Source organism: Urocitellus parryii, chromosome 7 (assembly GCF_045843805.1).
Source record: "Urocitellus parryii isolate mUroPar1 chromosome 7, mUroPar1.hap1, whole genome shotgun sequence".
Taxonomy (NCBI): domain Eukaryota; kingdom Metazoa; phylum Chordata; class Mammalia; order Rodentia; family Sciuridae; genus Urocitellus; species Urocitellus parryii.
In genome coordinates this window covers 164248084-164310667 of record NC_135537.1, presented here as the reverse complement: position 1 = coordinate 164310667, position 62584 = coordinate 164248084, and the positions used below count along the sequence as shown (strand labels likewise).

Here is a 62584-nt window from a genome sequence, read left to right as displayed (position 1 = left end):
TCCCCAGTTCCACAAAAAAATTCAGGAGCAATAGAACCATCCTGTTCCTTACCCCCACCCAGTATTCTGGGACTTTCTGCAGACTCCAGCTCAGCCCATGGTCAGTCCATCTTTAGCTGGCTGTGCTGCAAACAGTCCAAGGCCACTATATTCTAAGAACTCATACCAAGGACCAATGGGGTATGCTTTCCTAAGTTCTTATCAGCCAGACAAGAGAGGAATTTCTTTCCAGGGAAATGCTGGGCCTCTCTATCTTCCACTTTGTTAAGATTACATGCAAAAAACTTTACCAATTTAAAATATACAGTGAAGTGGTTTTAGAATTGTGCAACCATCATCTTAAGGCTAACTATATTTTCCTCATCCTCCAGAAGAGACTCCTCCCTGAATTGCAGTCTCCCCATCGCTTTTTTTTTTTTTTTTGGAGGGTGGCACTAGGGATTGAACCATGAGTGTTCTACCATTGAGCTATATCCATGGTCTTTTATTTTTTTATTATTAATTTTTTAGTTGTAAATTGACACAATACCTTTATTTATTCATTTTTATGAGGTGCTGAGGATCCAACTCAGTGCCTCACACATGCTAGGCAGTGCTTTACCACTGAGCTACAACCCAGCTCTCGTTCCTTTATTTTCTAAGACAGGATCTTGCTAAATTGCCCAAGCAATTCTCTTGCCTCATCCTCCGGAGTTGCTGGGATTACAGGTGTATGCTACAGGTCTGTTTAGCATTTAACTGCCAGACTGCTTTCCAAAGTAGCTGTTCCATTCAGCAGTGAGCTAGGGTTTCAACTTCTCACAAACACTTGGAATTGTCTCTCTTCAGTGGATGTGCTATGGTATCTCATTTTGATTTGCAATAAACCTGTGAAAAGATGTTGAGCATCTTTTGACCATTGAAACAGCTTATTTGGGGGGCTGGGGATGTGGCTCAAGTGTTAGCATGCTCACTTAGCATGCGTGAGGCACTTAGTTCGATTCTCAGCACCACATAAATGTAAAATAAAGATATTGTGTCCACCTTAAAAAAAACTAAACAAAAAATATTAAAAAAAAGAAACAGCTTATTTGAAGAAATGTCTAATGCTTTGCCTGTTTTAAAAAATTGTCTTTAAACTGAGCACAGTGGCACATGATTGTAATCCCATCTAATTGGGTGGGTGAGACAGGAAGATCACCAAGTTTGAAATTTGAGGCCAGCCTGGGCATGACCCTGTCTCAAAAATAAATAAGGGCTGGGGTTGTAGCTCAGAAGCAGAGCACTTGCGTGAGGCATGTGTGAGGCATTGGGTTCGATCCTCAGCACCACATAAAAGTAAATAAATAAAATAAAGGTATTGTGCCCATCTACAACTAAATTTTTTTTTTAAATAAGTAGAGAAAAATTTAAAAAGTAATAAAAAGGGCTGAGGATATAGCTCAGTTGATAGACTGTTGGCTCACATGTACAAGGGCCTGGGTTCAACCCCCAGCACCACAAAAAATAAAAAGTAAAAAGGGGTAGAGATGTAACTCAGTGGTAAAGCTCCCTTGGATTCAATCCCCCTACAGCCAGGGAGTGAAAAGTGTTTCTTCTTGGTTTGGAGAGTTGTTTATCTTTATTTATTTTTATGTGGTGCTGAGGATTGAGGAAGAGTTATTTATATATTCTAAGTTCCTTACCATATGTATGATTTGCTGCAAATACTTTCTTTTCTCATACAAGTGGTTGAACCCAGGCCCTTGCACAATGCCCCCTCTCTACCCCCTTTTAAAAAAGTGTGTCTTTATTTTTGAGAAAGTTTTTTTTTTTTTAATCTTTATTTTTTAGTTTTCGGTGGGCACAACATCTTTGTCTGTATGTGGTGCTGAGAATCGAACCTGGGCCGCACGCATGCCAGGCGAGCGCGCTACCACTTGAGCCACATCCCCAGCCCTTGAGAAAGGTTTTGCTAAACTGCCGAGGCTGGCCTCAAACTTGGAATCCTGCCTCAGCCTCCTGGAATTATTAGAGGTGTTTACCACCATACCCAGTGTTCTTTCCATTTTCTTGATTTCTGACCTTTAAAGCACATCTTATCTACATTTTTATCTTGTTACTTGTGCTTTGGGTGTCATATCTAAAAATCAGTGCCTAACTCAGGGTCACCAAGATGTGCTCCTATGATTTCCTCTCAGGGCATTTTGGTTTTAACTCTTACATTTACTGTATTTTGAGTTCATTTTTGTACAGTATGAGGTAGCAGTGCAATTTGTTCCTTTGTATGTGGATACCCAGTATTAGCACCATTTGTTAAAAAAAAAAAAAAAAAAGTTCGTTCTTCACCAAAATACCTCGGTCCCTCTGTCAAGTCACCTGACCATAAACATTGAGATTTATTCCTGGACTCTCAATTCTATTTCATTGATTTTAAATGTCTATTCTGATTAGGCCTTTTTGAGGCAGTAACAGAGCACAGGTGAAAAGAGCTCATTGACCAGAATTTTCATCCTAACCCTTTTATCTGAGGAGCCTGGGGTGGGTGTACTTCAGAGGCAGATGCACTGCTATTGGGGAGTAAAGGTTGAGGCTAGAGTGAGATAAGGACCAAAAAGTGAACAGGGTGTCCTGGTTCCTCCCACCAATCCCTGAGCAGCAGATGTCAGACTGCACTTTTTGTGCAGCTCCAGCCCTGGAGGAATGAGAGAGAATGTGTAAACCTCACAGGACAAGTTAGGAGGGGAGAAGGGCCCTTCTTGCGCAGCGGGCTCCCTGCAAGGTCCTGCTGGCTCTTTGGCCTGCTGCCTGCCTACCTCAGCATTTCACATTCCCCAGCTTCCCTGAGGAACCCACACAGAACCTCCACTTACACCAAGACCAGTTACTCCAGAGCTCAAAACAGCCAAGCCCCTGAGCCCAGAGAGCACACTTGGAGAAGGGAGAGGTCAGATGCCCAAACCCCCTCCTCCCCTTCCTGTTAGAATATACAGTGAGGGAAGAAAAATTGAAGCCGGGCTTCCCTGTCCCCTTCATGCCACTTGCAGTGTTTGCAAAGCTGCCTTGGCTCATTTGAGCAAGCAGGCACCTGGGAAACTTGAGATAAGGTCAAAATTTCACAAACTGCCCAGTCAGGGCCATGGCAGCTGTGGCCTCTGATCGGAAATAAAAGCAGAAAAGCTGACAGGATGCAGAGTGTGTGGGGCACCAAATGGACTCAAGGGCTGAACCCAGAGCGACACAGGGGCTGTGAGCACAGACACAGGCAGCCTCAATGGAGAGTCAAACACATTTTATTCAGCACAGGAATATCTAAAGAGAGGGGCCTTGGGTAGGGTTCCTGACCAAGAACTCTGCTTCAAATCCCACTGTACACAGAATAAAGATCACCACGTGAACCAGGGCACAAGAGATGTGGGGCTCTGTACAAGATCTGTGTCAGGTCAGAATAGGCCAGCACACAGTGAAGCAGGGGCAGGGTGGTCCATGTCCAGGGCCAGCCCAGCCTAGAAGAGTGTGTGAACAGCTCTCTGTAGCTCACTCAGAAACACCAGGGTGGGAGGAGGGCATGGGTATGGCTGCTTCAGGGTATTACCTCCACCTCGAAGGTTGTGGGGATGAATTTAGCTAGAGCAGCTAGGGATGCTGCGCCAGCACATGATTTGAAGGCCCCAGCCCAAGGGCATGCAGAGGTGATGGGTATGGTTCCTTGGCAGGGCTATGCAACTCTTACTGGAAGCTCTGCCAGTCACCTCCAATCAGCAAACCTTAAATGATGCTGACCTTCCCTGCCTAGGCCTCCCCTCCTGAGACCAGAGGTCAGTGTGGAAGTGGGAGAGCACTACTGGACAGAGCAAAGTGGCCTGAAGGCAGAACCAGCCTTGATGACTGTAGTCCTGTACTCAAGACATCATGATCAAGGGGTTGGGAAGGTCTCAGGTTCTCCACCAGGAAAGAGCTTGAATCTGAGCTCTCTGCCCTGAGGGTGTGCTACGGGCAGGGCCTGAGCAAGGCCTGGGCAGTAGCCAATCCAAGGGAGGGAAGCCTGTTGGTGCGCCAACCAGGACCTCTGTTCTGTGCACTCCCAGCTGTCCTATGTTGTACTGGGTGCAAATGGGGGTGGGGTGGGAGTGTAGCATGGAGGTTAGGAAGATGCGGCTGGGTATCTTGAGACCCTTGAGGATAACAAAGAGAAGTCACTCAAAATGGCCAGTTAGGTCTAGCTGAATTCCTGATTAAAAAGCATTGGAGGGGGGGAGGCAAAGAACAAAACATTTTCCTGGATCCATCCCTGCTAATCTGAGTAGGTCTTCTTAGAGCATTCCCCCTGGAAGAGAGCTATCTGCTCCCCTCCAGTACCCAGCCAGTAACTCCAGTAGAAGGAGTGGAGGACTCAAAAGTATAGATGCCAGTGGCATGGCTGCTCCTTCCTTCCATCAGGAAGCCCAGGGCTCAGAGCATGGCATTCCTGCACAAATCAATTCACCACCAGGGGGTGAGGAGAGCCATCTCTGGCTGGATGGAGGCTGGGAGGTAAATGCTGGTGCCCAGTTGGTATAAGTGCCAGCCAGAGTCCAACTTCTCTAAAAAATTCATTCCCAACACACAAAGCTGGATGGTGACAGAGCCGGGGAAGCCAGCTCCTAATGATTTGGCTGGAGAAGGGGGTGTGGGTGACACAAATGCCCTGGTGTCCAGGAATCACAACCAACAGTCAAAAGGAACACAGCTAATCAGTGTGGAAGGAGGCGGGGAGAGGACCTGGGTGCATGGCCCCACCAGGGGCTTACTCATCAAACTTCCCTTCCCGAATGTGTTCAAAGGAGAAGGGTAGGAACTTGAAACCGGTCCCACTGTAGAATTTATTCTGGAACTCGATCCTGGAAAGAGGGAAAAGAACAGATGTCATTCCACAGAAACTTCTGTTTGTTTTTGAGAAAATATCTTGCTATAGTGCCCAGGTTGGCCTCCAGCTCCTGGGCTCAAGCAGTCCTTTTACCTCAGCCTCCCCAGTAACTGGGATAACAGGGATACGTCATAATGCCTGGCCCATAGAAACCTCTTGAAGCTTTTTGGGACTTCCCAGTAGACCCAAAAAGATGTGCTGTGCCTACCTTCCTCCAGGCCTCACATTCGTGGGTGCACTTGTGAAAACTCTGTTCTCAGTCCACTTCCCATAGTGCGGAAACCACTTTTAAAGCCCAGATCTGCCCTCAACAAGAACTCAATATAGGATGAGTGGACAGGGAGTTCCTCAGTTCCTGTTCTTGCGTTTTCCAGAGGGTGTTTATGCAGAACTCTTTGTAGAGAGCCACATGCAAAAAGCATCAAGTTGGCTTGAGTCTCTAACAGCAATGAAGTTCATGAAGAAGGGTCCCCCATGGGCCTTCCTGGAAAGGGCTTACATAAACCACCTCTAAGGGAAGCCCCTTCAAGGGTCCCTGGGCCAACACCACTGTTCTTGTTTGTTCCTTTTCTTCAGAGGAGGAAAGAGAAGGGGGGCTTGCGAGTGAATGCTGAAGGCTTTCAGTTTGAGGGCGGAAATTCCCAGGAAAGAGGGGAAGTTAGGAGGGGAAGTCTTCTCAAAGCAATGGCAAAAATATTCTCCAACCACAAAAACATCTGAGAAAAAATTCTTCTCTGGGGACCAAAAGGAAAGACAGGGTCTTAACTCCCTTCCCAGGCAGTGAGGCAACCATTCCTGCAGCTCTCCTTGGGGCCCTTTCTAACTCAGAGGGGCAGGAAGAAGTGGGAGCAGGGCTGCCTGGATCGCTTCCTCCCCCACTCGCCCTGGAGGGCTGCCCAGCAGCCAAAGCACCACCAAATATGGGCAGAAAAATGCATGATTCAGATGATAAAAAAGCCAAGGAGAGCTGCCCTGAGGCACAGTTTCCACTTGGTACTTTGTGACTCTTGGGGCACCACAACCCTGCAAGAACAGGCAGGCGTGGGGACTGTGAGGAGACAGGTGACGGGAGGGTACAGGGCAAAGGCTTCAGGAAACTTTAAGACTTCAAAAGTTCCCTAGCTTATCCTCTGGCCTCAGCTAAAAGGCGGCAAGAATTAAACAGGGAGTGGGAAATGGCCAGTGACACTGGGGGTTCCCAGAGGTCCTTTGGCTTGGGTTACTGGCTGAGGACACCAAGTGGCAGCTGTCAACTCCACCCCCTGGGAGAAGAGTAAAGCAGGATTTTCTGTGTGGGAGTGACAGTACTGCTTTGTCCCTCCACTCCCACATTCCGCAGGAGCTGGGCCAAGGTCCCAAAGCCTCCCTGGCCCTGGACACTTCCCATTTGAGATAGCCCACTCCTCCTGGGAAATAGGATCCAGGAGGGAATGGAATGGTCCTTCAAAGTGAAGTCAGTCACAGGGTTGCTCCAAGAGCAGTTCCAAACCAGGACCTGGGGTTCAATGCCCTAAAAATTCCTCCTTCAGGTTCCAGCTACTGAGGCTGCCTCTGCAGCCACATGGTGGGGAACAGGGGTAGCTTCTGCTTCTCTTCTGTTGGGTCTAAATGCTTTGTGTGTGTGTGTGTGTGTGTGTGTGTATGTGTGTGTGTGTGTGTGTGTTGCTGGGAATGGAACCCAGGGGTTCCTCACCTCTGAACTACATCCCCTGCACTTTTTAATTTATTTTGAGCCGGGCGCAGTGGTGCACATCTATAATTTCAGCAGCTAGGGAGGCTGAGGCAGGAGGAATACGAGTTCAAAGCCAGCCTCAGCAAAAGCTAGGTGCTAAGCAACTCAGTGAGACTCTGTCTCTAAATAAAATACAAAATAGGGCTGGGGATGTGGCTCAGTGGTAGAGCCCCAGAGTTCAATCCCCGGTATCCCCCAAAAAAGAAAAAAATTTATTTTGAGACAGTCTGGTCTCAAACTTGCCATCCTCCTGCCTCAGTCTCCAGAGTCACTGACTTAGCAACAGATTTATATATACTCTCTTCATTCTACAATTGATAGCCAGACAGTGAACAAGCCACACTACAGGGTCCAGCTCAAGACCACATTGGTGGAGTATACTGCCCCTGAATTCTAGTGAGGCAGTCAGAATTTTGACCCCCTGGCTGGCTAATCACACAATCCTAATTTCTAAACAAGGCAAATGGAGGAGGTGCTATGCGTTCAGATGGCCATGGGGGTACCACCCTTCTCTTGGTTCCCTTCTGCTTACCATGTGGGCCCACTGGGGTCTAAAAGGGGACACATATCTGGGATGAGACAATAAATTCTGCTGTGTGGGCAGACAGAAGATCCCTTTCACACCACCTGATACTGTCCCTCCCACCAGCTAGTACTTGAGGCTGGAGACTTAGGGTGGCCACAACCACAGACATCTTTTGTTTTTTCCACATTGCTGTGGATCAAACACAAGGCCCCACACATGCTAGCCAAGCAGTCAACCACTGAACTACATTCTCAGCTCAACATCTTATGCCTACCTAGGTTCATCTGACTTAACCTGTCTCCCCAGTCAGTGCTCCTTACCCCAAGCTCCCAGCACAAAACTGGAAAGCAATTTCCCTGTCAGTCTCCCCACCCTCCTCCCCTGAACCAAGGAAACATGCACTTCCTGAAAAAGTATAGACATAAAAGTCCTCTGTGCTGGGACAAGGACGGCCTCCTGGACACTCTGAAAGCTCTTTTTCTTTATGGGTCACTGCACTGCTCTCCTCAGGGAGTCTCCCTGGCTCTGCCATGCCCAAGCCACTAAAATGCACCTCTAGAATCCAAACCGCTATGAGGAGAACCTTGTGAAGGATGACAGGTTTCTCTATCATGGCTTCCAGGTCCCACAGGTGGCAAAGGACACCCAGTGACCCATAGAGACTAAATGGGAGACCAAAAGAGATCACTCCTACCATGGACAGAAAACCATTTTTCTTGACTGGGTGAAGAAGGAAGGGGTTCTGGGACCCCTTCCTTTTCTGGAGAGGTGTGACTGAGGCAGTTTTGGAAACTCAGTCTGGATTGAACTGCTTTTCTGGCTCTTTCTTCTCTCTCTGAGCAGTTCTGATGTCCTATCTGATGGTCCAAATGTCAGTCAATGATGTGAGTCAATGATGTCAGCGTAGAGCCACATTCCAGGGGTTTTTATTTCTCCTGGGGCTGCCTTATCTCAAACACTCCATGTTGTCAGACTGTGGCAACACTGCATTCCTTATGACAAAGTGCTTCCTATTTATGCCCAATTAACCATCAACAAATTTGTGATTGCACAAGTGTGAACATTCAGATACATGTAGAATCTGCTAGATAAGAAGGAATCAGGGCCTGGGGATGTGGCTCAAGCAGTAGCGCGCTCGCCTGGCATGCGTGCAGCCCGGGTTTGATCCTCAGCACCACATACCAACAAAGATGTTGTGTCCACCAAAGATTTAAAATAAATAAATAAATATTAAAAAAAAAAAAAAAGAAGGAATCAGGTTCCTTGGAAGGGAGGCCACGGGCAATAGTCTTTCTACAAAAACATCAGCTGTAACTACAATCAGATCCCTGCCTTATTCCTTCTCTGAGGAAGAAATATCTAACTATGGTGGGCAAGAAAACCAAGCATACAATGCATGGTAGGCAGGAGGAAAAGAGAGATACAACTCAGAAGACAGACAGACTTGGCAGATTAGTACTTAACCTGTTATGTTTTAAAATATGTCACCCACCTTCTTATAACAAGTCATGATTTTAGACTATTGCTGTATATGTTATCAAGTCAAATATTTTTTCCTCTCGTTCTCACTCAAGAGACTTGAGAACTTTGTGCAATGGAGTGGCCTTGGAATCGGGAAACACCACGGATGAAATAAGAAGCATGAGGATGCCTATGTTGGATCCTGGACAACCAGCAGGGATATCCCTGTGGCCATCTTCCACGGGACCAGCTGTTCCTACTTCTGAGCAGTGACCACAACTCTGAGCTCCTCCTGCTGCTCTGGACAACTGTTAAGACCCAAGAACCCTTGGCGCACATGCACATTCAGCCAGGAGAGGGCGCACAAGCACCAATTCTATTCACTTTTTGGGAGTGGCCCCAAAAGTGCCATTGGTGACACCCCTCCAAAGAAGGGATTCTGAAAGTTCAGAAAGGAGTTTTTCACTGTTTTTTTCTCTTCTGCCAATATTAACTAGTAAACAGAAATAAAACTATGACATGCAGCAGGCGTATTCCTTGCAAACTGTATCTGAAGAGCATTCAGATGGTATCACATGCTTCCTTTGGGGATCTCTCCTTTCCAAAGAGGCCAAAAGCCCTAGCCAGATGCCCTCTCTCCCAGGCATCCCACTATTCAGCAGGATAGCCACAATCTGTACCTGAACACCTGTTTAAAGGATATGCCAGAGCACTGCGAGGGACACTTGGTGTGTGCGTTATTTCCTGTTTGCTCCCAGTAACCTTATCACATGGATATTGTCCTCTCTCTCCATGTGAGAGAAAGGCAGGTTCAGAGAGGTGGTGCTCTGCTCAGTGCAGATCCAAACTCAAGTCAGCCTGACTCGGAAGCCTGTTCTCCTGTCACTCACCCACCTCCTCCTCAGACTCCTTCTGGAGAACATGGGAAGACACTTTCACTCAAAGGCCTTGTGAGCCTGAGGAAGAAGTAATTCTTTTTTGGATACTGGTGACTGAACCCAGGGGTTCTCTACTACTGAGCTAAAACCCAAGTCCTTTTTAATTTTTATTTTGAGACAGGGTCTTACTAACTTGCCCAAGCTGACCTCAAACTTGTAATCCCCCTGCCTCTACCTCCAGAGTCACTTGGATTATAGGCATGTGCCATCACACCTTGCAAGAAGTAATTCTCCTAGCAATGAAGCATGGCATCACTCCGGAGATGAGGCCCAAGTGTAGGCAGCCTTCCTCATGACCCAGCCTGCCTGCCTTGGCCATCTTTTCAACGGCTCTGTTCCAGCGCCTTGATGGCTCCTCACCCTGCCTAGGGAGGAGGTAATGAGCCTTCATGTGGGCTGGAATCAAGGTGGGGTAGTCACTGTTCCCTCAGCTCAGGGCTCAGGAGATAGAGACATGAACAAGAAAGAAAGGAGGCCAAGAGGGCAGACAAGAAAAAATGAGTCATCACAGGCTGGTTACGCAGACGCTCCCTCACCGGGAGTGGCTGAGGAAGTGTGGTGGGGAGGTTCACTGATAAGCTGAGAACAGGGAGCCAAGCCAGCGGTCTGAAACAGGCAGACTCCTAACCTCCAGGCTCCAAGTAAACAAGGCACTGGGTAGGGAGGAGGCAGCCAGGAGGGGAAGGGCCAAGCCAGAGAAAGCATCTACTGACATGGCGGCAGTCTCTCAGAGCAGCTTTTGAGGGAAGAGTAGTCCCAGCCAAAGCTTTGCTGCTTCCCCCATAACTGAGCATAACCAACTGTGAGGAGGTTGGGCTGTAATCCAGTCAGGAGAAAAGGCAAAGAAAAAGGAGAGCGAGAAGAGCTTGCCTCTCAGCAAGTGCTGCTAGATTTCCTCAGGTCTGGAGAACATGACAGACATTCAAAATCCTCTTCTGGCCTTAAGACCACCAAGACATCACTGAGGCAGGTTCAGTGAGTTTATGACCCCTCCATGAGGGGTGAGTGTTCCTCTGTTCCTCTGGGGACAGGATCCAGGGCTTCCAGAAACTCTGGATTTTGAGACTCCAAAAAGGAGGGAGAATCATAACATAAAGAAGGAAATGGAGCCCAGTGTGGTGGCGCCTGTAATCCCAGCAACTCAGGAGGCTGAGGCAGAGGATCATGAGTTCAAAGTCAGCCTCAGCAACTAAGCAACTCAGTGAGACCCTGTCTCTAAATAAAATACAAAATAGGGCTGGGGATGTGGCTCAGGGGTGAGTACCCCTGAGTTCAATACTAGTACCCCCTGTCAACCCCCGCCCCAAAAGAAGGAAATAGAGACCTAAAGGGTTGCCCAGTGTTTAGTATTAGTATGTCCCATGCACATTGAGAAATACTCATACTAAAAATTATTCACTGTTTAAAATTCAAATTTAACTCAGTGTCCTATTTTTTTATTTGCTAAATCTGACAACTCTCATTGAGGTCACCCGTCACAACCAAGTTTTCCCACTCCTGAGCTCACTCTCTCCAGGCAGAGCCATTAAGAGTCACACAGTACCTTAAAGAGAACAAGCAAGCAAACAAGAAAACCCAAAGTTGTCTTTCCGAAGCAGCTGCTTTAGTATACCCGGCTGTATGATGTAGCCAGGAACCCCCGGGCACAATGAAGCTGTTAAGCTACTGTCCTGCCCAAACAGCACTGGCACGGGGATAAAAGGATAAACCTGGGATGCAGTATGCTCTAGCCCTTTCCTGGACCAAGACTCTATAGTGCTTTTACTGCTCTAAAGATATGAGAGAAAAAAACAAGAACAAAATAATCTCAAAAAGAACACCAACTCCAGCAATGTGTTTTTTGTTTTTTTTTTTTTTTGGGGGGGGGGGATGAGCAGGTGGTAGTACTGGGGTTTTAACCCACGGGCACTTTACCACTGAGCTATATCCCCAGCCCTTTTTATTCAGATAGATAGGGTTTTGCTAAATTGCTGAGGCTGGGGGTGTAGCTCAGGCCTAGCTGCAAGAGGCCTTGGGTTCAATCCCCAGTATTGCCACAAACTAACAGAACAATAAATTGCTGAGGCTGCTCTCAAACTTGTGATCCTTCTACCTCAGCCTCCCAAGTCACTGGGATTATAGTTAAGTGCCACCACCTAGCTTCAAGAGAATTAGAGAACGCTAAGAGCAGGGGATGGGAACCTGATGACACTTACCAGGGAACCCTCCCTGAAACCCATGAAAAGATAAGCTAGGCTTTTTTGTGGTCTGTTTCCAAAGCTCAGTGCCAACACAGGCACTAGGGTAATGCCATGACAGCCAGCAAAGGGATAGCTCCCACCTCCTAGAAGACAGACCCTTGATTTTATGCAGACGGAGAGCCGTGCACTCCCTGCAGGCAAAGAGGATCCCACCCCTATCTCCTGCTCCTCACCAGTGTAACCGCAGTGCGTGAAGGAAGGCTGAGAGGCCCTCCATGATCAGCAGGATGGCCACGGTCAGTGTGGCAAAAGCGGCAAAGATGAAAAACAGCGCCAGCCCTCCAGCTAAGCTCTTCACACTCAGGCCAATGTGGATCACCATGGTCCAAAGCACCTCGGAGAGTTCTAGGAAATGGGGAGACACAAAGTCTGATTTAGTCTAACAAGAGGTGGCTGTGGACCTTGTATTTATCTCTGGCATCCTTCCCTGGGGGGTTCCTAGCCCTGTGGATTCCCACAGTTAGGTGGGTTCACCATGCACAGCTAAACTAGCATAAGTGGTAATCAAAGAAAAAGGATAGCGAGAAGAGGCCCCTCAGCAACTGCTGCTGGATTTCCTAAGGTCTGGAGAACATGTACTCATTCTGCTTGGATTCAGGTGCCAGAATAATTCTAGAACCTTCACATGCTGGATAAACCTTCAAGCAATTGAGGGTGTGCCCAGAGAAAGGAAAACCCACGGCTCTGGGTGGGAGGGAAACATACTCACGTGCATGAGCAAGGCTGAGCGCCCAGAGCCGCAGGTAGGAGGCGGTGTTGGAGATGCAGCCCAGGCAGTACTCAATGGTGTGGATGGCCTGGTGGACCATGGTGTCCGCAAAGTCAAACTGTTGTGGGAGGTAATCAGAGAGATGGTATCAGGCCAGTAGGGAGTGCAGGAGTACTGAGTTGTTTCTTAGTACTTTTGAGCCCAGGCCAGTTCAGGGGACTACACTTCTTAAGTCTGGCACCTCACCTTTGGAGGGGCTGGGAACACCCAGTGCTGTACTCAGGTACTTAGTACAGAGATGCCTTCTCCAGAAATCCTGCCTGGCTTGACTCCCAACTGGGAAACCCTACCCCTTCAATATACTACACTGCATTGATTTCCCCGCAAGTATTGGAGAGTGAACCAGGGGTGCTTTACGACTTCAGTCCTGTTTATTATGACACAGGGTCTAAGTTGTTCAGGTTGACACTGAACTTGTGATCTTCCTGCCTCAGCCTCCCCTCCTAAGTGGCTGGTTAACGAGATTCTTCTCAACATGTTTGTTTTCTCTCCCTGCTGGGCTTTGAACTCAAATCAGGTATGTGCTGTGTCTGGCACTCAGTTGGGAGGAAGACTGGGCTTGGGATCATAAGGACTTGTCAGTGGACTGAGCCCAGCTGATTCCCACCATCTGCTGATGCCCACCAGGGAGCCCTGCTGGGAATCTGGCAGCACTCTCAAGCCTGCAGAAGACTAAGCCTCTATGACATCTTTACTTATTCTTTTATAGGCTTTTGGGATCAAAATCACCTTTTTCTTCTGTGACTTCTGAAAACATTACCAGGAAAAGTTTGACAGTCTTACCAATTCCCACATGGATAGCTGCTTAAGGCCAAACAGCTTGCCTTGGGTTTTTGTTTTCCTCATGCTCCCTTTCTTCCAGCTTTCCTTTCAACATCAAGAATTATTTCTAAAAGAAAGAGGTGGGCTAGAACAGGCTCTGAGGAGTCCACTTTAAGGACTGCTCCAAGAACAACTGGGGGAAATACAGGTTTTTGAGTAGTATATTCTAGAAGCCCCAGGTGGAATAATCAATAGCCCATAAAAGACCACAGGACATTCTCCTTCTTGGGTCTCCTCCCTAGAGCCCAGCCTAGGAGCCTCATGGACCTCAGGACTCCTGTGGCTCAGCCACTGCCTGGCCCTCAGGTCAGTGTCTGTATTTCACCCCAGTTTCTAAACTGTATTTAGGGACTAGGCTGGTAAAGCCAAAGTGCAGTGGGACCAGTTCCAGCACGCCACCTCTCACGAATACCTCACTCTGTTTCACCTCTGACTATGCCCTGCCTTATTTCTGGACTTTTCTCAAGAAAGAGGCTCTTTGAATCTCTTACCTACCCTGAAAACACAGTAACCCTAGTTTCCCTGAGGTACCTTAACCCTAGCAATGCTGTGAGCAGCTTTTCCCCACTACTGCTGTCTGTGCTGAGGGGAAGTCAAGTCCACAGCTCTAAGACGCCCAGGGGCTCCTTGAGAAGCTGCCCTTTTTAGCATTTTTATTCCCCTTAGGATTCTCCCATTGAAAAAGGAAAGGGAGAGGGGGAAGCTACCCTTCCAGGCATTATCCTCACTTTCTCCTCTCCTTCACTCCCATCTTCCTGCTTGGTCATAGTTTCTGAGGTGATGTGAGAAGTAAGTGAAAAATCTAGCCCAGCATTTGGAAGCAATGTCACTCAGCACTGGCCCCACAGAAGTCAACTTGGACGGAACCATGAGTCAAGGAGCACTCCCCATCTGCAGGCTTATCTCAGCTTTCCCTGGCTCCATTCATTCCATATCTTGGCTTCTGCCTTCTTCTGAGGAAGGTGGCCACCTCACCTCCCTATGGTTAAATACTATGTCCTTGACTATGTTTCTGTCACTTCCTCCTTCTTGAGACACTTGCTTTCCCTTGAACTTTATTATTCTAACTTTCTGAACATTCTTTATTCAATCTCCACCACAGTTCTTCCTTAAACACTGAGGTTCCCTGGAGTTCCAACCTCAGCCCTTTAGGTCTTTCCTGTGGGACTGCCACTCAGGGCCTCAACAGTCCCAAATGAACATCTCCATCTCCCTGTTGCCTATTCTCAATTAGCTGTGCTATGTGTTGCTGTGCTGCACTTTCTGGTACACCACAGGCCTTGATTCAAACAACCTGAACAAAATTAATTAGCTGCTCCCCTCTGCCTCCCAAAAGACCTATTTCCGTTCCATGTCCAATCCTGGCAGTCTATCTTACTCGCACCCTCTATATTCACTAAGGCACTGGGGCCTTAGCTTTTGAAGCCAGGGGTGCTTCACCACAGCACTATATCCCCAAACCTTTTTAGTTTTATTTATTTATTGGGTCCCAGGGATTGAACTCAGGGGCACTCAACCACTGAGCCACATCCCCAGCCCTATTTTGTATTTTATTTAGAGACAAGGTCTCACTGAGTTTCTTAGTACCTCGCCATTGCTGAGGCTGGCTTTGAATTCATGATCCTCCTGTCTCAGCCTCCTGAGCTGCTAGGATTACAGGTGCCTTTTTATTTTTTGAGACAGGATCTAAGTTGCTGAGGCTGGCCTTCAACTTCTGATCCTCCTGCGTTAGCTTTCCAAGTTGCTGGGATTATAGGTGTGCACCACCGCACCTAGATTCAGCAGCTTTTACTTTGGGTATTTTTGTTGTTATTGTTTATTTATTTTTAGTTATAGTTGGACACAATACCCTTATTTTATTTATTTATTTTTATGTGGTGCTGAGGATCGAACCCAGGGCCTCGTACATGCTAGGTGAGCAGTCTACTGCTGAGCCACAACCCCAGCCCAGCTTTTACTTTCTTAATGTCTCATATTGGCCCCTTCATTTCCAACTCCTCCTATAAATGCCTTACTTCACTTCAGGCTGCCCAATTCTTTCCTGAATCACATCAGACTAGATGGTGTCCCTGTCTTCAGACTGTGCCCCCCCCCCAACAACCCCTACAACTCTAACCCTGGAGCTAGTTCAGCAATGCACATGTGCCTGTGTTGCTCCAGCTTTTCCACTCTCTGATGGCTCCTGTTGCCCCAAGGAGGCAATAACTACTATGGCATGTTTCTGCCAAACCTCTAGTCTCATCTCCCACCAGTCCTCCAACTCCTGACTCTGCTCCAGCCAAGCTGAACACCTGCTCATCTCCACCCCCAGAAACCCCTGCTTGGCCAGGCTATGCTCAGGAATAAGTCCCTGAGGGAATCTTTTTCTGAATTCTTCCCAACCTCATCCCAGTGTTTCTCAATGCCTTATCTGTGCTCCCACAGCATCCTGAGCAGTGCCCATCATGGCATCCGCCACCCAGACTGTCTCCCCACTTTGGGAGATGCTTAAAGGCAAGAACTATGGGCTTTTTTCCCTTGGTCTCTACAGCACTAAACATATGGCTTGACACACAGAAGGTGAATGAATGACTAGATGGGTTGGTGAGTGTTTGGACAGGTGGGTGAGTGTGGGGATGAGTTGGTGAATCACCTCATGAGAAGCCAGTGGGGAGGGGGCTGCTGACCCTTGCTGAGTGGTTACAACTTTTTAAAAAATATATATTTATTTATTTATTTTTAGTTGTAATTGGACACAATACCTCTATTTCACTTATTTACTTTTATGTGGTGCTGAGGATCAAACCCAGGGTCTCAAATGTGTGGGGTGTGCTCTCTACCGCTAAGCCACAACCCCAGCCCCTAGTTACAACTTTTGAGACTATCAAGTGTCCTGGTCCTTATTTGCAACTAAAATGAGTGCCTCCCAGGGAGAGAACAATGTCCTACATGGAACACACAAGGGTTTGCATCCAAGCAAAATGGGGACATTCTAGAAGCAGGCTGGACTTTTTAAGGGAATTTTCTTTGTTTAGTATCATTATGTAACTGATATAGTTACCTAAATTTGGCTGAAGAGTATCAGTGCCTGATAAAGATACAATGTTATGACTATTAAGGAAGCACAGTGAACTAAATCTCTGAGTTGGGTGGCCAAAGACTGGGAAGGCTGAATTAGAGTCTATCTTCTTTGACTGTCCAACCCAAAGGACATGGCTACAAACAAGGACATTGATAAAAGATGGCTGGCTGACCCATTCTGACTAAGACCATGCATTGTGTACTCGATGAGGACAACATTTAGAATGCAATACTGTGGGAGGTGGTGATACCGGGAGAAGGTTGGGTTCCTTGCTAACGTGGAACACAGTCTCCCCAATCATGCCAGGCAGCTCAGCCAATGACTGCACAGAACAAAGAAAATCCTTGATGCCAGCAAAGGAGCCTCTCCAAATGTCAGGAAGACAAGCACTGCCTGTTTTACACAGGACAGTGAGGTTTTCCATTCCCATTCCACTGCCCTTAGAGAGGACCAGGAGAGCCAGGAAAGGAAGGGTCTAGGCATTTTAAAGAAGTTTTGTTTTGTTTTTCGGGGGTGGGAGGGTAGGGGAAAGATGTAAACAGTGCAGCAAGGCCTTTTAAACACCCAATTCAGAACATGTGTTGCCAAATGAAGTATTGCTGAGCTAGAAGGCCTTCCACTCTAGATGTGGCCTGCATATTTAGCCAAACTTCTTTTCATTCTGTTGCTCTTAACATTTGTCTGATATATAAATTCTTCACCAGACAGATTACTCTTCCTGGGATGCATCCGAGAGGCAAAGCCTCCTAAAAGTTGTCTCCCTCTCCACTGGGTCACATGGAGGTAGAGCTGACCCCAAGCAAGTGTCTAGTGATTCTAAGGGGAAGCATCAAGCTGATGAGGGCAGCAGGATGTGGCTGGCTGCATCTCAGACAGGGAGGAAGGGTAAGCTATGCTCATAGGCACTCAGAGGAGCAGGGCGCACAGCTACCCCCAGTGGGAGAGCAACGACATCACAGGAGAGGAACATGAAGACCCAATGGGACTTAGCCCCCAAGGGAAGTCACTTCAAGAATGCCAGTGCAGACATTGCTTGCAGCTCCTTCAAAGCCACTCTTAGAGGTATTAGATCTGCAAAGTCAATGACACAAAGACAGAGGTGATCAACATGAGATGCAGTTAATGGAGATGAGCTTTTTCAGAACACAGGCTCACAAACTGGTTAGAAATGGCCAGTGAGATGCAGGATGCACAGTGTCATGTGTGTGGCCCCAGGGTGTTGCAGGGTCAGAGTGATCACAAGGATGGGAAAAGAGAAGCCCCCAAATAAACATGAAGGCTTTTGTCTTACCACTTCGTCCTCGGTAGGCTTGAAAACACAAATTTACACTTAGTGGGAATGCACGCCACACGCAGGGTCATAGGTTATGAGCACATACTACTGCCTGCTTCTTGGGGAGGACTGGCAATGAACGTTACATGGACTAATAAATTAGTCTACACACGCAAAATGAGAATAGCAGGAACTGAGAGCAGTAAGATAAATATTTTTAAAGGCACCCCAATGCTTGCAATTAAAAAAAAAAATCATATACACGGTTGAAAGCAGTCAGACAGACTGAAAAGTTCAATCTAGGTCCTCTACTCATTTATACTTTAAAAATGAACATTTTGCCAAGGGAAGAGGAGCCCAAGTTCGGGACCAGACTTGGAAATATAGCAAAACTCTGTCTCAAAAAAACAAAAGCACACAAAACAATGGGGGAAAAAAAACCCAAAACAAACAAACAAAAAAGAACATTCTGTTTTAATAAATAAAATGAATAGTTAATATTTAATAGTTCAATTCAGAGACTTTATGCTATGAATGGTCAGGTAATGACCTATAAAAAAAAAAAGAGGCAAATAAAAAGTAATAATAAAGGGGCTGGGGCTCAGAGCTAGAGTGCTTGCCTAGCATGTGCAAGGCCCTGGGTTCGATCCTCAGCACCTAATAAAAATAAATAAATAAAATAAAGATATTGTGTCCAACTACAACTAAAAAAATATTTAAATAATAATAATAACAAAAACAAAATATCTACAACAAGAACACATCAGTAGCATAGGACTTAAAAAGTACCACTGATTGATTATACTCTTGTTAACAATGTAAACAGAACAACCGTCAGAAGGATCAAGGGACAAAGAAGCCATCCTGAGTAGTCTGTTTCGGGTAACAAGAACTGGGATGCTGGGTGCTGCTTGGGCTGAGGAGAGCAGTTAGCAGCTGAGACTGTGTGCAGAGTACTGCATGCGCCATGGAATTCAAGAAGAGCAGAGCAAAGCTGCTGTGGGCTCTATAGGCAACACTGGAGTTAGAGCAAGGGCCCACAGAAAAAGCTGTGGTACCCTAAGCAGCCCAGAGGGCAAGTTGACTGTTAGTATTTTTACTTTTCAAGAAGACTGGAGTGAGCTTCTTAGGAAAACAAGACTAGGACTGACCCAAGGTGGAAGGAGAGGAAGCCCACACCACTGGATCTTACCTCTTCTGCGTCCTCTGAATGGGTGGAGAGCTGGTCATGCTGAATAATCTCAGCATCCTCCTCTGTCGGTCCGTTGCCCACCCTGATCCCACCAAAGTTGAGAGTTCCCTACACAGATGAACAGAAAGAGTAGAATTTGCCTGGGCTTTAATGTGACATTCTGTGAGGTGAGGAAGGGCGATGGTTAGTACATACAAACCTCAGAAGAGCATATATCCTAACAACAAGGGCAAAACTCACTAATTGAACAGCTAAGTAAAAATGAACAACTGTTCCCACCCCAACCACCACTGCCCCAGACCCTACAGGTGGTAACCTGAATTTACCACCTCAGCCAGCTGCACCAAGAGGCATCAACCTAGCCTTGATCGATGCCGAGAACCGTGCTTGAATGAAAACTGAATACAAACACACTCTCTTAACAAGTGCACCTCTATCAGTAAAGGCTGCAAGGGCTTAAATTTTGTTGGAAATAAAGATTAGGCTTTCTAAGAGGGAGAGAAGCCAAGAGACATAGTGAGTGCATGCTAGTCTGATAAGCTTTCAACAGGAGCCCAGGAGTTCCAGCAATCTCTCCCAGAAATGTGCAGGATCTCTGCCCAGGACCAAAGGACTGCCTAGATTAGGGAAGTAAAAAAATTTAATGTACATTCACTTAATGTACATTTATTTGTGGCTAGAGAATACTGAGTTAAAAAATAACAACAGATCAAAGAGGTGCTTCGGAGAGTTTTGGAGTGTTAAAATGACTGTTACAGGGCAGAAACTGACTTGGCGTTTGTTCCTTCTGTCTTCATAAGTACAGTCTTCAGCAGAAGGGTGTACAAGTTTGATAGAATTTTAAAGTCAACTTGAGAAGCAGCCCTAGAACCACTTCATAAGTCTCTTTCCAGGAAAGAGGTGGAGGGCTATCCTCCTGCAAAATGGCCTATGGGGCAGCAGCACAATGTGCAAGAAGGTTTGGCCAACTACCCTGTGGTTCTTCTCCTTAGCTTCACCTTTTGGGGTACCCCTTTTACCACAATTCACTGGCTAGCTCAGACCCCAATGTTTTCACAGATTCTCCCTTTTTTTTTCTTCTGAGTGGGGGTACTTGGGATTAAACTCAAGTATTTAAACCGTGTTCAAATACTTAGGCCTTACCCCTAAGCCATATCCCTAGCTCTCTTTTTTTTTTGAAATGGGTCCTTGCTAAGTTACTGAGACTGGCCTCAAACTCACAATCCTCCTGCCTCAGCCTCCCAAGTTGTTGAGATTATAGGCATGTGGTTCCATACTCAATTAGAGTCTCCCTCTTTTTCTAACAGTGGTCCTCATATGCTGGTCAAAAAAACAGCAGCATTATAATCATCTTAGAAGCTATACTTTTAAAAAAACTTTCAAATACTATCTCCAGAAATTATAAATATGGTAGGTCTAAGGTGGGGCACAGTAAATCCATATTTAAAAAATATTCCCCCACGTAGAAATTACCTAATCATTGTGAAGAGTCTATAAAAATGTATAACACATGTACCATTTGGGATAGCGCAATCCCATTGTGTGACATGCTTGCAAAAAGCTATACAAAGATATTCCCCAAATTGTTTATAATGGCAAAAAATTGGGAATAACCAACACATCCATCAATGAGAAAGTGATTATGTAATTTTGGCATATCCAACAATATTCTCTGGAATGCCAAGCTACTTAGAGAGTAGGCATCACTGTGAAATAACTAATAATACACATTCAATCTTAAATAAATAAATAAATAAATAATAAGGGGCAGAAGAGCCACAGTTTAAAACCCAACTCTTAATGTGTTTCCCTGCACCCACATACACACACACACACACACACACACACACACAAATTGTATCCAAAGATGACAGATATATGCTAGAGGCAAAGCCCCTCCCTATTAATAATACCCTGGAGGAGGAGGAAAACTGCAGTGGGAACCAATGTTTTCTTCTTAGTTATTACTATGCACACTCTCCAGCCAAGTGTACCTACTATTTTATTTTTCAAAGTGTCAACAGGGGATTGTCTGGACCATAGATAACTTTTATTTCTTCTTCCATTTATCTATTTTGTTTTAATACCCTAAGAAACCAACCCAAAGTTTATGGGTGATTCTGATATGTAGTCATATTTGGGAACCACTGAAACCTGTGTACCTCCAGATAAGGCACAAAAGATACCTGACCACTCTCAAAACAGGGACTAAAAGTGTTTAAAAAAAAAAAAAAAAAAAAGCACAAAAGTTGGGAGCAGTGGTACAGCCCTGTAATCTCAGTGACTGGGAGACTCAGGTAGGAGAATTGCAAACTTGAGGCCAGCCTCCACAAATTAGTGTGACCATGTCTCAAAATTAAAAATAGGCATAGTGGCGCATGCCTGTAATCCCAGTGGCTCCTGAGGCTGAGGCAGGAGGATCGCAAGTTCCAAACCAGCCTCAGCAACTTGGCAAGGCGCTAAGCAATTCAGTGAGTCCCTGTCTCTAAATAAAAATACAAACAGGGCTGGGGATATGGCTTAGTGGTCAAGTGCCCCTGAGTTCAATCCCCAATACCCCCCACCAAAAAAAAAAAAAAAAAAAAAAAAAACAAACAACAACAAAAGGCTGGGTATGTCTGTAGCTCAGTGATAGAGCATCCCTGGGTTATATCCTCAGTGTCCCCTCCCAAAATAGGGGCACAAGAGGGAACTCCAGTGTGTCCTGAGCTGGGTTATAGGCTTCAGGATGGTTTCAGGATTCAAAGCTACCAAAGCAAAAGGCTTTTCTGCTTTTTCAACCAGCAGATAAAGTGAGGGCAGACAGGTTAAACCTCCCAGCCAGACAATAACAAGTACCTCCTCAGAATGCAGAGAATAAGAGTTATGGATAGGGGGATGAAAGACACACATCAGCACAAAAACGGAAATTAAAACTGTGATACACCACTCACAGACAACTAAGAGGACAAAAACCAAATCCGTGTTCAAATACTCAGCCCTCTGACATTAAGAATCTAGAGCCCTTCTTGTAGAGTGGTCATCCTGAAGCCATTGAATGGGCTGCTCCCCAGAAGCAGATGTTTGGTTAAAGAACCACTGAGATAAGAAGACACTAAGAATGTGAAGGGCTCCAGACTGGGATTTTTGACTTGGAATTTGTCGTAGAAGTCACTGCCAGGTTTAAAAGCATCAAGACCTTCTCAGAAGTACTTTATGATGCTAAGACTAGCAGAAATAAAAGTGCACGGAAAGAACATTAATAATGGGCTGTATGTGTTTTAAGGGTTTTATTTCTTACAGGAAAAAGAAAGTAAGCCCCTACACTTGATTAAAATTTCTTTTGACCCAAAATACCAGCCCCTTTAGAGTAGTTCTAATAGGAGGGCTAAGCATTTTTCCAAAAGGATCAGGAACACCTATTGGAGGAAATGGTTATCCATCTAAGTACTTCATTTTCTTTAAAGGAGTATATGCTACTAGAACATGCAAGTACATGAGTAATCACCATAATCACCACTAGGGAGATTCTTTTTTAAATCTTGTAGATTCATAATCTAGAATATAGTGAGCTAATTTGATATTAGTGCATTATGAGATTGTGGTTAAAAGATGTTTTTTTAAGGACAAATACTCAAATGCTAACATTCAAAGTATTATTACTGAATCACAACTTAGTATCAGAAGAGGGGAAAATCAAGACAGAAGATGACTTTGGTTACTACACTGGATATACAGTAGGCACAAGACACATGGGAAAGTGGAGGTCTCACTGAAACAGCTGAGGACATAAGGGTTTCTGAGTCTTTCACAAAAAGGAAACATGTACACATTCTCACTTTAAAGAGCATTAAATAATTTTGCTAAAAAGGACCCAAAGTCTAAGAATCATTCTGAAGCAGAACTCTAAAGTACAGGAAAACCAATTTAAGAATCACAGAGATGTTTTTGCCTCCCTGTTGAAAAATCATCCAATACATGGTCACAAAATACAGACACAAAAGTAGATGAGTCCAAGAGCTGCCATTTTGGTTTAAGATGATGGGACTCAGAGAGGGTACAACAGCCACTTCACTCCCATGGATAGAACTATACTTACATATTTGAATAGAAACTTAGTAGATCAAGTAAAGATGATACCAGAATCTATTCTTAAGAGATGGAAAGCTCTTCTGTCATCATCTCAATGAGGAACAGGACATACTTCCCAAGAGTGCACATGTCCCATGCTCTCAACCATGTTTAAAAAAAAAAAAAAATTCTGCTGCACTGTTTGCCACCTCCTTAACAAAATGTTTGGTTTGCTGGATTTAATTCACTCACTGTTGCAGCCGCTGCTGCCTCTAGTCCCTGTTGGCTCGGGGTTGGGCTGACTGGGGCCTCCACAGGTTGCCCTTCCTGATAGTGAATGGAAGAAAAGAAGAAGGGAGAAGAAAACACAAGAGGGAGAAAGGGAAAGGGGAGACGAATGGAGGGTACATGGAAGGATGAAGATGGTCAGAAAAGGGAGAAGGGTCTTGTAATTCAACTGCTCTCCAATAGGAGGGAAAATCTCACAGCTACATGAGAGTCATGCAACAAGATCTTTTGGGTTTTCTCAGGCAGTGCAATATGTAAGCATTACTGGATAGCCAGAAATTACACACAACACTGAATGTTTGGCAATTCTAACTTTGTGTGTGTGTGTGTGTGTGGAATTCATATGCACATATACATTAAGCAAACATACATATATGTTGCTTTGGGGGGGAAAACATGCTTTAAACCAAACCTTTTGACCAGATGTGTTGGTTGGTTGAAGTATAATTAAAAAAAAAAAAAAAGTCTCAGTGTCATTCCTGTGGTCACCCAGGCAAATCACATGAGTGGGTTCACCTGTCTGTAGCTTTTGCAACCTTGTTTTGGCTGATGCTGCATCTAGACAGGTTCAGGCCTGGATTCTGATGAGCACAGCATGAATAAAGCATGACCAGGAAAGGTAAAACTTATGATTTGTTCTAACCCAGCTACTAAAGCTGAATCCGTATGTTTGAGCAGCAAGTAAATAATTCTGACTTTGGCAGGCCTAGTTCTCATGCTGGGATATAACATGAATGTGTTTTAAGAGTGTACAGATTTGTGCACAGCTAATTATATCATCTGAGAAATCATCTTGTTATTTACTTACTTATTTGTTTATTTCTTTTTGCAGTACTGGGGATTGGACTTATGGCCTCACATATGCTAGGCAAGTACTCTACAACTGAGCTACATCCCCAGTCTTATTACCTAGATCTTAAAAAAAAAAAAAAGTCTAGTAATTTTTAATAGTAGATATACACTTACCAAATGCTTCCTCCTCAAATATTGATGGCGAAGAACCAGTGGCTTAAACAGTAGCATCCAAGGTACACACAGTAGAGCAACCACTACCAGGAAACACTGAATTCCTTTCTGCAAAATAAGGACAGGGCACGTCACTTTAAAGTACATTAATCAGATGTACAGTTTCTAAATCCAGCACAAATTTCCTCCAAACAGTTCTTTCTTACTGATATATTAATAACACTGTCTAGTGTCTCATATTACTTCACAGATGCTGTGGCAAACTCAAGAATTGTTCCATAAGAGGATAGTTCTAAATTTCATCTTTTCTAGATATAGAAATGACAGTGAACCCTCCAAGATAAGACAAATGGTGTCAATTTACATCTGGGTGTATGGGCCTAAAACTAAATATTACAGAAGGGTATTTTAGGTTTTTTTTAGGGTCAGAGAAACATGTGGCTTCCTGACGACCAATGAGAGCCACCCTCTGGGTTGACACACCTGTCCAGAATACAGCATTGAAATACCAGAATCCGGATAGGAAAAGAGGAACATGTTGATGAAATGGATCAGAAGGCTAGGTGCGTTCTCAGAAGAATGAGCATCATAGGCTGTCCATTTGTAAAAAATTAGGATAACCAAGTAGCCGAACAAAGAGGACATGAAGATCACTTCAGGAATAAATCCAAAGTAAATATTCAGGGGCTTCTTGAAATAGCTAAAAAGGGAAAGAGGAAAAAAAAATGAAGATTATGGCTCAATAGACCAGGGCCACTCCTTCACTGAATATAATATTCACTACATTTTTCACCCAGGAGCACTTTTATGTTATGGGGGACTGAACCCAGAGCTTCCCTCATGCCAGGCAAGCAATGAGTTACTTCCCTGCCCTTTTTGAGAGAGGGTCTTGCTAAGTCGCCCAGTCTGGCTCCCTCAATTCTGTCTGTATCACTTTAAACAACAGCAGCACCCAGAAGCACTGGAAGCAACAGAGACAATGTAGAATTAACTACCACTTTCAAATTTCTGGGTCTTGAATGGCTTCAGAACCATGCCTACCATTCTCTCCATGAGAAAGAGACTAAAAAATTTAGTGTACTTTGGGACTACAGTTTATAACTTTAAGTGAGTTTCACATTAAGGAAGAAAAATAATTCACTCAATTTGATGAAAATTGTCTACTAATTTGCTTTCAAAGATTTTTACTGCTGGGCTGGGGTTGTGGCTCAGTGGTAGAGCACTTGCCTAGCATGTGTGAGACAATGGGTTCGATTCTCAGCACTGCATATAAATAAAGCCCATTAACAACTAAAAAACCTTAAAAAAAAATTTACTGCTGTGCAAACTGCTAAGGGACTACAATTTAGCTTCATTTAAGACCATAAGATTTCTGAAAAATTACTTCTCTAATATAGTCAGGTTCTGAGTTATTAATGCCTCCCCAAATATGATATGATGTCTTTAGGCAAAAGCATTATCTGAATAATTCATTCTTTTTTTTTTTTTGGTACTGGGGATGGAATCCAGGGGTTGCTTAACCAATAAGCCACATCCCCAGCACTTTTTATTTTGAGACAGGGTCTCGCTAAGTTGCTTAGAGCCTTGCTAAGTTGCTAAAGCTGGTTTTAAACTTGTAATCCTTGGATAGGTGCAGTGGCAAATGCCTGTAATCCCAGCAGCTCAGGAGGCTGAGACAGGAGGATCTCAAGTTCAAAGCCAACCTCAGCAATGGCAAGGCACTAAGCAACTCAGTGAGACCCTGCCTTAAGTAAAATACAAAAATAAAAAAATAAAAAAAATAGGGCTCAGGATGTGGCTCAATGGTTGAGTGGCCCTGAATTCAATTCTCAGTAAACCACCCCTTCTCCCCACCCCCAACCCCCCCCCCAAATCCTCCTGCCTTGGCTTCCCAAATCTCTGTGATTACAGGTGTGTGTCACGACATCCCAGTGACTATGCCCACTCTTATGAATATAGGAACAGAGCAACTCACATATGGTTGAAAAGGCTCAGACTGACTCCAAATATCATATGGATGATACCAAGAATAACAGACATCTTCATCTTAAAGGAGTTGAGGAAGGTCAGCTTATTGGTAGCAATGTTCCAAATCTGTCACGACCCAATAAAACAAAAAGGTATTACACAAAGAATTCTCAAATAGGAAAATATTATTCATCTGATTAAAACATTTTTTTGTTTGTTTTGTTTATTGAACCCGGGGCTTTCCTCATGTTAGGCAAGCAATGGACTACATCCCCAGCCCTTTATATTTTTACTTTGAGATAGAATCTTGGTAAATTGCCCAGTCTGGCTTTGAATTTGCAAGCCTACTGATTTAGCTTCCTAAGTATCTGGGATTATAAGCATGCATTACCATATTCAACTAAGGGTCGTTTGTTTGTTTTTTAAATGGAACATTCTAAACCTATATTTAAACAGAATAATAAACTGCTGTATCAGTCAACTTCAACAATTCTATCAATTTATGGATTCATACCAATATATTTCATCATGCCCACTTCCCACTTTTATATTATTTTGAAGCAAAGTCTAGATATCAGATCATTTTACCTGTAAATATTTTAATATGGATCTCTAAAAGGTAAGAAGTTTTGTGTGGTGCTGGTGACCTCACACATGCTAGGAAAGTAAGCTACATCCCCATCCCTTTAAATTTTGATACTTGGAATTGAATCTGGGGGTGCTTTATCATTGAGTCATATCCCCAGTGTTGTGTTTTTTTTTTTAAGTTATTTATTTATTTATTTTTAAAGACAGAGAAAGAGAGAGAGAGAGAGAGAGAGAGAATTTTTAGTTTTCGGAAGACACATCTTTGTTTGTATGTGGTGCTGAGGATCGAACCTGGGCTGCACGCATGCCAGGCGAGCGCGCTACCGCTTGAGCCACATCCCTAGCCCTCCCCAGTGCTTTTTTGTTTTTGTTTTTGATACTAGGAATTGAACCCAGAGTACTTTATCACTAAGCTATATCCCTCGTCCTTTTTATTTTTTATTTTAAGGCAGGGTCTCACTAAGTTGTTTAGGGCCTCACTAAATTGCTGAGACTGACTTTTAACTTGTAATCCTCCTGCCTCAGCCTCCCGAATCACTAGGATTACAAGTGTGTTCCACTGTACCCAGCCCCAGCCCTTTTAATTTTTACAGACAAGGTCTTGCTAAGTTGCTAAAGCTGGCCTCAAACATGTACCCTCTTCCTGCCTCAGCCACTCTACTTGTTGGTTGGGATCATAGGCATATGTCATCATGCCCAGATAAGGATTCCTTTTTTTAAAAATATCCATAATACAGTCACCACACCAAAAAGCATTATCCTTTTTGTGTGTGTGTGTGTGCTGGGGATTGAACTAAGGGCTCTGCTAAGCATATGTTCTATCAATGAGCTAGCACCCAACCCTAATAATGATTCTTTAATATCATAAAACATTCAACAATCAAATTTCTCTGATTTTGTCCAGACTATTTTTTGGAGTTCATTTATTTAACGCAAAGTCCAATTAAGGTCTTTCACTGTGATAGCTAATTTAGTTTTTAAGTCTCTAATCTATAGGTTCTCCTTCTATTTTTCCTTTTTTGTTCCCTATAAAATATAAATATTTTTTTAAGAAACTGGGTTATTTATCTTGCAAGATTACCCCACACCTGTTTTGCTGATCATATTCCTTGATGATGTTGTTCCATCTATCTGTGTGTGCACACGCCAGCAGTGCTGGAGACAAAACACAGGCCTGGAACATTTTAGGCAAGTACTCTACGACTGAGCTACACCTCCAGATCTCATATATCTTTTTTTTTTCTTCAGTAATGAGGATTGAATCCAGAGGTGTTCTACCACTGAACTATTCTCCCCTTTTTATTTATTTTTAAATTTTGAAACAGGTTCTTTCCAAATTGCCTTAATTGGCCTTGAACTTGCAATTCTCCTGCTTCAGCCTCCCAAGTAGCTAGAATTACAGGTTGTAGAAGTGGGTGCTACCATGCCCAGCCTCCTTTATCTTTCACTATCAACTTCTGCAGCTCCTATTACCTAAGGCTTGAATGCTTGTTAGTACTGTCTGACAGTTTTATCTGCCTCCATTGGGCCATCTGTTCACGCTGCCTAAACCATGGCTCTCATCTAATCACCCTCCCGTGCCAAAACCTTCCCTGAATCCCCACGGTCATCTTAAGGCAAAAGTGCAAGCTCTGCAACCTAAGACAGAGCTTGTACCTCCTAGCTCAGCATCTTTTCTATTTGACCTGTCCTATCCAAAAAGAGTTCATCTGCCGGGTGCGGTGGTACATTCCTGTAATACTAGCAGCTCAGAGGTTGAGGCAGGATGATTGCAAATTCAAAGCCAGCCTCAGCAAAAGTGAGACACTAAGCAATTCAGTGAGACCCTGCCTCTAAATAAAATACAAAATAGGGCTGGGGATGTGGCTCAGTGGTTGAGTGCCCCTGAGTTCAATCTCTGGTACCTGCCCACCCCCCAAATTGATTGATCATATTTTATTTGCCAAAGTATTTGAAAAAAAAAACTCTAAGATAATTTTTTTTTTAAGTTTACAACTTTAGCAAAGAAAAAAAAAGTCTGAAATCCATAGGAAAGAACTATTTCAGCTTTGCTAAATCTTCTGCTAAAAATACTGGGAAGGGATCTTGAAAAATCAGCCTCCCCAGAGTCAATATTAGCCACCTCAGAAATAAGTAATCTGGGCATGGTAGCATACTCCTGTAATTTCAATGACTTGGGAGGCTGAGGGAGGAGGATTGCAAGTTTGAGGCCAGGCTCAGTAACTTAGCAAGAACCTGTCTCAAAATAAAAAAAATAAAAAGAACTGGGGATATAACTCCATTGTTAAGTGCTCCTGGGTTAAATAACCAGTACCGCAAAAAAGAAAAGAAATAAACAAGAAGTGTGAGTCTCTCCTGACTTTGAAGTACTCTGAACAAATAAATCAAGGTTTTCTAAAAATGTGTCAATTAAAAAGCAAGTAACTACCTTCACTTTAATTCTCTCATTTCAGGGTTACAAGTGAAAATAGCATATGAGAAAGAATACTCTTACCGGATCAATACCAAAAGGGTATGGCCCACCAAAAACTCCAGGGACAGTTGGGTTCAGCTGAAGAACAGGGTTTCCCCGAAGAGTCTCCTCCCTGTGGTGTTAGGAGAAAAACCTATTTATTTTTGATCAAGAAGGGAAACTACTAGGGTTCATAAAATAACCCCAAAAGAAATTACCACAGCAATCTTGTCTCTTTAATGAAAGATGGACTAGTAGTCAAGAATAACACACACAAAAATTAAAAAACATATAACTAAGTAGGGAATTTTTTTTTAATATTTATTTTTTAGGTGTAGATGGACACAACATAATGCCTTTATTTTTATGTGGTGCTGGGGATCGAACCCGGGTCCCACCTGTGCGAGGCGAGCGCTCTACCACTGAGCCACAATCCCAGCCCCTAAGTAGGGAATTTGAGGAATCTGCTTTTTAATTCTGCCTCCACCTCCTCAAAATGCACTTAATTTATAGTCTTGGTTCCTTGATACTTGGAGAACAAATCATAAAGCGCTTCACAAGTTGGAGTATAAACAAGACAAAATACTGCATTCTTCTGAAATAGGGATATCGTGAACCACTTCCTAACAGGGTATTAATTTATTCCTTGTCTTACAAATCAGAGCTGAACATGAAAGGATTATGTTTTGACTTTTAGCTTCTTCCGTAACTTACGTCCAATTATATTTGGTGAACATTGGTCGCACACTCCAGGATGACCCAAAGATATTAAGAGACTTGGAAAAGCAGTCATTGTAGATGAGGCCAGTATAAATGGAGAAAACTCCCATCAACAGAATAATGTATCGACCACTGAACACAGTGCTAAACATCTGGGAATCAGAAGAAAGAAGTAATGAGAATGCACTCACTGCAGCTCATGCAGTGACAGTGTTATTTAGAATACACTAGCTTCTGGTGCTACTTTACTCCATCCTGGTTCAGAGAGCTTGAAGTATAGATCAAATACAATGTTAAGAGAAATTTGCTTCTACAGCACATGGTCTCTCTAGTAAAAAATGAACTTATTTTATCCCCTTTTGATAAATTTATGCATAAAAGACTTTTTGACCATAATTTCATAATGAATGCCTAAGAAATCATAAACACTTCAGTCAAATACAGATATAACTTAAACATTACCTCATTCTCATTCTTCTGGGAGAGGATCCGGCTCTCCCTTAACACCATCCACACAGCAAAAAGGGTCATCAAAATGCCATGGCCAAAATCTCCAAACATCACAGCAAATAGAAAAGGGAAAGTGATGATGTTATATGGAGCTACAAAGAAACCAAAGAAAGAAAATCACCAAGTACATTAAAGAAAGCACAAGCTAGGCATGGTGGTGCCTGCCTATTGTTCCAGCAGTTTGGGAGGCTGAGGAAGGAAGATCACTCATTCAAAGCCAGCCTCAGCAACTTAGTGAGACCCTAAGCAACTCAGTGAGACCCTGTCTCTAAATACAAAAGAAGGACTGGAGACATGGCTCAGTGGTTGAGTGCCTCTGGGTTCAATCTCTAGCACCATAAATAAATAAATAAATAAATAAATAAATAAATAAATAAATAAATAATAAAAGAAAGCACAATTCCCAAAATATCACATTCTTCTCCATGTTTTAAAAAATCTTTCATGGCAGGAACTCTACATCCTCACAAAGCAGCTAATGAAATAATGTGCTACTGTTAACATTTTAAACTAAGAACACAGGAAATGAAAAGGAAGCTTTGGTAGCACTGTGATTTGTCCCATTACCTTCTTTCAACCCCTAGGACACTATTCCTAGAACATGCCAGCTGTCTTCTCTTTGTAAGCAACCAATTTCTGAGCAGAATGAAGCTACCTACCATCTAAGCAATGAGGAAAGAGCCTAGAAGCCGAACAAAGATCCTGCAGAAGGCTACATCTGAAACAAACCCTCAAACTTTTTTTTTTTTTTTTTTTTTAGCAGTGCTGAAGATTGAATCTAGGGCCTCATATATGCTAGAAAAGCACTTTGAGCCACATCCCCTGCTCCTCAGACTCTTGATTAATAATTACCTCTCCAAACAGAGGAGAGAAATGATTTTTGCTGATAATGGTCAATAACTGCTATATTTTGTTTTTCCAACCTTGGAAAAGGGAAGACAGGAGGAAGCCATTTTTTAATATAAGACATCTTAGAGAAATATTTTTCTTTTGTGTGTGTCTTTTTTTTTTTTTTTTCTGTACTGGAAATTGAACCCAGGGTGTTTTATCACCAAGTTACAACCCCAGTCCTTTTTAAATTTTTTTGAGGAAAAAGTCTCACTAAGTTGTCCTTTAACTTGCAATCTTCCTGCCTCAGCCTCCAAAGTCACTGGGATTATAGGCATGTGCCACCATGCCTGGCTAAGAAAAAAACATTTTTTTTTTAGGCAGCTGCTATAAATGGGTATTTTATGGCTGTGAAGGCACGTGCAAGAGTCCAATCCATGCTGGGCATGGTGGCACATGCCTATAATTCCAGTGGCTTAGGAGGCTTAGGCAGGAAAATCACAAGTTCAAAGCCCACCTCAGCAACTAAGCGAGGTTCTAAGCAACTTAGTGAGACTTTCAAAATAAAACATAAAAAGGGCTGGAGGGCTGGGGATGTGGCTCAGTGGTTGATCAACCCTAGATTCAATCCTGGTTCAAAAAAAAAAAAAATTCAATCCAATAAGCTCTTAAAGAAGTACCACCTGGCTGGGTACATTGGTGCATTCCTGTAATCTCATCGAGGCAGGAGGATCACAAATTCAAAGCCAGCCTTAGCAAGGCCCTAGGGAACTGAGATCCTGTCTCAAAATAAAAAGGGTTGGGGATGTGGCTCATTGGTTAAGTGCCCCTGGGTTCAATCCCTTGTACCAAAATAACAACAAAAAAAACCCAAAACAATAAAAAAGAGCCATGAGATGATAAAAGATGTCTTATATTTAAAATGGCTTCCTTCTGTCTTCCCTTTTCCAAGGTTAGAAAAAGAAAATATAGCAGTTATTGACCATTATCAGCACAAACTGCTTATGTCAAATGGGCACCCCTTCACAGGTATTACACACGAGCTGAGGTCTTAACAGCATCTTTAGTTTTAAGCCAGTTGTTCAAAAGTGTTTAAAGTGAAGTGTTAAAAGACTCCAACAAACAAAAACTTCTAGAGGAAAACGATTCAGACATTTTACCTTTCAGACATTTTACCTGGGTTTATCTCTCGGTAAGTCCCAATTCCATAAGCATCTACTATGTTTTGAAAGCCGTATGTGAACTTGTTGGTTTTGTTGTAGGTTGGAGGAGTCTGGTTTGTCTGCATCCTGTTCAGAATGGAGGGCACAGTGGAACCACTGTGTTCCTGGGAAACATCAGCACAGGTATCAAAATTAGATTATACGCCTACTTGTAGTGGCTATATGGGTGTAGATATATATATATATCAAAACTCAAGTTGTACGCATAAAATCTATGTATTATCTCTTGTGTAAATTATATATCAATAAACTAATGAATAAATAAGACTATAGGCTATTTTTCCCAATCCTTGGAGAAACTGGAACTAAGTGTAAATTTATAATGAAAGTTCAACTAAGTATGGGGATGTATATCCTTCTTGTGAAAAAAAATTTTAACTTTAAGTGGAATACAATGGCATGTATCTGTAGTCTAAGCATTTGGTAAGCTGAGGCAGGTGAAACACTTGAACACAGAAGTTGAGATTGGCCTGGGCAATATAGAGGAACATAAATAAACTCTAAAATGTGTAACCAATGAAAACACGGAACCTCCTTCACATCCGCCTTTCTATGAGTACTGCTGTTTTCTCCTCCTTCTCTGAAGAAAGCAATGCACTCTGCCTCTCGTCCACTACCTTCTCCTCCCTCCCTTACCCCTGTAGTCTGGCCCAGCAGGCTCCTTCAAGGTGCTTGGCTCATCAGCAGACGCAAAGGCCCTCTCTGCCATGTGCAGGCCCAACACTGAAACTCTTCCTCTTCTCTCCAGTACAAATTTCTTTTCCTTAGCAGTCCCCTCCTGCTCACTAACCACTACTCCCTTTTTTGCTGGCTTTCTAGCTTCACTTTACTTACTGACCTGCAATTTCCATATTTCTAAAACAATAGTATTCTAGGCTACATATAACATGTATTGTCAGGATCCAAAAAGAATATGTTAAAGAACTCTGAAAGTTAAAATGCCATAAAAATGAAATCAGTTAGTGTTACTAGTGATGGGACCCTCTCTTCCTGGGTGCAAGCTTCATGCTAGCTTTGGGAACTCACCGTGCCCCTTCTAAGTGCAAACTGGATGGAATCGAGGTCAGTGACTGGGCACCAGACCTCTGCAATCAGGCACTTCTGGGTCACATCTATGTTGCACAGGTTTAAGGTATGGTAGATGGCCTTCATCTTCCGCACTTTGATGAACCAGACCCGGATATTCTTAGCAGCTGCCTGCAGAACCCTCTGGCGGTGATCCTCTGTTTGATTCAGAACCTTTTAGCAGAGACAGGAACAGAAGAGGGATCCTTCATACACCAGCCTTAGATCTCAGGATATGAATGGCAAAGAAGCACGGTCTCCAAAAACAGGTTTCCAGGAACTATTTTATTCTTCCTCTAGCTAATTTTTTTGGTGGGGGGAGGGTAGGGGGAGAGGTAATCAAATTATAAAAAATATTAGGTGTAGTTACTAATATTCATTTTCACTTAGCATAAAACTGAAGAGATACCTGAGGAAATGTCGGATAGCTTTTCTCTCAATATTCAATCTTACCACCAGTCCAGGGCATAATAAACGCAGGTTTCTGGTCTTGACTCATTTTTGCATGTTAAAGAACAGTGACTTTCCACATAGAGCCTGAACTCAAAGTGGGCAGCACAGGTACAAATTAAAAACCAGACATTTAAGAACAGCAAGCTGCAGACTGCCCTACGCATGCAACAGCATCAGGGAACATGGGAAAGAGGCAGTGCTGACCACATGCCTATGTTGGAAATGTTAGCCAGAAGGCACTGTAACATCAGGAGCACCCACAGTCCCCAGATGGGTTTGAGCTGCCATACACCATTGCCATCGAGGGGCCACTGCCATCAAGGGGCCAAGAGGTTTTATTTATCTTTTAGATAGGATTCTGGGAGGAAAATAGTTTCTGTGTTGATCCTTTAGAAACTAGTAGATTTCTCTCAGAGGAAAATGCAGGGACATTTTAAATTCCATTGCCTTCAAATATTTAAGATTTCAGTAACAGAAGAGAGGCTAAGCCCACTGCTACTACTAGAAGGAACTGAGTAAACAATCCACTCTCCACACTTCTGTATGAGAATCCATACTAAGTCTCCACATTTCTTTGAAGAGGGAATAGCTCCATACAAACCATGTTAAGGCTCTTCAAATTAATTCAGAACAAAGCAGCAACTATTCCTTGAAAAACTATCTTGCACAGAGGAAGGTGACTTCCACAGAGAGGTTTCAAAAAAAAAAAAAAAAAAAAAAAAAAAGAACAACCACGTATGCTCAGGAAACTTATGTTACTTTAGGATAGTCATTATCTTTCCTTGTTGTTGACTATTTCACAAATACTACTCAAACTTCTGAAAGGATACTAAATAAACTTACAATCAATGTTCTATTGACTTTATTTTCCCCATCCTACTCCTTGGTGTTCAATTTCTTTCCAAGGTTTCAGTTCCTACAGCTGGATGTTTTTTGAGGGGGCAGGGGTACAGGGCATTAAACATAGGAGCTCTTCACCACTGAGCCACATCCCCATCCCTTTTTATTTTTTATTTAGAGACAGGGTCTCACTAAGTTGCTAAGGCTGGCTTTGAATTTGTAATCCTTTTGCCTCAGCCTTCCAAGTTATTGGGATTTCAGGAATGTGCCACCATACCTGGCTACAACTAAATTTTTTAAAAATCAAATTTTAGGGCTGGAAATGTAGCTAAGTTGTAGAAAATTTGTCTGGCATTTTTCAAAGCCCTGGGTTTAACCCCCAGTATGGGGGAAAAAAAAAAGTCAAATTCTAGTAATTTAGGGAAGGGAACAGTGGCTCACACCTGTAATCCCAGCAGCTGGAGAGGCTGAGACAGGAGGATCGGCAAGTTCAAAGCAAAGCCAGCCTCAGCAAAAGCAAGGTGCTAAGCAACTCAGTGAGATTTTGTCTCTAAATAAAATACAAAATGGGGCTGGGATGTGGCTCAGTGGCCAAGTGTCCCTGAGTTCAATCCCTGGTACAAAAAAAAAAAAATTCTAGTAATTTATAATAACTACTGTACATGCTCTTAATTTACCTACAAACCTTGAAAGAGATAAAAAAAAAAAAGCCCCAGAATGTGTTAACACTGACTATCATCAACCAGCAATTCTAAAAACACTGTTCCTCTAGTTGTAGAGACAAGTTTAACTCAAAAGAGCTCATTAATGCTAAGTTACTGACAAGATGGTGGGTCATATAAAATGGGGTTGAAGGGGAAGATCAGAAAGGGAATTATTATATATCTTTGATAATTTTGTCATTGCTAAAAGGAACTGCCTTTGGGATGAGACATGAGTCAAAGGAAGCAATCATCACATTTCTTCTTTCAAGAGGGAAGCCCCAGTGCCTTGTTCTTTCCTTCTATAAACTACTATACATAAACTGCTCCCTTGGAGCACTGTAATGACCATGATGTCCATAAACCACCCACACTGTGATTTGGTAAAAATCTAACCCAATCACTTCTTGGTTTAAGAGGCACACTAGGGGTCTTTAGATGAATGGACTGTGTAATTAGATTAAAGGTGACCAGAGGATAGCCATGCTGTTCAGAGTAGCTGCCAGAGGAGTAGAGAGTGAGGGCAAAACTGGCTTTATGTGTACTTCTGGAGCATTGCATGTTTTGTTTTTCTTAAGTAAGCATACTTTTTATTACAAAAAAATATCTCAGACTCATGAGGGAGAAAGGAATTGAATAAGTAACAAGGATTCCAGATATACAGCATTCCTGTCTTGTTTGCAGATCACTAATGCTATTTTTAACAGTCATTCCCAGAGACTTTTCCCAGCCTCCAAAGGGATTAGTACCCAAAGACATTTCTTTTTTTGGTATCCAGAACTGCTATAGGTATCTAATAAACTGTCAGTTTTGAAGAAAGAGAATGGTCCTCTACTGAAGTTAATTCATATGAACAAATTCCCTCTGACCCTCTGTGTACCATTTGGAGATCGTCAATCCTGGTATTGACTCCAGAAGCCATTTCTTTCCTTTCCTGTGGCGTCTCAGGACAGGGATAGAGTGAGGCTCGGAATCTGGAATGTACAGACACAGCCTTAGAAACACCAAATTTCTAAACATATTCAGTTTAAATAATCTCAGAAAGTAATCCTAAATTACTAGTAGGCTCAACACAGGATTAAAACAGACTGATGAGTTAACCAACACTAATTATTTCTATTAAGTGGCCAGTAGGTAGAACAATATCATTTGAACTCTTTGTGTGTGGTGAGGATGGGGCAGGTACAGGGGATTGAACCCAGGGGTACCCTATCATTTTGGCACATCCCTGGCCCTTTTTTTCCCCCTTTCTTTGAGACTGGGTCTTGCTAAATTTCCCAGTCTGGCCTCAAACGTGATCCTCCTGCCTCAGCCTCATGTAGCTGGGATTACAGGTGTGTACCACCATACCCAGTAACATTTGAATTATTTTGACATTCTCTGCAGCTATGAAATTTCCCTAAGACTTAAAAAAAAATTAAATACTATATTGTAAATTACTGGAGAAAAATGGAATGGAAAAAAATTCTGCTTATAAGGCAAAATTTTAGAAAACCTAAGGGCACAAACATCTGTAGTACTATAGAGGTCTGTAGATCCACTGTATGCCCAAAAAAGAAAACTGGTTTTTGTTTTGTGGTGCTGGGGATTAAACCCAAGGCCTTGTGCTTCCACTCTACATTCTACCACTGAGCCATACAACCAAAGAAATCATGGGGTTTTGTTAAGTACTGGGGATTGAACCCAGAGGTATTTTATCACTAAGCTGTATCCCTAGCCCTATTTATTTTGAGACAGGATCTTTGCTAAGTTGCTAAGGCTGGTCCCCAGCTTGCGATCCTGTGGCCTCAGCCTCCCAAACTGCTGGGATTACAGGCATATACCACTGTACCCAGCTGAAATTGTGGTTTTGGTGGTACTTCAATAAATTTAAGCTTTTTTTTTTTTTGGCAGTTCTAGGGATTAAACCCAGGGTCTTGCACATAGCTATACAACTATCAGCTCTTTTTTTGTGTGTGTGGTGCTGGGGATTGAACCCAGGGCCTTGTGCATGCAAGGCAAACTCTCTACCAACTGAGCTATATCCCCAGCCCACAAATGATCAGCTCTTTTTATTTTGAGACAAGTATTACTAAACTACTAAGGCTGGCCTCAAATTTGTGATCCTCCCACCTCAGCTTCCTGAGCAGGTAGGATTACAGGCATGAACCACCTCTCCCAGTTTGAACTACTCCTAATGGTTTAAAATACAATCCGCGGGGCTGGGGATGTGGCTCAAGCGGTAGCACGCTTGCCTGGCATGCGTGCAGCCCGGGTTCGATCCTCAGCACCATATACAAACAAAGATGTTGTGTCGGCGGAGAACTAAAATAAATAAATAAATTCTCTCTCTCTCTCTCTCTCCCCCCCCCTTAAAAAAAAAAGAAGAAACCCTGCATCTTCTAGTCCTCTAGTCTTCACTTTACCTCATTAAAAAAAATAAAAAATAAAATAAAATAAAAATAAAATACAATCCGCACTTCACTACTTTGAATACTAAGACTCAACAGTTAAGTAACACTGCTGTGATATCTTGGGTGGAGGCAAGTATTTCTTACCCTTCACAGATTTTCTTGACTCTGTTTTTCAGCTGATCGCCTTGGAAGAAAATGATAAACACAGACTTGTGCACGTAGTCACCCTAGGCTCCAGAAGCAAAAACCAAGAGTTCAGACCTCTAAATCTAGATGAAAATATTTTAAACAAGTAACTTTCTGTATGATAAAGGAACAATAGGAATCCTTTAAGGATGTGGTCAGCCTGTATTTTAACCAATACCCTCACTCCATTTCTTAAGCTTCATTAAGAGAATAGCTGTCTTATAATCTCTTAATTCACAAAAATCTTCTCTATTTGTTTTTAAACATAACCAGAAACTTGATAGAAAAGCTAAGGTGATATTTCTCTTAGTACAACTTAGTTTATTTTCCAGTGCAACTTTAAATCTTATATGGCCTGAATGACAAAAGTGTAGAGGGAAGGAAAGAGAAGGAAGCCAGAGGTGTTTGGGGGCTTATCTGTTCTGGGGCTTGGAAAGGGAGCTGAATAACTATAAGGAACTGAGTCACCAGGGAGAATGTTGATGAAGAATCTCATGATTGATTCATGTTAATTTATACCTAGTGGGAAAGGGAGATAAGCAATCAATTCCAAATACCAAGTTTACACCTAGAATATGATGCAAGGACTAGAAGGAAAGATTAGAAAAAATAAAGTATATGGGACTGTCTAGTTGGCTCTAGTTTCTCATACTCAGAGTATGTACTGCTTTTACAATAACAAAACTTTAGAAGGATAAAAGAAAAACCAAAGAAAGTTAGGCTCAAGAGCCTTAAATTCAGGGTTGAGGATATAGCTCAGTGTGATTGAACCCAAGGCCTCTCCTAGCATGCGTGAGGCCTTGGGTTCAATTCCTAGCACTGTAGAAGAAAAAAAGTCTTATTCTCCAGGCTACTCTGGGGTCAATTCTTTGTACAGCTGCTCTATTATACATATTAGCCCCCCCCTTTCCTGAATTTGTTGATAATCTTTCTATTGCCAAAAGGAAACTTGACTGAATACTGCAGAGAACAGCTCCATATCAGTTGTGACTGCAGACTATAATGTTTCCACAAGAGTCTTTAGTAAGATCAAACCTTACCCCAAGGTAAAGTGATTCACTTTAAATATCACCACATTCCTACTTAGTACAGAGGATAAAAGTCACAATATAGCTATACCATCAACCCAATCTGAGAAGATTCACAATTCAGTCTCTCTTCTTAGAATAAAGAATACTAATTTAAGAAATTCCTAAGATAATCTAGAACAGAAAAACCAACTCTAGATTTCTAAATAAAATGAAATAAAATTTTTGCAATAAATTTAGCCTTTGCTTGTAATCCCTGAAATCAGGACCCATGTGCTCATATAGATTTAGGTTATAAACTCTGTCCCGTATGTCAAAATGCCAGGATGTTAGGCTGTTCCTACTTCCCAAAGCACTAGATGGGAAAGATCATCCTACCTTATACTATATAGATATTTACACATATATATGTGTGTGTGTGTAATTTTTTTTTTTTTTAAGAGACAGGTCTCCCTAAATTGCTTAGAACCTCACTAAGTTGCTGAGATTGGCTTTGAACTTGCAATCCTCCTGCCTCAGCCTCCCTAGCTGCTGGGATTACAGGTGTATGCCACCATGCCAGGCCATTATATATATATAATGTAAGTATGTGTATATACACACACACACACACACACACACACATATATATACATATATATGTATATGTATATATTTTTTTTCGGTACTGGGGATTGATCTCAGGGGCACTCAACCACTGGGCCACATCCCCAGTCCTTTTTTGAATTTTATTTAGAGGCAGGGTCTCACTGAGTTGTTTATTGCCTCGACATTGCAGAGGCTGGCTTTGAACTTGCAATCCTCCCGCCTCAGCCTCCCGAGTCGCTGGGATTACAGAAATGCGCACGCAGCTATAATAAATATTTTTGAACTAAGTTTCTGATTTTCCTAACAAACAATAATAAAATCATACCAAGTAAAATTTCATAAGATTTACAAAGATCATATTTATGCATAAATATGACCAAATTTGTAACCAGATGACTTGCTTTAATTTTAATATAAGGCAAATTTTCTTTCAGTCCCAGACCAGTAACAGGAAATACGTAAAACTAAAGTTTAAAGTGATTGGAAAAAAGCATATTTCCAATCAAAATAATACCTATGTGGGTAAAGGTTGAAAATAATGTGTATGTCATGTGTATATCAGATACACATATGGTGAGAGTTACATCAGAGGAAAGGAGCAGTCCTTCAAGTTCTCAGATCAAAGTCAGGGTAAACAAGGGATGCTCTGTGGAAAGGTGGGATTCAGATGACAGACACCATGTTATACTACGGCTCTGGGTGCCCTTTACAAGACCTATTCCACAGGATGCAATTTCCTTGTCTTACAGTCACAGGATCCTCCAGGGGGTTCTCGATTTCAGCCTGTCTCAGGAACACATTCCCTCGGCATACTCGCCAAAGCATGCGTTCAAAAGTAGGGATACGCTCCCGGTTAATTACACCAGCCACAAATCTGTGGGCAGGAAAAAAAAAAAAAAAACAGATTAGGAATTCTGTTTCATGTCACGGGATGGAAGGTTTTAAGACAAAGAAGGAAAGTGGGAGAAAGGCAAAGGTTAAACACGGGAGACTATCTTTTGTCATGTCAAATGGGCTGCCAGAGTCTTATTCCTGACTACTTCCAGCACCAGAAGAGGTTTGACAGATGACTCAGGAACTGAATCCAAAAACACTCAGAAACACCTCTGAACAGGATCAGGAGAGAACACACCCTTGTAGCAAATGAATCCCCAGCCTCACTGCTTTTTTGAACAGCAAAGATGAACATGATCCCACTGAGAGGGTAAGGCTGAGGTGGTACTTACCCAAGTCTTAAAGGCGTGCCTCTTCCCATCTCACTTGGCTCCAACAGGGACGAAGACTCTTCCAACAGGTCTGGATCCGCCATCTGCTGATGATGCAATTCAGCCTGAATTCACAAATCAATTAATATCTAATGAAAATAGTTAGTGGCATGCAGGGAAGAGGAACCAGGAGACTTTTAGAAAATAAAGATGGGAGAAGGGACATCAAAGATAAGACATACCCAAAAAAAAAAAAAAAAGAGAGAGAGAGAGAGAGAGAGAGAGAACAAGGGAAGAAAATAAACATGAGGTAAAGAAAGCATAATTGCCCCAGGAAAGCATCCGGGCAAATGGTTTCAGAAATAAGGAATAAAAGAAAAACATTAAGTGATGGTGACATGTATAAATCTGTTACTTGGTGGAAACCATTTTCTCTCTGATATTTCCCTGAATGAACCATGAAAGCTCCAGGAAATAGCTTTACATGTAGACAAAAAGCTGAGATCTCTCTCCTTTTTGAACAAAAGTGTGGCACACACTACTAAATATTTAATTTCTAGGCAGCTACAAATTAGAACTTGCCCCATGTGACAAAGTGGAAGGTGAAGAGTCTCTTTCCAAGTGAGAAACAAGGTACTGTCACTGTCTTGAATATGGTGCGATCTGGAGAAAGAAAGAAGGAGCATCTCCAAGACGTCTAAGCTTTCCAGACTCTTAGAAATTCAGAATATGAAAACTTTCAGCACAGCCACATATGGAATGCCCCAAAGCATGGGACTTAAACCCGGGCAGGCCGGTGCCTTCATTGCATATTTCAAGGTCCTGTTTTCTGACTAGGAATCCAGCAATATTTTTAAGGTTCATATAGGCTTTACAGTGGAAGGATTCTTGGAGAACATAGCTCAAGAATCAAGTGAAATGATGGCACACACCTGTAAACCCAACTACTCAGGAGGCTGAGGCAGAAGGATCACAAGTTCCAGCCTAGCTTTGGCAACTCAGCAAGACCATGTTTCAAAAATAAAAAGGGGTGGGGATGCAGCTCAGTGGTAGAGCAACCCTGGGTTCAATCACTAGTACCATTAAAAAAATAAATAAGTAAAATTCAGAAAAAGTAACAGGTAATAACCTAATCTAGAGCTCCTGGGCTGGTTTAATTGGTTAGATTTAAAATGAGTTCCACCATGACAGTTTATACAATGCAATGAAAGAGGAGAAGGATCTACCCACACAAAGGTCTCTATCTCCTTACCTCTCTATCTCATCCTGACAGCCCCTTTACTCCCATCAGAAAGGAGAAGCTGCCCCCCAAAATAAAGTCCAATCAACTTCTCCACTGCTTAATCTCCCCAACTTTAACTTCCATATTGCTTGACCAAAGGACTAGAAGGAGCCAGAACAATCTTTCAAAAGCAAAACAAAACAAAAAGGAAAATTTTTCTCTATCATTTTAATTCCAAATTTCAATTTGACTCTACTCCTTCAACATTATCAAAAAATGTCATATGCCACTTTATCACTTAATAAAGTCATATGACCACAAATACAACAAGGAGGGAGATATATTAAGTATAAACCAGATAAGACTAAAAGTCTGAAAAAGTGAAAGCAACTGTTTTGGGAAGTAAGGATCAAGGCTAATCCACAAAAAAGGAAAAAAAAGAAGAAAAAAAAAAAGGTGGACACCAGAGATTAGAAACTAAGATGAGACAGTAGGAACAACTGGTTTCATCACAAGGAAGTAGAGGGGATTCTTTTGTTTCTATTCCAAATAGGCTGACTACAGCTTTTTTAAAGGATCAGATGACAACATTTCAACTTGTTCTTGGTCTATCCTTTGGCAAAAAACAGTGAAACAGACTGCAACTCTCAAGACTCCCTCCTATGTGCCTGTGTGGTTCACAGGACCTGATTTAAGTAAACCCTAAACATCAGACACAGTACAAACACATGTACCCTAAAGATGACAAATGAGGGAATAGCAAATAGCATTTAGCAGCCAGACTACCTCAAAGACTATATCTGAGGCTCCAAGAATAAAAACAACAAAATTAAAATTAAGCAGAAACTTCAATATTCTAAACACTAATTTCACTACTTCATATTTAAGAATACCGAGCCTCAGAAAGTTTAAAATTCATAAATAAAATTATGCCTGATGGGAAACTAGGATAATGAGACCACTAACTAATGGCATTTTAAATAATATCTGAAAGCATGTTGTTAGGCATCAAAACTTAAATCATAGAGAACCTAATGACAATAATAATATTACCAATGTTTCTCTAAATTATTTGCTATGTTCTACTGAGTAACTCTTTCCCCATTTAGAATGCTGAAAACCATGTCTTAAAACAAGTAGCAGAACAAACTTTAGTTCTGTTTCTATAGCATTTAAGCATAAGCAGCACATCCAGACAAGCTACATCAATTACTAAGAGCAAACACTTTTACCTTCCATCACCCAAGCCCCAAAGGAGATGGCAGATGGTTAAGGAAAATAAAGAAAGCAGATGGATGGAAAACTCAGAAGGAAAGGAAGACGGGGATCTGCATGCCATTAACCATTACTTTTCCAGTCTTCTTTACGTTCTCATATGTTATGGTGCTTATGGTAAAAGATGCAGAGAAATCTCTCCAGCTCTTACAGCTCTTCATAAGCAAGAAGACTGAGAAAAGGATAATCATTAACAAGTCATTTTAAATGCTCTGGATAAGAAATGGCTAAGTTGAATTTGTAATCAACTTAAATAATAAGACTATTCAATATATATTTACTTTTCCTCTCTAAACACCTTGCCAATTATAACCCACATGTCTAAATATGAAAAGAATCACTCTGATTTAGCCATTTTCTGCTAACTCAATATGGTAAATTATTAATTCCACATTCACCAAATTATTAAAAAGAAGAGGAGTATATAATTAGTAGTGTTTTAGGCCATTTGCAAACACTGCAATTTCAGGCACGGAAGAAAATCTCATGAAATCTCAGTTTTCAATATTTGAGGATCCCAAGTTTGCTCACCTTTTGCATTTTTTAATGTGCACTTGCATGCACAGATGTAACACCATGTGAGGCCTGGCAGCAGCAGGGCAAAGTCTATGGAAAGGGATCTGACTGAGGCTGCAAAATAGTAGTAAGAATGGGCAAGGTGCTGATGGTGCACTGGGAGAGAAAAGGCAGATTTTTGCCAAAAGCCTTCCTGCATTGCTTCGAGGGTGCTCGGAATGAAAGGGGAACCGATGGCAAAGTTGGGGGAGAAGCTCTCATGGCCAAGGCCTTGGGCTCAAAGTACTTTCAGAGATGGGAGAGAAAGAATTTTATATATACAGGAAAGAGAAACAAACTCACCATGGAAAGGAAAGGTCAAGAAGGTCATGAGGGTCAATAAATCTGCTTTCTCAGGATGGGCATTTAATGTTCAGATTTAGTAAGCACAAAATAAATTCCTAAACCCCTAACTTAGAATTTTTAAATTGTGTGTCATCTTTCCTAGTGGTTCTCTTGGTTTATTTTTATTTTTTTAAAAAATGAGTCATTTAGCCAGGTATGACACACATTTGTAATCTCAGCTATTCCAAAGGCTAGGGCAGGAGGATCACAAGTTCAAGCCAGCCTCAGCAACTTTGTGAGACCATATCTCAAAATTAAAAAATAAAAAGGGCTGAGGATGTGACTCAGTGGTTAAGCACCCTTGGGTTCAATTCCTGGCCCCAAAAAATAAATAATTAAGTTAAATTAAAAAAAAGAAAAAAGGCTGGGGATGTAACTCAGTGCTACAGTGCTTGTCTAGAATGTGTGAGGCCCTGGGTTCAATTCCCAGTAGTGAAAAACAATTAATAGTTTAAATAACTACTTCCCTTAAGGGAGCTCATTTGTCCAGTTGTGAGTTTTTACTCAGAATTTCTCTCAAAAAGAACCAGAATGAGCTGGGGATATAGCTCAGTTGGTAGAGCGCTTGCCTCACATGCACAAGTCCCTGGGTTCAATCCTCAGCACCACAAAAAATTAAAAAACTAAAAAAAAAAAAAAAAAAAAATAACCAGAATAAGAAGCTTCCTTCAATCCTTAAACTCTGGAGGTCATGAAAGATATTTTCATACATCACAACAATATCCCAAAAGTGAAGTAAAGGTCCTACAAGAAGGGGTAAATAACCTGAAGGTAAAAGAAATAAGCTCAAAATGATGCTCAAAGTAGTTGAGGTTTGACCTCGAGGCTAGATATACACTGGATTTGTGGACAGCCACTTGGACATGTTTAGAAAAGCACCCATCTGTGAGCATAGTGAGCACTAGCTCAGGGATGTTTCATAAAATGACTAATTATACTTCACAAAGATTAATTAAATGCTCATTATAGGCTCAGAGATTTAATGAATAAGAATATAATAATGTTTAGGTGGTGAGCATACTGGAATTCCACATAATTTGTTCATTAATACACATGCCTGTTGCAAAAGATCTTAAACACTTGAAAAGAGTAAATCACACAGTCCCACACCCTCTAATTCAATGATATTGGGGACTAGGGGAAGACATTACACGAGTCTCAAAATTCTCAACATGGTGAGCAGACTGAAAATTCTCACAAAACCTCTATTGATATATAGCCAGATTCTGATTCTTGAAGGACCAGGCAATTAAATTCACATGAGCTTTTCCACCATTCTTTGCCTCCACAGATCTTTTCAATTAGAATAGCTTCTCTGAGTCAAATTCTTGGTTACTGAGGAATTTATCACATCCTTGGCATATTTGCTCTAGACTAATGGTTTTCAAACTAGTATGCTTCAGAATCACCTTATTAAAAAGGATGGCTAGGCCCCACCCCAAGGTTTCTAACTCTACAGGTCTGGGTTTGACTGATCATTTATGTTTTTGTTTTCTTTCTTTCTTTTGTACTGGGATTTAACCAGAAGCACTTTACCATGAGCTACATCTTCCCAGCCCATTTTATTTTTTGAGACAAAGCCTTGCTAAATTGCTGAGGTTGGTCTTGAATCTGCAATTGTCCAGCCTCAGCCACCTGCATTGCTGGGATTACAGTGTATTTCTGACAAAATCCCAGGTAAGGCTATTACTGCTGGTTGGAGAACCCTTGCTTCAATCTAGAGAACTACAGAGAATTGTCCCTCCTCAAAAGACAGAAATTAAAAATAAAGCTGAGCACTTTGGTGCACACCTATAATCCCAGCTACTCAAGAGTCTGGGGCATGAGGATCCAAGTTTGAGGCCAGCCTTGGCAATTTAAGAGACCCTGTCTGAATATTAAAAATAAAAATGGTTGAGGATTTAACTTAGTATTACAAAACTCCTGTGTTCAATCCCCTGCAAAAAACAATTTAAAGTAAAGCTGAGGGGCTGGAGTTGTGGCTCAGTGGTAAGAGCACTTGCCTAGCATGTGTGAGGCCCTGGGTTCAATTCTCAGCACTGCATATAAATAAATGAATAAAATAAAGGTCCATCAACATCTAACAATCTTATGGCAAAGACACTTGTCAAAAAGAGAGTTACCAATATTTTGGTCTATCAAAAAAAAAAAAAAAATACTCAGGTTGAGAGCAACTAAGACTCCTCCCTAGGTTTAATTGAAGAAGGAAACTTTCTACAAGCCTGACTTCAAGTGCTTTCATGGGAGTCCCCTTGTCAAGCTGTCATCTGGCAATTTAGTCATTTACATATTTAAAAAAAAATTTTTTTTTTAGTTGTAGATGGACACAATACCTTTATTTACTTATTTTTATGTGGCGTGGAGGATCGAACCCAGTGCCTCAAACATGCTAAGCAGGTGCTCTATTGCTGAGCTACAACCCCAGACCTGTCATCTACATATTTAACCCAGGAACTTATTTTTTTTTCCTCATAATATAATGAAATTGCATTTATATGAAAAGCCAAACAAGCATCCTACCAATATTTTCATATATCACATGAAAAATTTGAAAAGTCAGTGTGACATGTTACCTAAAGCACTAAAAACCTGTGCCAAACAGTTGATAAATGAACAGAGAAATTAAAAAAAAAAAAAAAAATTTTTTTTTGCTGACAAAAGATTTAGAGATTAAACTTTTGTTATCATTTTGTCTGTAACCAAATATTTATTTCTTCAAGTTAAATCTTAAGCATATACTTACCTTATGATATATAAATATAATGCCAAATTTCAATTATGTGTATACATGATTTTAGAGTTCCTTTCCCCATCTTGAAGATGAAAAATTGCAAAAATATGAAAATATACAAAACCATGGTTGGCTGTGTACTGCATGAAAAATGGAACATAATCTGACATTTCTTCAACTAAAACAGGATGCAAAAATGATATTGCTTCCAAACTAGCAAATTAAAATAATTATTGGAATAAAAATATGGCCCACTTGTGCAGGTATATAATATCAGCTTCTCAAATACTAAAAGAAACAATAGTCTGACCTCATCAAAAAACTGCTGAGTTTTTCGAAGTATAAATTTTAATTCAGTCAGTTCCAGGAAGTTTCTCTTCAGAGCTTCCTGGTTTGTGTTGATTTCCTTTAGTTCATTTTCAATCTTCTCAAAATTGGCCTAGAGGGAAAAAAGAAAACTATTAACCCAAACTAAGTTTAATATACTACTCTAAAAGACATTAAATGAATTTATCTCAAAGAACTATTGCCACACCAATAAGTCAAAGATACATTATACTGGACTGGGATTGTGGCTCAGTGATAGAGCGCTCACCTAGCATGTGCAAGGCCCTGGGTTTGATCCTCAGCACTACATAAAAATAAATAAGGTAAAGAAAGGTATTGTGTCCAATTACAACTAAAAAATAAATATTTTTTTAAAAAGATGTATTATACCTACCAAGCAAATGCTGATTTACATTTTCTTTTTGCAAATTTTTGCTTACAAGTCTTTCTTTATCTATATAGTCTATGGTACACTCAGTAAATTTCTTGGTTAATTGAGATGGATAATATATTACAAAAAAAACCCAGTGGCAATTCATTTAGTCTATGAGGTTAATAAGCCACAAGACAAGTTGACATTAATCCAATAAGTGTTCAAGAAACCAATGAACATTTCATTAGTAGCATATGATGCTGTCTGAAATACTATTTGATACCATAAAAAAGAGAATTCACTTCAATCCCATCTTCAGGAAACTTAAAATCCATAGACAATGCTCACAAGGTTAGCAAGAATTACCAACTCAGGAAATTAATTTTGGCATTTAAGTAGAAAGAAACTTATCTGGCTTTCTTAGAATTGTTTACCTCTAAGTCAATCATGTCCCGGGGAAAGGGCACTTCTGGATTTTCGCCAGTGTCCATAATTGGGATGTTAGCTTTTCTTATCTCTTTTTCAACAAATCCTAAAATGATAGTGTCAAAAAAAAAAAAAAATTCATGTCCAGCTGCATGCCTGGAATTGCCACTACTGGGGGTGGGAGGGCCAAAACTTGGTTACAAAGAATTTCATTCTAAGAAGAAGGAACCTTCATATAAAGAAGCACCTTTTTTCTCCATATCCCTCTACTGTACTTCACATTCTCCAACACCACCCCAAAAAGGATGGTTAGTTCACAACTGCTTTCTTTCCCCCTTTGAATCTTAAAAACTGGAATTAACCAACTTTTACTCTCCACACTATGCAACTGTATCTCCAAGTATGGTGGTTCTGTTTCAGATACTATAATAGGCCAAGGAGAGCTCCAGAAGAAGAGTACAACTAAGTATTTGATAACACACTACAGTGAAATAACTCTAGATCAAAAGGGTTTTTTAAAGGGCTGGGGCTGTAGTTCAAAGGTGGAGCACTTACCTGGCACATGTGAGGCACTGGGTTCAATCCTCAGCACCACATAAAAATAAATAATAAAAATGAAGGTATTGTGTCCATCTACAACTAAAATAAATAAATAAGTGTGTGTGTGTGTGTGTGTGTGTGTGTGTGTGTGTGTATGATTTGTTTAAAATAATCAGGCCAGTTTTAAGCATAAAAATAAAAATAAAACGTAAAAGACTTAAAACACCAAAAGAGGGCTGGGGTTGTAGCTCAGTGGTAGAGCACTTGCCTAGCATGTGTGAGGCCCTGGATTCAATCCTTGGCACCACATAAAAATAAATAATATAAAGGTATGTGTCCAACTACAACTAAAAACTAAATATTTAAAAACAAAACAAAAAGCACCATAAGAGAAAAGAATATTTCAGGGAATAATTACCAACTTTTTTTTTTTTTTAAGTGGGGACCAAATTCCCCCTATCAGCTAACTATAATCTGACTTGGTAAAATGGCAAGAACCTGGGTAACAACCTGGTTTAAAATACTGATTCCATCACAACTACTTATGTTCTTGGGCAAGTCACTAAACCACTCTGATCTTTAGTCTCCTCAATTATTAAATGAGGTAACACCTATATTGAAGGAATGTAGTTGGAAATGAATGAAACAAAGTATTCATTCATTCATTCATTAGTACCCTAGCCCTCAACAGGAACTTAATGTTAGTTTCCTTTCTCATAAATAGTTTACCTTAAAAGGTAGCTCTTCTGATACCTAAAATTGATGATGCTCAGAATACTGTAATGTAGTTATGTTATTAAAATCCCACAATAGGGGCTGGAGTTGTGGCTCAGTGGTAGAGCACCTGCCTGGCATGTGTGAGGCCCTGGGTTCAATCCTCAGCCCCACATATAAATAAATAAATAAAATAAAAGGGCTGGAGTTGTAGCTCAGTGGTAGAGCACTTGTCTTGCAAGTATGAGGCACTGAGTTCAATCCTAGCACCACATTAAATAAATAAATAAATAAATAAATAAATAAATAAAATTAAAAGTTCAATTTACAACTAAAAAAATGTTTAAAAAAAAAATCCCACAATAATTACAGTGTTTTGGCTTGCAGCCTGTCATTAGAACAGGTTTCCAGTAAGCACTACCTAGCCCAAACTCCACATAATCTGTATGTATAAAAGATATTCATCTTAAAACATGATCACAATTTTTCTCTTATTTTTCTCCCATAGTATTTTCATTCTTTTATTCAGAGGACTAATATCTCTAATTTAAGATAAATGATTCATTAGAAGAACATCATACAAGACCAATAGGTACATACGAAGTTTTCGATCCATTTCTTCACATCTTCTAACTTCATTCACAAATTTCCGCTGGAAAACATTCACATCTGGATTCAACTGAGAAATAAGAACAAAATACCAAACATTCAAATACTGCATCTATTTCCTCTGTTCACAAGTAACATACTACAAATTGAGAACCTAACTTTGTGTCACTGTATAACACAACACTAATCAAAACTATCCATATTCACACACAAAAAAAACTGCCTTGTGATCAGTCACACCAGCTAAAGCTGGAATGGAGGTAAAATGGGCAAAGAAGCCAGGCACAGTGACACACGTCTATAATCCCAATAACTCCAGAGGCTGAAAGCAGGAGGATCACAGGTTTGAAGTCAGCCTCAGCAACTTAGTGAGACCCTGTCTCAAAATAAAAAATAAAGAGGGCTAGGGATGTTGAACAAGTTCCCCTGAGTTCAATCCCCAGGGGGAAAAAAAAATTATACGTGTGTGTGTTGTGTGTGTATATATATATATATGTATATGTGTGTATATATGTATATATATATGTATATGTGTGTATATATGTATATATATGTATATGCACATATACACATATATACATATATACACATGCATATATACATACTTAGATAGATAGATAGATGTAGGTAGATAGATAATCCCCTTAAATTCGAGAATAAGATAGGAATGACACATGGCATTTTGCCCTACTTTCTTATGAACAAAAATCTCAGAAGCCAGGTGTAGTGGCACACACCTGTAATCCCAGTGGCTTGGGAGGCTGAAACAGGAGGACTACAAATTCAAGGCTAGCCTCAGCAATTTGGCAAGGCCTTAAGCAACTTAGAAAGACCCTGTCCCAAAATAAAAAATTAAAAATTAAAAAATTAAAAGGACTGGTGATGTGTCTCAGTGGTTAAGCACACCTAGTTTCAATCCTCAGTACCAAAAATAAATAAAATTGTTATGGAAGAGCACAGGGGCCAGAATAGCCAAGAAAATTATGATAGATAAGGTAGGAAAACTTGTATCCTATACAATATCAAACTTTAGTATTAAGCTATGGCAATGAAATTATTGCTTTATTAGCATAGAAATAAACAAAACAAGCCAACTGACCAGAGGAAAACCCAAAACAGATGCAAATATGTATGAAACTTAATATTTTAGAGAAGAGATCACAAGTAATAAAATAACACACTATTCAAAAAGTTCTGAGATAACTGTTTTTTTACATGGGAAAATAATAAATCAGATCCCTACTTCACTTAATACAAAAAAATAATAAAGTCCAAATAGATCACTACATAAACAAATACATTTTAAATAAATTTTGCAAGAAAATATAGAAAAGTATACTGCAAAAAGAAAAAAAAAGAACAGGAAATAATAGAATTAGAAAGTCATTTTTGTTAGTACCAATATAATCACTAATACAAGACAGGTTTGGTCAAGGGATACAAAAACTATTTAAAGATTAAAAAGGTTTTGGAGAATAGTATATTCAGTCTCAAAGTATCACCCCATTTTATTTCTTAATCACAAAGGGAATAAGAAACCTTTACAATGAAGAAATCTAGCAAACAATACCTAAATCAAGTGATCAAATTTATCTTCACTAAACAGAAGGACATTGTGTGCCTTCTAACATATTGAAAAGGGCACTCGTGTATGTAGTGTTCTTGCCAAAAAATGTACACAACAGCGGAATGCATTACAATTCTTATTACACATATAGAGCACAGATTTTCATATCTTTTATATAAAGTACATTCACGCCAATTCATGTCTTATACATGTACTTTGTAGGAGTTTTTTTGCATTACAATTCTTATTACACATATATACCACAATTTTTCATATCTCTGTTTGTATATAAAGTAGGTTGACACCCAATTTGTGTGTACTTTTGGTAATGATGTCCATCACATTCCACCACCCTTGCTAATCCCCTGCCTCCTCCCTTTCCCTCCCTCCCCTCTTCCTTATCTAGAATTCATCCATTCCTCCCATGAGCCCCCTCCCTACCCAAATATGAGTCAGCCTCCTTATATCAGAGAAAACATTGTCATTTGTTTTGGGGGAATTGGCTAACTTCACTTGGCATTATCTTCTCAAACACCATCCATTTACCTGCAAATGCCATGATTTTATTCTCTTTTATTGCTGAGTAATATTCCATTGTGTATATATGCCACATTTTTTTTTATCCATTCATCCACTGAAGGGCATCTAGGTTGGCTCCACAGTTTAGCTAGTGTGAACTGTGCTGTTATAAACATTGATGTGGTTGTGTCCCTGTAAGTGGTTCTTTACTGATAATTCCACCCTTTGTTTCTCACTCCTTCCTCATTCCACCAACACAGGTCTAAAAACAAAAATCACAACAAGCACCTTGAACCTCGCTTCACAGGGCATTATTTGGAACAACTGGGGCAATCAGAATGACTGCACATTAGGAAACTGCATTAACATTAAATTTCTTTAATGTGATCATTGGACTGTGGCTATCAAAAAAATGTAGAGCCAGGCATAGTGGCACACTCCTGTAAATCCCAGTGACTTGGGAGACTAAGGCAGGAGGATCACAAGTTTGAGGCCAGTCTCACAACTTAGAAAGGACCTAAGCAATTTAGCAAGTAACTGTCTCAAAAAAAAAAAAAAAAAGGACTAGGGATGAGGCTCAGTGAAAAACCACCCCTGGGTTAAATTCCTGGTATAAAAAAAAAAATCTCTGAATGTCCAAAGCCAAAGTCAGTGCATCTGTAAGCCCAACAACTCAGGAGGTTTGAGGCAGGAGGATTTTAAAATCGAGGCCAGCCTTGGCAACTTAGTGTGACCCTGTCCCAAAATTAAAAATTAAAAAGGGCTAGGAATGTAGTTCAGTAGTAAAGTTCCCCTGGGTTCAGTCCCCAGTACCAAAATATAAAAAATAAACAAATAAATAAAGGAAAAAGAAAAGTAAAGTCACAGCCTGGAAGAAATTAGGAGTAAAGAATTCAGAATACATGAAAAACTTGTTTTTACAAATCCCAAAAGTCAATAAGCAAAAGTCAAGCAATTCAACTAAAAAACAAGCAGACGAAGCCAGACACAGTAGTGCACACCTATAATCCCAGCGACGTCAAGAGGACTGCGAATACAAACTCAGCCTCAGCTATTTAGCAAAGCACTTAGCAACTCAGTAAAATCCTGTCTCTAAAAAAGAACTGGGGATGTGTGTGGCTCAGTGGTTAACCATCCCTGGGTTCAATTTGTGGTACCAATAAAATACAAAAACAGGGCTAACAGGGAGCTGGAGTTGTGACTCAGTGGTAGTGCACTTGCCTTGCATGTGTGAGGCACTGGGTTTGATCCTCAGCACCACATAAAAAAATAAATAAATAAACAAAATAAATTTATTAAAAAAAAAAAAAAAAAAGGGCTAAGAGCCAAGCGCAGGGCTGGGGATGTGGCTCAAGTGGTAGCGCGCTCACCTGGCATGCGTGCAGCCCGGGTTCGATCCTCAGAACACATACAAACAAAGATGTGTCCACCAAGAACTAAAAAAAATAAATATTATCTCTCTCTCTCTAAAAAAAAAGAGCCAAGCACAGTGGTACTCAGCTGTAACCCCAGCTCAGGAGGCTGAGGCAGGAGGATTGAAGAGTTCAAAGCCAGCCTCAGCAAAAAGCGAGGTGCTAATAAGTAACTCAGTAAGACTGTCTAAATAAAATACAAAATAGGGCTGAGGATGTGGCTCAGTGGTCGAGTGCCCTTGAGTTCAATCCCCAGTACCAAAAATAAAAAATAAATAAATAAATAAGTGCTAAGGATGTGGCTCAGTGGTAAAGCGCCCGTGGGGGCTCAATCCCTGGTATATATACACATACACACACAAAACCCAAACAGATGATATGAACACATATTTCATGCAAGAGGAAGCCCATATGTCAAACAAACAGATAAAAAGATATCAACTGTATCAATGCAGAAAATGCAAATTAAAAACTACAAGATACCATTTTATACCCATCACATTGGAAATTTTTTTTTAAGAAAGAGTGAGAGAGAGAGAGAGAGAGAGAGAGAGAGAGAGAGAGAGAGAGAGAATTTTTTTTTAATATTTATTTTTTAGTTCTCAGCGGACACAACATCTTTGTATGTGGTGCTGAGGATCGAACCCGAGCCACACGCATGCCAGGCGAGCGCGCTACCGCTTGAACCACATCCCCAGCCCCACATTGGAAAATTTAAGACTAAACATAAAAGTTTTGACATAATTGTGGAATGACAGCATAATAGGAATGTGTCCAGGAAGATACTTCCATTGGGAAATACACTATGACAACATCTAACAAAGATGCACACAATACTCAGCAATGCCCTTTCTTAATTATAAGCCCTAGAGCAGCACAAAGATAACACAAAGACATCATTCTCATTTTTTCATGAGTATTCAGTGAAATTTTCTTTTATTTATTTTGCAGTGCTGGAGATTGAACCCAGAACCTTGAGCACGCTAGGTAAGCACTACCAATGAACTACATCCCCAGCTCTTCAGTGCAGTTTTGCAGAGGCTCATGATGCACACACCACAATAGAATGAATGATGAAGTAGATATGAAATCTATACATCTTCTATTAATTCAGACAAAAAAGAAAATGTAAAAACAGGGCTGGGTGTAGCTCAGCAGCACTTGTCTAACATGAGAAAGATCCTAGGTTCCCTCCACAGAATCAAATAAAAGAAAGAAACAAAGAAAAATCCACGCCACTCTTCTTTACCACTGGGCCACATCCCCAGTCCTTTTTTATTTTTTATTTTGAGACAGGATCTCACTAAGTTGCCTAGGGTCTTGCTAATTTGCTGAGGCTGGCCTCGACTTGCAATCCTCATCTCAGCCTCCCAAGTTGCTGGGATTGCAGACATATGCCACCATGCCTGGCTCATAAAAACATTATTTGATAGTATGTAGTCAGTTTATTATTCCAATTTGCTGTTGTAGGTGCTGGAGATGAAACCCAGGGCTTCTCACACACTAGGCAAACACTCTTTCATTGAGCTATATCCCCACACTCTTTCATTGAGCTATATCCCCAGCCCTTTCATAATTTATTTGAGACAGAATTGAAGATGTAGATCTATGGTACATCTCTTGCCTAGCACACTGGGGCCTTGGGTTCACCTTCTAGTATGAAAAAAACAATGTTTCTGAAATTTGATCATGTTTGATATAAGTAGCTCTAGTTCACTCCTTTAAACTCCTGTATAGTTATTTTAAGCATATACACAGTTTATCAATAGTTTTTCCTGCTCATGAACATTTAGATTGATTCTAATTCTCAGTTTTATAGAATAGATTCTTACATATTCTTCAGGTATACCTATGTGGTAGTTTCTCTAGGACAATGGTTCTCAAACTTTTTGGTCTCAGGATCTTTTAGACTCTTAAAAATTATTAAAGGGGTCATGTATAACTAATTAGAATAAAAAAGAACTAGTAATCACAAGAAAAAAAAAAAAATATATATATATATATATATATTTAAGGGGTTGGGGTTATAGCCCAGTGGTAGAGCACTTGCCTAGAATGTGTGAGACACTGGGTTCAGTTCTCAGCACCACATATAAACAAAGGTCCACTGACAACTAGAAAAAAATATATATTAAAAAAATTATTTAAGACCCCAAAGAGGGTTGGGGTTGTGGCCCAGTGGTAGAACACTAGCCTAACATATGTGAAACACAGTGCACCACATAAAAATAAATAAATAAAATAAAGGTATCATGTCCATCTACAACTAAAAAAACAAACCTACAAATTTTTTTTTAATTTTTAAAAAATTATTGTTTAGTTGTAGTTGGATACAACACCTTTATTTCACTTGTTTATTTTTTTATGTGGTGCTGAGGATCGAACCCAGGGTCTTGCACATGCAAGGAGAGCACTCTACCGCTGAGCCACAACCCCAGCCCCAAACCTGCAAATTAAAAAAAAAAAAAAAAAAAAAAGACCCCAAAGAGCTTTTGCTTATGTCAATTATAGCTAACAAATTTTGCTGAATTGGAAATTAAAATTGAAAAATGTTTAAAATACTTATTTATTAAATAATTTTTTAAATTACAAACCAGGCACAGTGCTATATATCTGCAACCCCAACGATTTGGGAGGCTAAGGAAGGAGGATTGCAAATTCTCAATCTCAAAACAAAAAATAAAATGTGCCAGGGATGTAGCTCAGTAGTAGAGCATTTCTGGCTTCAATCTCCAGCATTGGAAAAAAGAAAGTTTTTGCTGAAGGATAGATACAGTAGGATAGCACTTGGCTAGCATGTGTGAAACTCTAGGTTCAATCCCTCATATCATAAATAAATCAAATTATACTACATGTTATTTAGTTATACATAAATATGTAGCAAAATTTAAAAAGACATGACAAAGATATAAGAAAAAATGACTGTACAGATTACCTCAGGGGAAGAAGGGAGAGAAATGGTATAGAAGAAGGATCTGTAGGAGGTTTCATTTATGCCTGAAATGTTTACCTCTTAAGTGTTCACTATATTATTACCTATACTTTTTTGTTTTAATACCAGGAATTGAACCCAGGGGGGCTTTTCCACAGAGCTACATCTCCAGTCCTTTTTATTTTGAGACAGGGTCTGACTAAATTGCCCAGATTGGCCTTAAACTTGCAATCCTCCTGTCTCAACCTCTGAAACTGTTGAGATTACAGGCATGCACCAACATGCCTGGCTCTATACTTTCTTTGTATGACTGAAATACAATTTAAGTAAAAGATAAGAAGATAATAGATAATAGAAAATAATAGAAAGGAGCCAGGCATGGCGGTGCACGCCTGTAATCCCAATGGCTCCTCAGGCTGATGCAGGAGGATCTAGAGTTCAAAGTCAGCTTAGCCAAGGTGAGTAACTAAGCTACTCAGTGAGACCCTGTCTCTAAATAAAATACAAAATAGGGCTCGAGATGTGGCTCAGTGGTTGAGTGCCCCTGAGTTCAATCCCCAGTACCACCCCTACCAAAAAATTTTTAAAAAGAAAGAAAGGAGACACAATAGAACTAGAGAAAATATGCAAATTAAGTATAAAACAGGTTTCACTTATGTTCCAAGTCTAGAAAACTTGAAGAAGGGCTGGGGTTGTGGCTCAGTGATAAAGGGCCTGCCTAGCATGTGTGAGGCATTGGGTTGGATCCTCAGCACCATATAAAAATAAATAAGTAAATAGAAGTTATTGAGTCCATCTACAACTAAAAAAAGATCTATAAAAGAAGAAATCAGAGCTGAGGATATTGCTCAGTTTGTAGAGCATTTTCTAGCATGCACAAGGCCCTGGGTTCAATCCCCAGCATAACATGCACACATATAAAATTGACAAATCTTACTGTATATTAATTGTACCTCAATAAAATTTACACAAAAATTGTTGTTAATGAATATACATTAAAAAAAGAAGAAGAAAACAAAACTTGAAAAAATACTGAACATAGAAAATCATGATACTGGGCTGGGGATGTGGCTCAAGCAGTAGCGTTCGATCCTCAGCACCACATACAAACAAAGATGTTGTGTCTGCTGAGAACTAAAAAAGAAATAAATATTTAAAAAATTCTCTCTCTCTCTCTCTTTAAAAAAAAAAATTTGTTTAAAAAAAAAAAGAAAGAAAGTCATGATACTGAAATAGTTTGTGAAAAAGTAAGATACTGAGGCTGGGGATGTGACTCAAGTGGTAGCATGCTCACCTGGCATGCGTGGGGTGCCGGGTTCAATCTTCAACACCACATAAAAATAAAATAAAGATATTGTGTCCACCTAAAACTAAAAAATAAATTTTTTTAAAAAAATTATTAAAAAAAAAAAAAGTAAGGTACTAAGAATTAGACCTAGTGATCTTGAGAAACAGAATTACAGGAGGACAATAATCTCGGAGCGTTGTAAAAGCAGGGATGGTGTCTGGGAACTAAGGGCCAGAGATGTAGATTCCGGGACTCACTGAATAAAGATGAAATATTTAAGACTAGAGAGATCACCAAAAGTAATAAAGGAAGTTTGGGGGTCAGAGACGCTTACCCAGAGACAGCAGAGATCTTGGGGAACACTGACACCTATAGTAGGGACAGGGAGGATCAAAGAAAAGCTAGAAGATAAAAAGTCCATCAGAAAAGTAAGAAAAGGAATCAATCAAGGAGAACAGTTAAAGAGAAATGATTCAAAATGCTTCAAAGAGAATGAAGAATGAATTCACTGGATTATATTTGTCCAATTTCAGCTCAGATTGAGAATTTGAAAGCTTGCTAATTCCAGGAAGTCTATATTGATTTCTTCCATCCCTTTGTGATCATTGCTCTTTCATTCATCCATTTGTCTCAACAAATATTGATTGTACCTTGGATACAGCCATCAAAGATAATAATGAGGGCTGGGGTTGTGGCTCAGTAGCAGAGCGCTTGCCTCACACAGGTGAGGCACTGGGTTCAATCCTCAGCACCACACAAAAATAAACAAAAATAAATAAATAAAGATATTGTGTCCACGTATAACTAAAAAAAATATTTTTTAAAAAAAGATAATAATGAGCTGGGCGTGGTGGTACATGCCTTTAATCCCAGCAATCTGGGAAGGTAAGGCAGGAAGGATTGCAAATGTGAGACTAACCTTAGCAATTTAGTGAAGTCATAAGCAACTTAGCAAGACCCTGTCTCAAAATAAAAAATAAAAAGTGCTGGGCATGTGGCTCAATGGTTAAGCACCCCAGTACAAAATAAAATACCCTAATGAACAAAAAGAATGCCCCTGTCTTCATGGTGCTTAGATAATAGAAGAAAAAGACTTAAATTTAAAAAAAAAAAAAAAAATTAAGACTTAAATCACCTACTCCCACTGATAAATATAAAATCATGACCACAATAAATATTATGAAAGAGAGGTACATGGAGCTTTGAGACCAGTGTAACAGGAGGACCAGAGTCTGGGAGTACTGCATTATTAACTTCTCCCTCCCTCTATGTCTTCCTTATCAGATTATAAGGCCCTTGGGGCATACATTTTTTACTCTTAGACTGTCCGTTTTGCGTGTGTTTGTTTGCTGGGGATAGAACCCAGGGCCTCACACATGCTAGGCAAGTGTTCTCTTTACTAATAAGTTATATCCCCAAGCCTGTCCATTTTCTTTTGATATCATCTCCAAGTACTCAAAATAATGGATTATCGGTATGTGCTTAGCTATACCCTTATATCTGATGCCTCCGATTTTTTTTATTTAAAGAAGTCCTATTGTATGAAGAATGACAACAATTTTTTAAAAAATATCTTGCTATGTGTATTAAAGAGCCCAAAAGCAAAGTGAAAACCTTGAAAATGCTAGAACAGGCTAGTAGGTATACTCTTCTGGCATCCCAACAATTACTTTGAGAGTGTTTAGGACACTTCTCAAAAGAGGAACTAGCAAAAGCATGGAAGGATTGGCACAAAACATTCTCATCTCTGAAAAGACAACTTGAAGCACACATTCTACCAGTAAGGCGGTTCTTTTTTTTTTTTTTTTTGGGGGGGGGAGTACTAGGAATTGAACCCAGGGTCTACCACTGAGCTATATCCACAGCCTTCTGTATTCTTTTATTTTGAGGCAGGGTCACTAAATTGCCCAGACTGGCCTCAAACTTGAAATCCTCTTGCCTCAACCTCCCAAATAGCTGGATCTGCAGACGTGCACCATTGCACCCAGCCTAAATTGATAATTTGAAAATAAAAAAACAAATCACTCATGATAATAGTTATTGGCTATGACAAGAAAAATTGAATACAGTAGTAATCAAGAAGCAGCCCCACAACTACTTACATCACGAAACTGAACCTTTCCAAGTTCTCCTAATTCACTGACACAACAATAAGCAGCTTCTGACTGTAGAAATAGCTGGGCGAGCGTCATCTCCTCACTCCGGAAAAGCTCCCCCATGGTTGCAGAAAGTAATCAACTGAGTCTCTGGCTTCTGTTCCAACCTGAGGGAAGAGAGAAAATGATATGACTTTGGAAATCACCTAAAAACAATACCCAGGAGATGCTCTTTTGTTTTGAATTTTATTTCTTTCAGCTGGTGCTGACAGGTTTTTAACAACTGTTTTGATATCTTACTCAGAAAGATGGAAAAGAGAAGCCTGGTATGGTGGCTGAGGCAGGAAGATAGAGAAAGTTTAAGACCAGCCTCAGCAACTTGCCCGAACCTATCTCAAAAAAATAAAAAGCACTGGGGAAGTATCTCAATGGAAAAACACCCTTAAATTCTAGTACTGTAAAAAAAAAAAAAAAGAATGGAAAATTGCAAAAGCAGTTACTGAATCTGACATCTGCAGTGTCAGATGTAAAGTCACATCCTCTGCAGTCAACATCAAGATTAAATGACAATATTTTGGGCAACCTAATACATAAGAATGCATTCGGATTAAAGACAGGAACTGGGAACTCCAAACAGCTCTTTAAATATCCTGGATATAGTATGAGGCAGTGACATTTCACACTGCTCAGTTTTTGTTTTGTTGAGCAGGAAACAAATAGAAGAAACTTTGATTTTTTTTTTTATTTCCTTTGTGACTAGGAATCAAACCTTGGGCCTTGCACATGCTACGCAAATACTCTACCACTGAGCCATACACCCAACCCTTGATTGCCCTCTTATAAAAGATGTCTGTATTGTGACAAGTTTTCTCCCCTCTACTGACAATGCCCATTAGGCCAAAGCTCCATCATTATCCTAAAGCTAGAGCTATATAAGGGGTTTAACCTTCCAAACTCCTCTGAAAATACCATTCCCCCACTATGGAATCCAATTAACTATTATCTAACAAAGAGAGACTGCATATTAAGCTCATCAAATCAAGCATAACAGGAACACATCTGCAATGACAAAGCAATTTTAACAAGCCACAGAGAAAAAGCTTTCCACCTCTGCAGCTTTCTATTTCTCATCTCCATCTTCGAGATAATTACATTCTTCTAGTCAAATTTTCTCACACAAAAGCCAATAAATGTTTCCTTTTGGGGAAAACACTTGCCGGGTATGAAAGACAATTGGCGCTATCAGTGGTCCTGAAAGTGAAATTATTTACTCTCAATCAGCTTACGTGAAGCACTGGACTCTACAGTATCTAACCGCAGCAAAACATACTCTATTTTTAGTACCATAAGGTCATCGGATTCCCTATTGATAAGTGAGACTGACATCAAAGGAAGATTCACTATTCTGGAAGGCTGGGAGACATTTTGAGAAACTGAAGGACAAAACCCTTTCTGCATTTGATATTCAAGGCAGCAAACTCGCACGCCCGCACGCGCACGCACACACATAAACAAACACACACACACACACACACACACACACACCAACATAAGCAAGGATTTCTCAAGAGACTATGTGGGTTGATTTTAAGACTGTGTGTACCTGAATCATCCAAATCAGCTGTTACCAGCCCCACCCCATCCCGCTTAATAAGGATATATTCCCACAACCTCGAAACACATAAAACTATGCCTGCTCAGTATATAATTCAGGGGCTGCCATTAACCATAGCCTCCAATGAGTGGCCTCCCTCTTCTTGTTCTTTAATGAATACAAGTCTCCCTAGAATCTCTATCCCTCTAGAGTCAAACAGAAAACGAATTAGGCCCAAGTGGTTTCTTTGGGTGGCAAAATGAAATATGGAGAGCAATTCTGCAAAAGATAATAAGGCGACCCTCGTGCCCTGCCTCCAAGGAACTCACGGCAGTCATCCAGTCCTGGCTTCCACCAAGGTATTATTCACCTGCTTCATTTCCTTTTCCTACCCAGTGAGAAAGGAGGAATTCTCTGGACCCAGGCACACCTATCTCCCGGGTAAGGGAGAAAAAGCGCAGGAATCCCCAAACTAGGGAACCCTTCATCAAGCACCCCCCACAATTCTTCTGGCTACCCCAAAAAACCTTCAGTCCCTCTACCTCCTTAAATCGGGGAAGTAATTCAGGTCTTTGAAAAGACAGTGAATCTCCGGTCCCTTTGCCCATAGGAGGGGTGCCCAAGGTGAGGAATGATTCCCAATTTTCTCTCAGAGCCCCAAGATCCCTGCTAATTCCTGCCACAAGGAAGGCGGATATTAGAAGGATTTCCTGCGTTCCTCGAAGGCCGCTCCCGGACGCACTATACTTATGACCCCCGCTCACCTTCGGCTGCCGGCCCAGCCACCGCCGCAACCAAGAAAGCTCACAGCCTCCGCGGCTCCGGGCAGCAGCACCTCGACGTGCGTGCGTCAGAAGACCCCGCCCCTGCGCCCCCGCCAGCCCCCGCCTCCAAGATGACTTCATCGCTATTGACCAATAGGGTGCCGCCTCGCTGGGGCTGCCGCAGTGCGGAGTCGCTGGGGTGCGGACGAGCCTCAGCCTGGTGGCGCCATCTTGGTCCCTGCGCTGTGATTCCTAGCAGTGAAGATCGGCGGGGGCAAAGCTGACAGCGCGGGTGGTGTGGGGTCGGGGGCGCTGGGTACTAGGAGGGCTAGCGGTGCGGGTGCTCGGAGCCCTGGGTTTCTGAG

At 41.1% G+C, this 62584-nt stretch overlaps 1 protein-coding gene across 4 annotated transcripts; it reads right to left on the bottom strand.

Moving 5' to 3' along the window:
- Nucleotides 1-4659: 4659 nt before the first annotated feature.
- Nucleotides 4660-62301, bottom strand: Atp6v0a1 (ATPase H+ transporting V0 subunit a1). Of its 4 annotated transcripts, none has more exons than XM_026386696.2 (21): nt 62220-62301; nt 59868-60028; nt 50039-50117; nt 48193-48290; nt 47369-47497; nt 40952-41055; nt 40473-40599; nt 38068-38150; nt 36411-36504; nt 33498-33710; nt 32425-32575; nt 30373-30512; nt 29905-30062; nt 29233-29323; nt 26158-26276; nt 24666-24882; nt 24183-24290; nt 18879-18986; nt 12471-12588; nt 11935-12106; nt 4660-4838 (listed from the first exon to the last, which is right to left on the bottom strand). In XM_026386696.2, the coding sequence occupies exons 2-21, from the start codon at nt 59982-59984 to the stop codon at nt 4745-4747; spliced, it is 2520 nt and encodes an 839-aa protein (XP_026242481.2). In that variant the 5' UTR covers nt 59985-60028; nt 62220-62301; the 3' UTR covers nt 4660-4744. The 4 variants fall into 4 exon arrangements, with proteins under 4 accessions (XP_026242481.2, XP_026242482.2, XP_077657139.1 ...); XM_026386697.2 differs by having other exon boundaries at nt 40952-41034; XM_077801013.1 differs by lacking the exons at nt 47369-47497; nt 48193-48290; nt 50039-50117; nt 59868-60028; nt 62220-62301 and adding exons at nt 43385-43599; nt 47071-47319 and having other exon boundaries at nt 40952-41034.
- Between the last annotated feature and the right edge of the window lie 283 nt (nt 62302-62584).

Coding starts and splice junctions, on each gene's coding strand:
- Atp6v0a1 (XM_026386696.2), bottom strand. CDS start 59,984: ATGGGGGAGCTTTTCCGGAGTGAGGAGATGACGCTCGCCCAGCTATTT. Junction 32,576..33,497: donor TTGCACTTAGAAGGGGCACG/GTGAGTTCCCAA, acceptor GATGTTTCCCAG/GAACACAGTGGTTCCACTGT. Junction 12,589..18,878: donor ATTCAGAGGACGCAGAAGAG/GTAAGATCCAGT, acceptor CTCCCACAACAG/TTTGACTTTGCGGACACCAT.